Raw genomic sequence first — 72089 nt, forward strand, 5'->3', positions numbered from 1 at the left:
AAATGTGAATGGATGCATAAAGAAGATATTAGGGCTCCATTCTCTAACCCCACAACAATGTGTAAAGAAGTTCTTTATTCGTGTAATCAGTTTTTAAGATGACCTCATACAGGTAGGGAGAAGTTTTTCTGGAAGATGTTTTTCTGGTCGCACAGTGTTTTTCTTTGTGCGTTGGGAAGAACTGAGACTACCTCAGGCTCAGAGCTAAAAGAAGTTAGAGGAATAAAAGCTGTGGGGCAGGTTTTTATCTCATTGGCAGTTTTTTTTTTTTTTGGTTTTTTTTTTTTTTTGGTTTTTTTTTTTTATTAAACTTTTAATTTTGGGTTACAAATTTTCTCCCCTTTTTTCCCCCTCCCCCCCCCAGACCCAAGTTTTCTAATTGCCCCTGTGACCTATCTGCTCTCTCCTCTATCCTCCCTCCCTGCCCTTGTCTCCATCTTCTCTTTTGTCCTGTAGGGCCGGATAGCTTTCTTGACCCCTTAACCTGTGTTTCTTGTTACCCAGTGGTAAGAACATTACATTTGGTCCTAACACTTTGAGTTCCAACTTCTTTAGCTCCCTCCCTCTCTACCCCTTCCCCTTGGAAGACAGGCAGTTCAATATAGGCCATATCTGTTTAGTTTTGCAAATGATTTCCATACTAGTTGTGTTGTATAAGACTAACTATATTTCCCTCCATCCTGTCCTGTCCCCCATTACTTCTATTTTCTTATGGTCCTTTCCCTCCCCATGAGTGTCGACCTCGTATTGCATTCTCCTCCCCATGCCCTCCCCTCTATCCTCCCCCCCTTCCTGCTAGTGCCCCTGTCCCCCACTCTCCTGTATTATGAGATAGGTTTTCCTATCAGAATGAGTGTGCATTATATTCTTTCTTTTAGTGGAATGTGATGAGAGTAGATCTCATGTTTTTCTCTTGCCTCCCCTCTTTATCCCACCACTAATAAGTCATTTGCTTGCCTCTTTTATGAGAGATAATTTGCCCCATATAACTTCTCCCTTTCTCCTCCCAATATTTCTCTCTCACTGCTTGATTTCATTTTTTTTTTTTTAGTATATGATCCCATCCCCTTCAATTCACTCTGTGCACTCTGTCTCTATGTATGTGTGCGTGTGTGCATGTGTGTGTGTGTGTGTACTCCCACCCAGTGCTCAGATACTGAAATGTTTCAAGAGTTATAAATATTGTCTTTCCATGTAGGAATGTAAACAGTTCAACTTTAGTAAGTCCCTTATGATTTCTCTCCGCTGTTCGCCTTCCTATGGTTCTCTTCATTCTTGTGTTAGAAAGTCAAATTTTCTTTCCAGCTCTGATCTTTTCATCAGGAAAATTTGAAAGTCTTCTATTTCATTGAAAGACCATTTTTTCTCCTGAAGTATTATACTCAGTTTTGCTGGGTAGGTGAATCTTGGCTTCAGTCCTAGTTCCTTTGACCTCCGGAATATCCTATTCCATTCCCTTCTATCCCTCAATGTAGAAGGTGCCAGATCCTATACTATCCTGATTGTATTTCCACAATACTTGAATTGTTTCTTTCTAGCTGCTTGCAATATCTTCTCCTTCACCTGGGAACTCTGGAATTTGGCCACAATGCTCCTAGGAGTTTCTCTTTTTGGATCTCTTTCATGCGGTGTTCTGCGGATTCCTTGAATATTTATTTTGCCTTCTGGTTCTAGAATCTCAGGGCAGTTTTCCTTGATAATTTCATGGAGGATGATGTCTAGGCTCTTCTTTTGATCATGGTTTTCAGGTAGACCCAGAATTTTTACATTGTCTCTCCTGATTCTATTTTCCAGGTCAGTTGCTTTTCCAATAAGATATTTCACATTATCTTCCATTTTTCGAATCTGCGCGGTATGTTCTGAGATATCTGTCTTTCTCGAAAAGTCCAAAGCTTCCATCTGTACCATTCCAGATTTGAGAGATCTATTTTCTTCAGCAAGCTTTTGAATCTCCTTTTCCATTTGGTTAATTCTGCTTTTGAAAGAATTCTTCTCCTCATTGGCCCCTTGCACCTCCCTTGCCAGCTGAGTTAGGCTAGTTCTCAAGGTGCCAATTTCTTCAAGATTTTTTTGGTTCTCCTTTAGCAGGGAGCTGATCTGTTTTTCATGCTTCTCCCTTATCCCTCTCATTTCCCTTCCCAGTCTTTCCTCCACCTCTCTAACTTGATTTTCAAAATTCCTCTTGAGCTCTTCCATGGCCCGAGCCCATTGGGTGGGCTGGGGCACAGAGTCCTCGATTTCTGTGTCTTTGCCTGATAGCAAGCCTTGTTCCTCCCCATCAGAAAGGAAGGGAGGAAGTGATTTTTCTCCAATAAAGTACCCTTCAATAGTTTTATTTCTTTTCCCTTTTCTTGGCATTGTCTCCCCCTAGTGGCCTGACCTCTGAATGTTCTCCTCACATCCACCTCGCCTCCTGGTCCTCCCAGCCAGCGTTTGGGGACTGAGATTCAAATGCTGCTTCCCGCCTTAGGATTTTTGGCAGGGGCTGTTATTGAGTGTTAAATTAGGCTCAGGTGCTGAGGTCAGGGGCAGGGCCGCCTCTCTGGCTCAATTCCCTCAGGGGGTTTATACACAGACCTTCCACAATGGGTCCAGGCTCCTGCTCGTTTGGGGAGCCCCCGTCCACAGCCGCCTCTCAGCCCCCACCTCCCAGGGGGGCCCGAGCTATGGGGGCACCATGCTCCCCTCTCAACCCGCCAAAGAGATTCTCTCACCTACCCCCGTCAGTCACCTGTTGGTGGGGGGCCCGTGCAGCTGCTGAAGATCCCGCCACCGGATCCCTCTCAGAACTTTGTCTCTCGGAGCCGTGGCCGCCGTCGCCACTGCAGGTCCGGGCTGGGCATCGTGTCTGCAGTGCAACGGACCTTTTGCGAGAGGTTTGCAGGTCCCTCTGTGGGTGGGGGGACCCGCGTGGCCGCTGGATCTCTTTCCCACGGTGTCGCTGCCGCAGCAGGGCTGCTCTCCTCTTCCCGCCCCGGCGCCCAGTCCCCGGCGCGAAGGTCCCCCCGCGAGAGGTTTGCAGGTCTCTCCAGAACAGAAATCTCCCTCACTCCAATATTCCGTGGTCTCTGGGTGCAGAATTCGCCCTGGGTTAGTCCCCTCTGCCGTTCTGTTGTTTGTGGGTTCGGAGCTATGTGTATGTGCGTCTTTCTACTTCGCCATCTTGGCTCCGCCCCCCTCATTGGCAGTTTTAACACTGATCATATAATAGGTATGGAAAATTACAAATATTTTCGTATTTTTTTCAATTTTTTCTGTCATTTGGTTTTGAGGATTTTTTCTCTCTCATAATGTTTTCTTTTTAAAAAAAAATAGTATTTGCTACATGGGAGAATTCTCTGAGGAAGGGAAATGGAAGAATACTTGGAGAAATTTTGGTAAATAAAAAAGGCACCAGTATGCATTTATTTTAAAAAAAAATACATATGCCACATGATGTATGCAAGTTTGCAGATGAGAGTCATTGACTGGCAATAGCAAGGGTATGGGACATTTCTTGAGAAACTGAGATAGAACGGTAGTTGGAACAGGGAATGACATCCTGAGAAGAAAAGCACTGAGGCCCAGAAACCTTGAGACAAGCTGCTTGAGCCTTGGGTAGAGGGGACCATGGGCCTGCTGTTGCAGCCTCATACCTTAGAGTTTCCTTTCTTTTCGGCAGTCAGTATAAGAGTAGTGCTTATTAACTTTCCACTGAAGGCAACAGGTAATAAATTATGAAACACAGTCTCTCTCTATCTGTCCAAGTAGAGGAAAAGCTGATCTCAAAGCTTATTCTGTTTTGTACAGTAAATTCTCTAATTTCTGTTTAAAAGTCTGGCTTTCTTATGCTAGATGCATCTAATCGATCTAACTGCACTTAATCTATGCAGTATCACAATGATTCATTAGTGAGGAAGGATTCCCACCCCAGGGAACAAATCATTCGCAAGATGGTTAGAAAAGAATTTTTCTGTCCCACAATCTCCTAGTCACCTATGATATTTTGAAATGGATTTACTAGACCAATAGGAGACATACACATACCAGGGAGCTGAAATACACACACACACTGAACAGACACAGCTACGAAGAGGCAATCAAACAGAGGAAGAAGAGGCTTTGAGTAGCAAAAACTCTGGAAGGAAAGAAAGAAGCTGTCTATGGACTAAGAAAAAGCTAGCCTTGGTAACAGAGTTAGACCACAGAGAGGACTTCCAGGCCTTGAAGTTCAAAAGGTATAAATTGCCTTTCGTGAGTGTTTTCCTTACACTTGTCCTTCTTTGTCATTATCCTTTGGATCCTCTATTAATACAGGTGTTATGGGTATTTGAGTTGACAGTTCACCAAAGGTTTAACTGAGAAGACACCAACTCTTGCTATGACATCTCAAATAATAATAGTAAGTACTATCTCTGCAAGTTGAATTGTAATGGAAAGCACAGTAATTGGAAGCTTTTCCATAGTTAAACATAAAAACTCACAGGCTTACCAATAGAGGTCAATAGAGCAGCAGCTCTCTAAAAATCTAATCTATTTTGTGAATAAAAATTGAAGGAAAGTCAGCTATCAAAACATCTAAAAAACCACAAACATCCCTAAATAATTATTGTAAGAAAAATGGAATCGAACCATACGTGATAAAAACAAACAATTATGTGGATTCCCATAAATCATAGAACTAGATAGTCAAATATTCTGAACTAACTCATGAGAGAAATCACAAATTGCAAATGGAGTTAAAAGAGACTAGTTAGCAAAAATATACACCCTGCCTAAAAGATGATTTATGGTACAGAGAGACGTGAATCTGCAGTAGTGAGTCCTGCCAAAGACAAGATAGAATTAATTGGGATTAAAAATATAAGTGGAGGGCAATCTGGGGGATACAAATGTAATTAAGTAAAAACACTCGTGAAGATAAGAAGCTGTTAATTCATAAGGCTGTTCCCTTGTTAAACTTCTTGGTTAGGCTTGCTGAGACAGCTATAATTACTCTCCTTATGGCACATGATACTTTTCTTCTCCAGCTTTTGAGCGTGAGAATTGGAGAAAATGACTAGTCCTCCAGCCTGTGCAGCTAGTACCCTAATGCAACACATCAGATTTTAAACTTGAAAACAGCAGAACTTAAAAAAATTATTTGTTATAAAGTCTGGCTTTCTGGAAGGGAAAGAGTAGAATATGGGAAAATCTAGATGATGTAAAAAATATCAATTAAAAACTCCTTTGAAAAGAAATAATTTTTTCCAACATTTTTAAAAGAAGACAATAGAAAGTCAGACACAAGTTTGTATACAAATACCAGATAGCTTGTCAGCAACTTTAGGTAATGAAGATAAGCCTAACCTACAGCTGCTTTGGGGACAACTCCATCTAAAATTAAGGTTTACACAAGTTAGCCATAGCTTGACCTCCTGTTTCTGCTTGTACAAAAATCAACAAGGTAATGCAGTTTGCCTGGAAGCCCCATAGAAGTGAGGAGGCTGCTGAAACTAAGAGATTTTTCCTTAGAGGGGAGATGTTTTCTTCAGTTATCTAGTTTCACAAGGTAAATAATACAGAAGATATTAGGCATATCAAGAAAGCTAAAGATATTTAACCTGTTATGTTTTACAACTGAGGAAATTGTAGCCCAAAAAGGAGAAAGTACTTGCCCAAGGTCACATAGCTAGGCAATAGTAAAACCAGATCTTGTATCCAGCTCTCTTGACTCCCAATCAATTTTTTATCTGGTACCCTATAAAATAATCCACATAAAAACATTAATTAAGTATAGTGAAAGTCAAAGCTCACGATCATAACTATAAATATGAAGGAAAAGAACAAAAGAATTTTAAGGACTTGTCCTACAACTCTGCAACAGTATGTGACAAATTTATTCATTCTTTTCAGAGGAACCCTTACAGGAAGAGAGCAGTATGTGGAATTTGGCTGTGTAGGTTTTTAGTGTATGTAGGCAGTGTTTGTCTTCCCACCTTGGAAGGCACTGACATTATTAAGAGCTCTGAGCCAAGCATTGCCTAAAGATTGTGAGCATGTGGTAAATGCAGGATTGTTTGTAGCAGCATCAGAAGTGTTGAATATGGCAGTGCTGTGTGTTTTGTGCTTGGAGATGGATATTATAGCAGCTGGACCAGGAGATTCAATACTAGGGAGCTGAGAAAGGAGGTAGAAACCAAGTAGCTTCTAGGACTGCTACCTGAACACTTGGCTCTGACATTGTCTCTGCTTTCAAAAGCAAGATGGGAGAGTGGAGTCTGACTTTCCATTTGGGAGAATGTATGTCAAATTCTTAAGTATAGTCTTCCTTTATTTCCCCTGCTTCTCTGTCTGAGGAGGGCAGATGATGCCTCCAAATTTTGGAATTTTTTTTTTAATTTCTCTGTAAATAATTTGACATATTTTTATTGACCTGATAAATACAACTACTCCAACTGCTATTGAGTAATGTATTAACTAATTTACCATTGTGGAGAGTACTTGAATACATTATTATTTATGACCATGGGGGAATGTTATAATACTCTAAGAAGAGAGTGACAGAGTAAAATTAGGGAAACATGCCAAAGAAGAATAATATTAATATATCAAATTTATAGTTTCAGGAGAAATTGTATCATAAAATAAATTATATATATATATTGTAACATAAACATACTATAAAATATTATAGCTAAGAAACTAGATCACAAAATATAGATTAAACTACATTGCATATGTGCGTACAAAGGGGTTAGAGAAAGTAATACAGATATTTTAAAAGCTGTCGGTTCTGAGAATGTAGCAAGATACTCAATCTGTTTGTTCTACTGATTTGCAAATGTTTAATTTTTATTCTAAAGTCCTTGAAAATCTGTTCAAGCTTATTATGTGTTACACTACCAATGCATCTTTGAATTGCTACTACATTTCTTTAAGAAAAACATTTCATCTTGATTTGCATCTTTACATGTAAATATATTCTCAGAGATAGCTATTTAAATTGGTTTTGAAAATGTATAAAACTTTCAGATTATATCAGTTCTTCATTACTCTTACTGCACATGTAATTGCCAGAGAGAGAGAGAGAGAGAGAGAGAGAGAGAGAGAGAGAGAGAGAGAGAGAGAGACGGAGACAGAGACAGAGACAGAGACAGAGACAGAGAGATCAGGCAATTGCAAGTTAAAAGGTCCAGTAGGAATACATATACATAAATACGTGTGTGTATACACATGTGTTATGTATATGTAAGTTGTATTGAAGCTGCTAAATGAAAATTTATAACTCCACAGGATTTGCCAGCAGGATAGTTTTTCTCTCTCTAAGAGAGCAGCATTTTTAACACCATCAAAAGTAAATTGTAAATGAAGCTTAGAGAGATGCAGAATTATTGGCTCAATAAGAAGGCAGAAGAAATTCAGTTTTATACTGACAGTAACAACCTAAAGCATGTTTACGATGCCCTGAAGGCTATTTATGGACCAAAGACCTGTGGTACATCTCAACTACTCATTGATGGAGTCATACTGATTAGTGATAAGGACATGATCCTGGAGAGATGGGTTAAACAGTTCCACAGTGTTCTCAACAGACTATCATTAATCAGTGCTGCAGCCTCTGACTGTACACTCCATGTTGAAGTCAACTCCTTTCTAGACTAACTTCCAACTGAAGAAGAGGTTTTTGAATGCTATCAAACTCTTCACATATGGCAAAGTACATGTGCTGATTCTATTCCACCTGAGATTTGTAAGTCAGGAGGTCCACTGCTAATACAAAAGCTGATGAAAATTTTACAGGTTATATGGCAAGGGGAGGTTATCCTCCAGAAGTTCAAGAATGCCTCTCATTGTCCATGGAAAATAGATTATCCTGTGACAATCACAGAGTGATCTCTCTCTCCCTTAGTCATTGCCAGCAAGATTCTTGCCAAAGTCCTCTTTACAATGCTAGAAGATGGTCATCTACCTGAGAGATAGTGTGGCTTCAGAAAGGTTCAAGGAATGATCAATACTGTGTTCAGAGCCCAACAATTCCAGAAAAAAACAGCAGGAGTAGAATAGAAGTCTGTGCACAAAGTTTATTGATCTAACCAAGGGTCTTGACTATCAAGTCATGAGGGTTTGTGGGAAATTATGGCAAAATTTTGTTGCCCAGAGAAGTTCATCAATGTTGTATGTCAGTTTCTTTTTTAAATTTTATTTTAAACTTAAATAATAAAACATAAATACACAACAAGAAAAAAGAAACATATCATAAACTTAAATATTAAAAAATACAAACAAAAAAAATCATTGCTATGTGTACAACAGAATGTAAGATTCACAATATACAGCAATAAATTTCCATTTCAAAAAAGCTTATATAATAAATACTACACATTGTGTTTAGAGCTGTCTACCTTTGCTTTGCTTCCTTCTTAATTTTCTTTATTCTCTACTGTGTGCTTTGTTCTTTTTTCCTTGTCCTCCTACAAAAATACTATAAATGAGGATATATATATATATATATATAGACACATACATAGACATAGACATATACACACATATTTACATACATATACTCATATATACACAAACATATATACATACATATACACATACATACTGTAATGGTCATTTGAAATGGAAAATCTTTCCTATCCATTAAGTCACAAGGAGCCTGTGGTGGAAGGAATCTGCTGAATGGGTAGAGCAGGAAGAGCCTGACCTAGAGCAGAGCTGAGAGGAAGTGAATCATGAGGGCAGCCAGAACTGAAGGACGGAGGCTCCTGCGTAACATGAGTGATTTTGTGATTGGGATTTTGTTTACATTTATTTATCAATAATAAAACATAAATATACCATAAGAAAAGAAAAAGAAACATTAACTTAAATACTATTTATTTATATGGAAGACTTTCATGTCTTTCTAAATATATATGTATTGTTCCCCCTTTAACTCATTCCCAATGAGACTAGAGTTCCAGTACTACCAGACCTTCTCCCCCATCTAATTCCTCTGTGTCAGTTATTCCTCTCACACCTCATTTGTATAAGATAATTTGTATAAGATAATGATTCTTAGTATCACATCATACTCTACCCCAAGCTTTCTTTTGAACTACCCAATTACTAATCACCATCTTAGACATACAGTTTACATTTTCTCATATAAAGTGTAGTCTGTCCTTACTGAGTCTCTTATAATTAGTCTTTGATGTTTACTTATGTTTTTCTTGGCTCTTTCAGGCAACCTCTGAGGCTGAGACACAACAAGGTATGGATCAATTCTCTGTTTCTTGTGGTAATTTTGGTGCAACAATTAACAACAAGAAAACAGAGGTTCTCCAACAGCCAATATCACGCTATCCATCCATGAACCATAAATTAAAGCAAATGGAGAAATTCTGAATGCTGTGGATAAGTTCACTTACCTCCAGGGTTATACACAAAGATGATGAGGTTGATACACACATTACCAGAGGTAGCTCAGTTTTGGAGAGGCTCCAAAAATGTATGAGAGAGAAGTATTATATTGCCTACCAAACTGAAGGTCTACGTTGCCATTGTGTTGATCTCATGGTTGTATGCTTACAAAAACTGAACAGTATTCCAGCACCATGCCAAGAAACAGTATCACTTTCATTTAAATAGTCTTAGAAAAATTCTCAAGGTTACCTGGCAAAATAAGGTACAGCACACCAAGGTTCTTCTTGAACTGAATTGCCAAGTGTTCAAACTCTACTAGAGAGAGTGTAACTTTGATAGGCTGGTCACATTCTTCAAACCCCAAACATATATTTGCTTAAAAGATTATTCTATGGAGAACTCCCACAAGGCAAACACACACATGGAGATCAAAAGAAGCAATACAAGAAAAACTTTCAAGGTCTCTCTGAAGAATTCTAGAATTGATTTGAGACATGGGAGACACTGGCATAGGACTACCCAGTGTGGCATGCCTGCATCAAAAAAGAGCCTGTACTCTTTTGAGCAAAGTAGAATTGCAGTAGTTCAAAAAAAAAATGTGAGGTGTACAAATTTAAAGACATCTCCACTCCAAATGTTGATACAGACTATTTGTGCCTGACCTGTGGTAGAGCCTTCCAAGTTCATATTGGTCTGATCAGCCACAGCCAAACACACTGTACCTTGACCCAAGCACACTGATGTCATTTTTTTTTACTTCCAGAACAAAGACAACAACCAATTTTGTGCATTTATGGCCCTAGCTCACAGCACTGCATTGTACACATATTGTGCACTTTACAAGTGCTTTTTCACTCATTCAGTCATTCATTTTTGTCCTCAAACTTGCATAGGCACTTAAAGACTGGGGGAAAAAATAAGTTCAAGTGAGACTTTCTGAAAATGTAATGGTGGAATCTAGTTATCAGGGCTCAAAGGTCTTTAATGCAAGTGACTGACAATTCAAGGATTCATTTCTGGGTGCAGGAGAGCAAGGTTGCTAGAAAGTGTTGGCATGATAAAATTAACAAGAGCTTGGAGAAAAAATACAAGGTTCTTGATTCTTTTCAGTGATGATTCCTTGGAATTAGACAAACATTTTGGAAAGAAACTGATATGGCAAAGAACTGTCACCTCAATTCTGTTCCCATTCCCAAATTACCCCAACTAGAAATGTCAGGGAATTATTGCCCTCTGGGTGAGATCTGGGACTCTCTTTTGGTTGAGCTCAGATAGGTTCTGCCATTGGGAGGTCTCATTTATTTTCTCTGATGTATTCTGATCTGTATAATTTCTCTGATTTCTATTTTCTATCAGCTTGAATAAATGGGTCTATTTGCAATTTGCTATAAAAAAAGCAAGTCTTTGAGAAACTGGCATTTGGTGAAAAGGGAGCCAAACATTAAATTAAGTTTGGGTACTCTTTCACCATTAAGGGACAGCAAAGTATGTTGTTATTGTCTGATTTCCTTTCAGTCATGTCCAACCATTCATGACCATTTTAGGGAGTTTTCATAGCAAAGATACAGGAGTAGTTTGCCATTTCCTTCTCTAACTCATCTTCAGATGAGCCAAAGTAAACAAAGTAAAATGACTTGCCCTGGGTCACACAGTCAGTAAACATCTGAGATCATATTTAAACTCGGGTCCTCCTGATTCCAGACCTGGCACTCTGTCTACCATTCCACCTAGCCACCCAGTCAGAAGTTAAAGCAGGATTAGAACCTCTGAGCTCCTCATCTACCTGGCACTCAACAATCACCAGAGGTTCCAAAAATCTATTCCATGAGTAGCAGCCTCAAACCAGTAAACCATCTTGACAGGCAGGTTAAACTAGGTTAAAGATAACTGTCAGGCCACAAACCCATTGGTAAGTTAGAGAGTATATCAATCACAAGCATGTGAAGAAACCCTCCAGTGGAATGAACACATAATATAGGAACAACTTATTCCACAGGCCAAGAAGGCATCTGAAATAGGCACTGTGGAGTGCTTGGAGATTGGTCAGACATCAAAGAGGCCAAGGTCATCCACTGCACCCTGGGCCATCACCAGTTGTCCTGACTTTTGTCATACCTCTGAACTTCAAGGACTCTGGAAGGGAGAGTAAGGCTAATGACTTTGTGCAGCTCTGTCTCACTAAAATCCAACTCATGAAGGAGTGAAGACATTTGTGATGTCACTTTTGGAAAAGAAAGGAAAAACAGCAACAATGATGATAATGATGATGTTTAAAAAGGAAAGAAGGATGATGAGGAGAGAAAAAGGAAGAACAAGCAAAAGAAGAACAAGATGTCTAGAATGATAATGATGAATTTGACATGTAGAATATCAGGATGAGTGTAGCTCCTTCCTATTTTAGTACCAAAAAGGGAGAAAATAAATGTGAATGTCAGAATTATCACTACCCACCTTATGGAAAATATCTGGTTGTTTATGGTATTGACTATGAAAACAAGCAAAATATAACCAGGCGAAATCAGTTTCGACTCAATTTTACATTCATGAATTCTATACTACAAATATGTAAAATTAAATTTATACAGAAAATACGAGTATTTGATATCTTTATAGAACTTTTTCTCCATTTAAAACATGCCTCCAATACAGTAACATCAAAAGCAAGTAATTCTAAAATAACATTTGTTCAGGGAAATAATCATAAGATCATTATGGTTCTTCCTAACCTTAAACTCATTTTCATCTCTCATAAACTGAATTAAATATAGTTTCCAAGTTTAAAAAAAAAATCAAACTAAAATACCTTATTTCCTCAATGTACAATCTCAATGCATAATGTAAATCCATTCAATGTACATGGAAGACATCAAGTTACATTCCTCTCATGAAAACACATTAAACAACTCCTATACTTTATGGAATAATTTTTTGTGAGGTCTAAGAATGTAATTTCAACTCAAATAAATTTAGATTTATATGAAAGGGTTAAGTTTGAATCTAGAGGTCAGATAGGTCCAATCTATGAGGAAAATAGTTACATTATTCTCCAGTAAGACATACTGAGTACAAAGATTTCAAGGAGAAAGCTTTGACTCAGTACTTTAGAAGACTTACTGGCACTGTAAAATCAAAACTAAGTGAGAAGAATATGCTTAAATCAATTAATGTCTATGAAATGCCAAACTTAATATGTTCTCTAAATTTTAAAATAGATCACATTTTTCAAAATTGCGAAAATCCATAAAATTATAATGAAAAATAAGGATCATCTTTCTAAGGTAGTTATAGAAAGATGAAGATTTCCATGCCAAAAAGGAAGAAGATTGACAGACATTCATAGAGCACATGATAAATATGTCAAAAATCTATAGAAATAATCTTCAAAGTGGTAGATATCACTTCACCGGGTATTAGAAAAAAGTAGTCATCTCCAGATAGAACCTTTGAGAGATCTAATTCCAATAGTTCTCTGATGATGGAACCAAAAATTCTTCCATGTAAAATATACATATAAATTCATCCACTGATAGCCAATGATATACACAATGATGTGTAACAAATAGGCACTGAATAAATAGCTGTGTTATGTGTATTTGTCTGTGGAAAAAGAAGGAAATTCAGGGCCACATCATTGTTGTTAGAAATTACATAAGGGTTACCCCAAAGTAAAATGCTAATTACGAAAGGAAATAGTTGAGGATAGTGAAGCCAAGATGGGCACTGTGTGTAAGACTCTGTTGCATTACCCATATGCAGTTCTGAATCACAGACTCAGGGTGAGGAAGAGCACTAGCATTTGTGGCACAGTTGTGAGGATCAGTTCTAGGTATAGAAGAGTGCTGGTAGTCACTTACAGGGAAGCAGGAGCCATGGTCTTGGGTTCAAGGCAGTAAAAAGCAATAAATGATTGCAAACAGGACAGCAGGAGCTCAAGTCACAACTCCAGGGCTATAAGGGGAGAAAGCATTGAGGCCATATTGAACTAGGGGCCCTGGCCACAATTACAGTACAGAGAAGATTGCTTAAAATGGCTCATAGAGCATAGCTTAGGACAGGAGCACAGTGACCACATCTCTCCTTAGATCATACCACCTTGTAAGAACCAAAAACATTAAGATACTCAGAACTAGTTCTGAAAACAGTGGGATAAAAAAACTGAAATTTGGGATAGTGCCTCTTTCAACCTCATAGTAAAGTCCAACTTTTTTATCTGTTTAATCGTATCTAACACTTCAAGATCCTATTTGGGGTTAGCTTGGCAAAGATACTACAGTGGTTTGCCATTTCCTTTTCCAGTTCATTTTACAGATGAGGAGCAAAAAGTTTAAAAAAAAAAAAAAGGAGTAATAAGGCAAGCAGAATTGAGTAACTTCCTGTAAGGGCCAGCAAAGTTGGATCTTTGCTGCTGGTTTTGCTTTACTAAAAGTGCCTTTGATTGAATCTTGCCTTTATCAACCAAGATTCTTTACTAGGAGTAAAGTACAGAAACAAGAGTTTCTTTAACTAGAAACAGTGTATATATATTTGTATTGTTAATGTGATTAAAGATCTTCCCTACCTATTAATGGGTCTGCCTATTTAGGGGAGTTTGATTAGGGAGAATTTGTAGAAAGGCCCACACCTTTTGTTATTGAGTCACTGGTTCTCAAGGGTTGGGATGCCCTCTGGCTCTAAAAAAGGTATAAATACTCTGTGAGTGAGGTTCTACCTTGGGGCCTAGCTTTTGGAAGAAGCTTTGTATGCCAAATGAGAGTCTGGGAAGCCACTAGGGAGCCCCCTGGTTTTGAAAAACCCAGATGTTGGCACTTCCCTCTCTGGCAACTATGGCTAGACAGCTGGACTTGTCTGTTGATTTGTGGTGTATGTATTGCTTATGTCAGACAGTTTGGAAGCACTGTCTATTGATTTCCTGAACTAAGTGAATGATACATGTGTTTGATTACAGGAGATTATTAACCCCTCAAAAGTTGCCTTTCCTTTTAGAAAAGCAGATCAAAGAACCAGTCCCCCACGTGTATGTTGGGGTGCTTACGGATACACTTCCCCAGGGTCACACAGGTAGTGTCAAAGGTTGGATTGCAATTCAGGTCTTCCTAATTCTAGGCCTGGAGCTCTATCCACTGCACAACCTTGATACCCAGAGTCTAACTTCAACATAGAGTTAAAAATCAAGAAATGAGCTGGGGAAAGGAGCAACAGCAACAGCAACAAAAAGGACTTGACCATATAAAGTGACTATGGTAACAGGAAATATCAATTCACAAAACAAGAAAAAGACAAAAAAGTCAATGCAACTGCACTCAAAGAATCAAAGAAAATAAATTGGTCATGAACCCAAAAATAATTCTTGGAAGAGATCAAAAATAAATTTAAAAATAAAACAATATAAGTAGAAAAAATAAAGAAAAGGAATGAAAATGATGGAAGAGAGTTATGAAAAAAAAGAATCAACATCATGATAAAGGAGGCACAAAAAAATTAAAGAGAATAACAGCTTAAAAAACAAAATTAGCCAAATGGTAAAAGAAGCATAAATATCTACTGAAGGGAAAAATACCTTAAAAAGTGAAATTGGCCAAATAGAAAAGAGATATGCAAAAATTCACTTAAGAAAAAAATCCCTTCAGAATTACAATTGGACAAATGGACTCCAATGATTCCGTGAGACATCATGAAACAATAAATGTGAAATATCCCATTTGAAAAACTGTTTACCTAGAGAATTGGTCTAGGAGATATAATTTAAGAATTATTGGACCATCTGAAAGCCATGACCATAAAAAAATCCTAGAAATCATATTTTAAGGAAGACTGCCCTGATATCCTAGAAGCAGAGGATATAATTTTAAAAAAATCCACTGACCACCTCAAGAAAGAGATCCCAAAATGAAACTCCAGAAATGTTATAGCCAAATTCCAGAGGTCCCAGGTCAAGGGGAAAATATTGCAAGCAGCCATAAAGAAACAATTCAATACCATGGAGTTACAGCCAGGTTAATACAGGATTTAACAGCTGCTACAAAAAAAAGATTAGAGGGCTCAGGATATGATATTCTGGAGGGCGAAGGAGCTAGGATTGCAACCACGAATAAACTACCCAGGAAAACTTAATATGTTTCTTCAGGGTGGAAACTGATATTTGATGAAAGAGGAGACTTTCAAACACTCCTGAGAGAAAGAACAGAACTGAACAGAAAATTTGAATGTCAATTTGACAAGACTCAAGAGAAATATAAAAAGTAAACAGGAAAAAGTAATCAGATGGCATTCAATAAAAATAAAACTTTCCATGTAGGAAGATGATACTTGCAACTCCTAAGAAGTTTAACATTATTAGGACAGTTAGAAGGAGTATATATAGAAGAAGGGCACAGGTGTGTGAGCTAAGTATGATGGAATGATTTCAAAGTATAAAATTAAGGGGTGAGAAAGAGGGATGCATTGGGACAAGGGAGAAGAGAGAGGTAGAACAGGATAAATTAAGTGATGTTAAAGAGGTATAAAAGGAAAAGATTTTACAGTGGAGGGGAACATGGAGGGGAGGGAGGCAATGAAAACGACATTGAACTTTACTCTCATTGGAATTGGCTAAAAGAGGATTGGGCACAGAAACTTATCTTGCCTTACAAGCAAAGTGGAAGGGAAGGAAGATAAGAGATGGCAGGGTCTGATAGAAGAAAAGGCACATTGGAGGAGGTGATAGCAAGAAGCAAAATAGACTTTTGAGGAGGTACAGAGTGAAAGAAGAAAAAAAGAGAATTATAAATAGGAATGGAGTAGGAAATAAACAGTTTGTAATCAACTGTGAATATGATGAATTCACTCATAAAATGGAAGTGGATAGCAGAGTGGATTAAATACTAGAATCCAACAATATGTTGTTTACAAGAAGCACACAAAGCAGAGAAAAACACACACAGTAAAAATAAGGGGCTGGAGCAGAATCTATCATCCTGCAGCTGCAATTTAAAAAAAAAAATGTGGGTAGCAATCATGGTCTCAGACAAAACAAAAGCCAAAATAGATTTGATTAAGAAAAAGAAACAGGGAAACTACATTTTGATAAAAGTACCATATAAGCATATATGCACCAAATGTAGAGCATTCAAATTATTAAAGGAAAAGTTAAAGAAGTTATAGGAGGAAATGGGCAGAAAAACAATGCTAGTGGGAGACTTCAACTTTCCCCTCTGAGAACTTTATTAATCTAACCGAAAAAATGAACAGGAAAGAAGTTAAGGAAATGAACAGATTTAAAAAAAAAAATTAGAAATGACAGACCTCTGGAGAAAACTAAATGGGAGTAGAAAGGAACATACAGCTTCTCAGCTGTACATTGCAGCTATATAAATATTGATCCTTTATTAGGCATAAAATCTTCACAATCAAATGCAGAAATACAGAAATTTTAAATTCAATGAAGAGTGAAAAGATTAAATTGATTCTGTATCTTTTTATTGATCCTATTAATAATTAATCAATTTTGTCCTGTAAATGCCTAAGTCATAGTTCTTCCTCTTTTCATTTAGGGCAGAAATTTAGCTGACTTATGAGTTTACTTTAGAAATCTAGGTCTCTTTCTTATCACTGTAGTCTTCTTGTCTCTAGGAATTCTACTCTTATTAGAGTATGTTGGGGGAATACCAAAGAGTCTGATCTAGTATCTTTGCACCATTAAGCTATCTTTCAAGAATGCTTGGTTTGCTATCCAAAGATGTCTGCTCCACTATCTTTCAACCTTGCAGATAGACTCAAAAAATAAACTTTTTTTAGTCACAAAAGGGAAGAAGGGGTTGCTATTGCTAGCCACTCATTTCTAGCTTCCAATCAATCACATTCTTCCCCACATCTCATCTATGGACCCAATCATATTTTCCTTAACCCATCATGTCATGCTCTACCCTGCTCTCTTCTTTATTCTAAACTTTAAAAATAAGTTAAGCCCTCATCTTGGAAGCTTTGGCATAAATTCAGACAAACCATTGATCCCGTTATTAATAGGTTTGTGCTCTCTTAATAAACTATTATCTTGCTCTTATGTGCCTCAATCTACCTTTGCTGAATTTTGCTCCCAACAGCTTTTATGGCAGCACTAGGATCAAGAGAGATAGGCTGAGCCCTCTTAAACTCCTAGGTAACCCCTCCTTCTTCCTCAGTGTGATTTCTGGTGAGATTTTTCTCCTAGAAGGGGTAACTTCTCCTAGAGGACTGCAGGCAAAGGACTGAATCTTCCCTAGATCTCAAATTCCATAGTTCTAACTCTGTGCTTAAGATAAGCACTCTTTGTTCAGAAAAGTTACAGCTTTTTGTCTGTCTGTATCTGTTTGGAGTGTTATTTGTGTTCAGCAGGATTATTTGGGAACCATTTTGTCTTGTGTTTATTATTTGTACTAAAAGTTGTGATTGTGATGAGAGGCTGATGGGAGGGTAGATTTAGGGAGGCAGTCATCAGAAGCAAAAGAGACATATGAGGAGGTTCAGGGTAAAAGGAGAGAAAGACAGAAGGATAAACAATGGGAGAGGGGGAGACTGAGGGAATACACAGTGTAACTGTGAATGTGAATGGAATGAATTCATTCTTAAAGCAGAAGTAAATAGCAGAGAGGATTACATGATCTAGACATAACTATTGATACCATAAGTAATTTATGGGAGCATGGAATAGCTGACCTGTCAGATCTATGGATATGGAAAGAATTTATAGCCAAAAAAGAGATAGAGAACATTATGAAATATAAAATGGATAAACTAAAAGTTTTTATATTAAAAATATAACCCAATGCAGCCAAGATTAGAAGGAAAGGAGAAAATGGGTAAAATTTGTAGTAAGTTTATCTGATAAAGGCCTCTTTTCTCAAATATATAGAGAACTGAGTTGAGTTTATAATAGTTTAAGACATTCCCCAATTCATAAATGGTCAAAGGATGTAAACAAGAAGTTTTCAGATGAAAAAATTAAAGTTATCTATAGTCATATGAAAAACTGCTCTAAATTACTGTGGATTAGTGAAATGCAAATTAAAAAAACTCTGAGGTCAACCTCATACCTATCAGATTGATTTATATGGTAGAAAAAGAAAATGATGAATGTTGGGGGGAATATAGACAAATTGGATCACTAATGTACTATTTGAGGAGTTAATACTTTAACAAAAGACTGCCACTACTAATCCTGTATGCTAAAGAAATCAGAAAAAAAGGAAAGGACATATATGTCTTCAGTAGCCCTTTTTGTGGTGGCAAAGAATTAGAAATTGAGGGGATGTAATATTGTGTAATGATCAACTACAAATGACTTAGCTATTCTCATTAATACAATGATCCAAGACAATTCCTAAAGACTTATGATGAAAAATGCTCTCTAGCTGTAGAGAAAGAACTAGTGGAGTCTAATTGCATATTGGAGCATCCTTTTCTTTACTTTTTTTGTCTTGGGGTAGGGGGGGTGGGCAGGGATTGTCTGTGTTTTCTTTTACAACATTGCTGATATGTAAATATCTTTTGCATTACTGTACACGTATAGTCTCTATCAAACTGCTTGCCTTCTCAAGGAAGTAGGAGAGAACAGAGGAAGAAAGAGAATTAGGAACTACTTTTTTTAAATGAATGTAAAAAATGCCTTTGTAGATCATTGGAAAAAATAAAAACTTTTGAAAAAAAAAGGAAATGTGAAATCTGTGAAATGATTATTGAAAGAATTAAAAGTTTAGCACTCATAGAATACCTACCAAGACATGACCTGGTGGTTATAATTAGACATCAGAGATCCATTATATTTTATGGACTGAAAAATGACAAATGCCCATACTACAAATAAATTCGTCAAAATAACAAAGAGAATGTAACCAATAAATTGCAGCAGATCTGGACTATCACAGCCTCAACTGTTACAACTGTCCAGACATTGCTTTGAGTCATAACAAATTTAAGAAAAATATTTTTATAGATGTTGCTTTATCAAATCCATATAATCTCTAAACTACATTGAATGAAAATCTTAAAAATAGAGGTGCCTAACATAGGAAATTAAAAACATATGAGAACAGAAAGAGTGTCCCAGTTGTTCTGTCTGCTACTAGAGTTATACTAAGGACACTTTCAACAGTTCTGCAGAGTGAACTTACATCCTTTGACTTAACTCCAAAAATCAATCATTTTAGCTACCTGAACCTAAGTATGTAGACCATTAAATATAAAAATATAGTGGAGTGATGACTTGTCTCAATACTGTTTTTATTGGATCCTCATTGGGAAAGATGGGAAGAAAATACATACAAATAAATAAATAATAACTGACATTTAGAGACAATTGAAAGATTTGCCAAACATTTTCCCTATGTTTTATCTGTTGATTTTGGGGACAACTTTTTGAAAAGTAGTGTTGTTATTCCTGTTCTGTTGATATGGAAACTTAAGTTGTAAGAAATTAAATTGGTCAATGTCAATTTGTGACTAGATATCCAAAATAGCATTTGAGGTGAGATATCAGCACTCTCTCCATTATATCATGCTCTTTATCAACTACAAAACCTTGAACTCTAAACTGCTCCTCAAATAATGTTCATTTCTTCCTTATATAGACTCTTCTTCTTACTACCTATGTCATCCTGGGCAAGTATTTAACTCTCTGTAAAATTTGAATATTGACTAGATCACAAACATATTTTTGCAGCTTGGTTGGTCTCTTCCCACTTGTCCAATTAGTTTCTGATAATAAATGTTATAAAACAGAAAAAGAAAAATGCCTTGGGTTTCGGTCAATTTGACAAGGGAAAGGAAACTTACCTCACAAAAGATGTATAAGTGAAAAGAACTTGCTTCAATCTCTCACATGTTGTAACTGTTAAAAGAGTGTTTCCTACTAACATTTTTTTTTCCAGAAATTAAAAACATTCTCCTCAAAACTGGTATCATGTAGTTGTATATTTCTCATTGTTTTGTAGTTATAAATAGATTTCCATTACACTGCACCAGGATTGTTTAAATATTGTTCTGCATCAGACTAGCCCTATTGCATACCTATTGAGGGAGTCAGTCAACATCTGTATCAGCTTCCAATAGAGGCCCCTTTGCCTAGAAGCTTAAGGAATTGGATCTAGGAAGAAGTGAAAGGAAATTACTTTGTGTTTTGATGTTAAGGATAAATTATACTTTGTATCCCTATCTAATTTTTATAACAATTTTGAGAAAGAAAAATAACAAAAGTGTAATACCCAAAGGGGTTGTAAGGTCAATTATGCTTGATTTGCATGGAGAGTGAGGGGGTTGGTTTATGTGTACATAATTTAGATACATCATTAATATTTTCTCAGCAACTTGCCTTCATATATTGCTTTCCTGATTCATTGATCAGTAACAATGGGCTGAGAAAGAAAGGTCTACCACAATTAAGATATAATTTATTGAATGATTCAATGGGGTAGTTGTATTTTCACAAGGGGCATAGATCAAATATTTATAACTTTAAAGGATCTTAGGAGCCACATTGTCTAAATACCACCATGTTTACAAATGAAAAAAAATTGAAGCCCACAAAGATTAAGGGATTTTCCCAAGGTCCCAAAGAGCATCCAAGATTGAAACCCTGATTATTTTACTCTAAAGACAGCACACTTTCCACTGCATCTTTAAACCAAAGAAAGTAAGTTCTGTTGGTAGAAAGTTAGGCAACAGAGAACAGAAAGAAAAGAATTTGGGTAAATATGCTTTCCTGAAATAATTTTAATTAATCAAGGGAAAAAAAGGGACTTTTGGTCCTTGAATTCAAATCAAATTATGAAAATCTTATTCTTGTCATGGAAAATATTCTGCTCCTCAAAGTTTTCCTCCAAGCAGTCTGAACATCTTTATTCTTCAGACTATAAATGAGTGGATTTAACATGGGTCCCACATTTGTGTAAAAGACTGAAGCTACTTTGCCCTGGTCCATAGAACCTGGTGAAGAGGGCTGGAGATACATGAATGAAGATGACCCAAAGAAAAGAGCAACAACAACTATGTGGGAACTGCAGGTGCTGAAGGCTTTGGACCTGCCTTCAGTGGAGCTGATGTTCAGGATACTGGACAGGATGAGAGCATAAGAGGTGAAGATGGTGACACTAGGCACTATAATATTAGTGCCCACAACAATGAAAACCACCAGCTCATTCACATAGGTGCTGGTGCAAGAGAGCTGGAAAAGGGGAACTATGTCACACATATAATGATTTATGATGTTGGCATCACAGAAGGATAGTCTCAACATGCATCCAGTGTGGGCCATGGCACCAGCAAACCCCATCACATAAACCCCACCCAATAGCCAACAACAGACTTGATTGGACATAGTAACATTATACAGCAATGGATTACAGATGGCAACATAACGATCATAAGCCATTGTTGTCAATACATAACATTCAGAAATAACAAAAAAACAGAAGAAACAGAGTTGAGCCATACATCCTGAATAAGATATAGTGTTTTTCATTAGAACAAAATTCATCAACATTTTTGGAGTAGAGACAGAGGTATAGCAGAGATCTATGAAAGCTAAATTGAAAAGGAAACAATACATAGGAGTGTGAAGCTGAGAATTCAACCTGATTAAAATTATCAGTCCCAGGTTTCCCATTATAGTGATCACATAGGTCCCCATAAACAGGAGGAATAGGGGTAACTGGAGTTCTGGTTGATCTGTTAAGCCTGCAAGGATGAACTCAGTCACTGAAGAGGCATTTTCAAAAGACATTTTTCTCTTGAGAGATCTATGAGGAGAAGAAAAAAGTCATACTAGAAGCAAAATAAGCTCAATGAACCCTCTTCCCCAGTTATGAAAAAGGAGCAATTCTGAAAGTGTCTGGAAACCATCATCACCATGCCATGAAGATACTGTTCTTATCATCCCCAAGATATCCAGGGATTTTGATTGGGTTGATTAAAAATCTCCATGATCTTAATGGATGCAGAAACTTGTTCCTGAGTCCCCCTACAGAGTAACAGTTGACATTCCTCAGACTCCAAAGCAAAAAGAAATGAGGAAAATAGCAGTACTTTCCCCCATCCCCCACAACATACACTATGGTGGCCACTGCAGATAAATATTTTAACTACTGCCCTCATTTCAGAAATGATGAGGTAATACCTCAAAGAGTTTCTGCAAATGCCTATGGCCAAAACATTATTATTAACATTAGTCATATTTATTATTGACATTATTGCACATAATGTTATTTGTAATAAGAATAATTGGCAGGCATTTCCATGGCACCTATTATGTGTCACACACTGCCCTAAATCCTTTACAAATATAACATTTGAATCTCACAACAACACTGGAAAGTATTATTATCCCCAGTTTCTAAAAGAGGAAACTGATACAGAGATTAAGTGACATTGCCTAAGGTCACACCAATAGTAAGTAACTTAGACAGATTTTAACTCAGGTCTTTCTGACTCAAAGCCCAGTGTTCTGTCCATTGTACCACCTAACTTTCTGCAGACTAGTACTAGTTCTGAGTACAGAGTCCTAAGGAGGTGGGGGACTAAGGGTCAAAGGACCCCATTTTCCTTGCACATTCTCTTCTCCACTAGTCTAAACAAACCTAGTCTAAACAAACAAACAAAAAAAAACGATACATGAGTCAGTGACAAAGGTCAGGGATATGATTTGATGGAATCCTGATACCTCCTGGCTGGCAAGGCAGAGAAGGGAATATAATAGTAAAAATCAAAATGTGCTGCAAACTTACCCTTCTCCTGCCTAAACACTTTGCTATTGGTCCTTACTGGTTTTGAATCCGTGTCCTAGAGAAATTTTTCTGATAAAAGCAATCAGAAATTCATCCTCTGAGACACTGATATTCCCTTCTCTACTGAAGCAATCAGAGCACACACCTTAGGTTCCAAAACAACCTGGGAAATGTTTTGAGCTGTGAAGATCAAAAGTTCTTACTGTGACTTTGCCTTCAGAATCTGCTTCACCTACTACATTTGTCACCAGAGTCAATGGGTTATAGGAAACTGATGGTTTTATTTGGGGTATGAAAATCTCATAGATACAATTGAAAACAGAGGAGATCCACCAACTTCTCTCCCTGGGAACAGAATCTTTAGGGAGAAAAAATTACAACATCCATGTTTACATACTATACCACAGAACTGTTGTTTTTTATCTTAAGGGATTTAATCCTCTACTCAGACCTTAATTTCACACAAGGGATTGTTGATTCCCAGATCCTTTCACTTCCCCAATTTTTTTTCTATCCTTGGCTCTGAGAATTTCTTGAACAATGTCTTATGCAGACACTACCTCTAGGATTTTCCTATGTGATTCAGAGAATAGAGGAAAAGTATAAGATTAGAGTGTAAGGGATCCTAATTTCACTCTCAAGAGCAGTCTATATGCTTCTGTCAACATGAAATGAGGACAGTTAGAGAAGATTGGTCTACTTTTTTTTCAACATCATATCAGTGAAACTACCAAGGGTTATTTCAACAACAAAATTCATCTGTAGAGCAAAAGGTAAGTAATTTCAAAGGAAATAGCTAAACCAGGTATCAAAGCAGCAATTATCAATAAGGTTTTTGACTGCTTGATCAGTGGAGCAGATTAGTTATTCAGCAAACGGAAGTAAACAAATGCTGTAATAAAGAGCAGCATAGTTTTGATCAATCCAAAGACCCCAACTAAAGGGGTAAGGATTTACAACAAAACTTCTGGGAAAACCAAAGTAGTTTAATAGAATTAAGCTTAAAACCAAGCCCCAGAAGAATATAACTTAGACAGGAAAGGTAATATCACCTGCAAATTGCAAGAATAAAAAAGAAATTAATATTTTGGATCTATGAATAGAGGAAGAGTTGGAGAACAAGAAGGGATAGAGAGGATCAAAAAAGATAAAATAGTCATTTGATTTCATAAAATTGAAAAGATTTTGCACAAATAAAACCAATTCAACTAAGATAGAATGGAAATAGTTAACTAGAAAAAAATCTTTTCAGAAAATGGACTCTGATAAAGATCTAGAATCTCAAGATGTGTAAGAACTGGTTCAAATTTATAAGCATGAGAGACAGTTCACTAGATAGGAACATGATATTTTCAAAATTCATGCTGCAAGTAGCCATATGAGAAAAAAAAAGTTTCAAATCACTAAGAATTAAGGAAGTGCAAATTAAAGCAATACTAGTAGGACTTTCAGATTGGATAGGTTGACAAAAAGGGAAAATGACAAATGTAGGGACTGTGAAAGAACAGGCACACTTATGCACTAATGGTAGAGTTGTGAATTGGACTAACCATTCTGGAAAACAACTTGAAATAATTTCCAAATATTACTAAACTGTACATATGTTTTGACCCAGTAATACCTATACCAGGCATGTCCTGAAAAGAGATCAAAGAAAGATGATCCATAAGTATAAAAGTATTTAGAGTCACCCTTTTGTGAGAGCAAAATAAAGGAGATCTCCATCAGTTGGCTAATGATTGAACAAAACATAGTATTCAAATGCAATGGAACAATATAATGCTATAAGAAATTATGAAAGGGACAGTGACAAAGAAACTGGTAATGATTTATAGTAAGTGATAAAAGACTGGAGTGAACAGAATCTGGAAAACAATTTGTACAATAACAACAATGTTGTAAAAATAAACAACTTTCAAAGACTTAACTCTGATCTTTGCAATGATCAACCATAATTTCAGGGGACTGATAACTTTAAAAAATTCTAATCACTGCCTGAGAGGGAGATGACTAACTCATAATGAATAATTAGACATACATTTTTGAATATGGCCAATATGAAATTTGTTTTGCTTGACTGAATAACAATGTTTTGTTTTCTTTTTTCTTTCTGAATTGGAGGTGGAGAAATGTAAGAGGGAAAGAAAATTAATGCTTATTCATTTAAAAAAGTTTAAATGAAAGCTATACCTAAGTAATAAAAATAAAGTCCATTTAATAACTTTTTTTCTCATAGAGAATGGAAGTTTGAATGGGGTTGGAGGGATAAGGAGGTATAGAGGGCAAAACAGATGATGTAAAAGTAAAAAATATCAAAAATATCTATTTTCAAAAAGCCACTTAGGAATATGGATTTGTAAGTTGTTACAGAGTCTCTTCAAGTGTTCATTCACTTTGTTTACAGTGTAGACCATGTGAGTGGAGAGAGAAGTCCTTGCTTTATTCTTAGTTTGAAGGAATTATTATTCCCTGAAATGCAAACATAAAAAAACACAAGAATAATGGCTGCCACTAGTAATTATATGACTTTGTGTAAGACACTACCCCATCTTCCTCAGTTCCCTCAACTGTTAAATAATTGAGATAAATGTTCTTCAAAGCCTCTTCTAGGCCTAACATTCTATTATACTCCTTTCCTTTCTCATATTCTTTCACTCACAATTTCTTAACACCACTTTTTATTCTCCTACATTTCCTCAGAAATGCTTTTCATCTGAAGTTATTTTTTAGTTAATTTCTTTTAGCTTGTCTGAGAACCTCTCCTGAACATAAAAGGGTTTATTTGAAGTCTCTCATCATTTAAATTAATGCAACAGAAAATTATTCTATGGCTCTCTAATCTCATGATACTTCTATTTTTTTCTCAAAAGATTCATTTGGCTCACGCCTAGCTGCTAAGTGACTTCATCAAGAAGAGAAACATTGCAAAAAATTCTCTTGTAAGTGGAAGGACCCCCTTGTTTTCTGAATTTTCCAGATCACATGTGGGAGATGTTCTTTTTTTCATCTTCCCACATCGATTCACACTGCCCATTGGCATCATGAATAGACCATGCCTTTTTAGCTCACTGATTCTCAATTCCAAATCTCTGCCAGGCTCCTAGGGTATTTCTTTCAAATCCATCTCTCAATTTTCTTGTCAGCTATCTTTATTGTCAATTCAATTCAACAAGCATTTAATAATCTCCTCCTATGTGTCATACACTGTGCTAGATGTTAAGAATTAAAAAACAAAAATGAAACAGTCTCTACCTTTGAGGAGCTTACATTCTACTAGACAGAAAACAAAAGGTTCACATATAAATAGAAAGTAATTTGGGAGAAAATTAGAAAGATCAATAAAAGGACTCACATACGAGGCCTCTTTCAAGGCCCTCCTATCTCCTCTGAGGTCTTAGTCTGGATGAAGTTACGATGATGTGGAGATCCAAAACAAGGAAGTCCCTTGGGAGACATTTTACCTGTGTGCTCTAGGGTGTTTCTTCAGTGAAGGTCTGGTTGCCACATGAAAACTCTCAGTGTCCTCCTGGCTGACTCACCGAGACTGTGAAATGAAGACACTGAACTACACCCAGACAATGATTTATTCAGCAAGGCATGTGATTACAAAAAATAAATTTGTCCTTCTGAAATTATGATTTGAACCCAAATATAAATATGTACAAGTAGCATTAGAATGTGAGATCACTGAGATCAAGTATTCATTTTGTTTGTTTTTGATTTTATTATTAATATTTTGCCTCTTTGTATCCCTAACACTTAGCACAATGTCAAACAAAAAGGAGATACTTAATAATCGCTTATTTAATGAAATTGTCTTGAAGCAAAACCTCTCATTTCAATCTTTTCACTTTAACCTTTTAATGTATATTTTTATATCCTCACAGTGCCATCCAGTGTGCTAGTTATTCTGCCCAAGTTTGTGTCATCTGACAGTTTGATAAGCATGCCAATAACACCTTTGTCTAAAAAAAAAACATGGGGGGGTGGAGCCAAGATGGCAGAGTAGAAAGACACACGTATGCTAGCTCCGAACCCACAGCCCATAAAATACCTGTAAAAAAGAACTCCCAACAAATTCCAGAGCAGCAGAAGCCACAGAACAATGGAGCAGATGAGATTTCTGTTCCAGAGAGCTCTGAAAACAGACACCAAAGGTCCATCATGGTGCGGACCCGGAGCCCAGCCCAGCCCTGCCTTGGCCATGTGGCACCAAGAGGAGTAGATCTGAGCAGGCTTCAGGGATGGAATCTCCAGCGGCCACGCAGGTCCCTCCACACACAGGCCCCAAAGGTTGGTGAGAGGGTCTTCTTGGCTTGCCAAGAGGGGGGTATGGTGCCTCCATAACTCAGGCCCCCTTGGAAGGCAGCAGCAGAGGCAGCAGCAGACCGGGGGTCTCCCCAAGCAGGCAGGAGCCTGGATCCATTGTTGAAGGTCTCTGCATAAACCCCCTGAGGGAACTGAGCCCATGAGGTGGCACTGTCCCCACCTGAGCACCTGAACTTAATCTCACACTGAATAGCAGCCCTGCCCCCACCCAAAGCCCTGAGGCTGGGAAGCAGCATTTGAATCTCAGACCCCAAGCACTGGCTGGGCGGATCTAGAGGCATGGTGGGTGTAGAAAGAAAACTCAGAAGTCAAGTCACTGGCTGAGAAAATGCCCAGAAAAGGGAAAAAAAAAAGATTATAGACAGTTACTTTCTTGGTGAACAGGTATTTCCTCCCTTCCTTTCTGATGAGGAAGAACAATGCTCACCATCAGGGAAAGACACAGAAGTCAAGGCTTCTGTATCCCAGCCCACTCAATGGGCTTAGGCCATGGAAGAGCTCAAAAAGGATTTTGAAAATCAAGTTAGAGAGGTGGAGGAAAAGCTGGGAAGAGAAATGAGAGACATGCAAGTAAAGCATGAAAAACAAGTAAACACCCTGCTAAAGGAGACCCAAAAAAATGCTGAAGAAAATAACACCTTGAAAAATAGGCTAACTCAATTGGCAAAAGAGGTTCAAAAAGCCAATGAGGAGAAGAATGCTTTCAAAAGCAGAATTAGGCAAATGGAAAAGGAGGCTCACTGAAGAAAATAGTTCTTTCAAAATTAGAATGGAACAGATGGAGGCCAATGACTTTATGAGAAACCAAGAAATCACAAAACAAAACCAAAAGAATGAAAAAATGGAAGATAATGTGAAATATCTCATTGGAAAAACAACTGACCTGGAAAATAGATCCAGGAGAGACAATTTAAAAATTATGGGACTACCTGAAAGCCATGATCAAAAAAAGAGCCTAGACATCATCTTTCATGAAATTATCAAGGAAAACTGCCCTGAGATTCTAGAACCAGAGGGCAAAATAAATATTCAAGGAATCCACAGAACACCGCATGAAAGAGATCCAAAAAGAGAAACTCCTAGGAACATTGTGGCCAAATTCCAGAACTCCCAGGTGAAAGAGAAAATATTGCAAGCAGCTAGAAAGAAACAATTCAAGTATTGTGGAAATACAATCAGGATAACACAAGATCTAGCAGCTTCCACATTAAGGGATAGAAGGGCATGGAATAGGATATTCCAGAAGTCAAAGGAACTAGGACTAAAACCAAGAATCACCTACCCAGCAAAACTGAGTATAATACTTCAGGGGAAAAATTGGTCTTTCAATGAAATAGAGGATTTTCAAGCATTCTTGATGAAAAGACCAGAGCTGAAAAGAAAATTTGACTTTCAAACACAAGAATGAAGAGAACCATGAAAAGGTGAACAGCAAAGAGAAGTCATAAGGGACTTACTAAAGTTGAACTGTTTACATTCCTACATGGAAAGACAATATTTGTAACTCTTGAAACATTTCAGTATCTGGGCACTGGGTGGGATTACACACACACACATGCACACGCACACGCACACACACATAGAGACAGAGTGCACAGAGTGAATTGAAGAGGATGGGATCATATCTTAAAAAAATGAAATCAAGCAGTGAGAGAGAAATATATTGGGAGGAGAAAGGGAGAAATGGAATGGGGCAAATTATCTCTCATAAAAGAGGCAAGAAAAAGACTTATTAGTGGAGGGAAATAGAGAGAAGGTGAGAGAAAAACATGAAGATTACTCTCATTACATTCCACTAAAGGAAGAAATAAAATGCACACTCATTTTGGTATGAAAACCTATCTTACAATACAGGAAAGTAGAAAGCAGGGTGGGGGGAAGATGGAAGGGAGGGCTAGGGGAGGAGGGAGCAATTTGAGGCCGACACTCATGGGGAGGGACAGGATCAAAAGAGAGAATAGAAGTAATGGGGGACAGGATAGGATGGAGGGAAATATAGTTAGTCTTATACAACGTGACTATTATGGAAGTCATTTGCAAAACTACACAGACTTGGCCTATATTCAACTGCTTGCCTTTCAAAGGGAAGGGGTGGGGAGGGAGGGAGGAAAAGAAGTTGGAACTCAAAGTGTTAGGAACAACTTTCGAGTACTGTTCTTGCTACTAGGAAATAAGAAATATAGGTAAAGGAGTATAGAAAGTTATTTGGCCCTACAGGACAAAAGAGAAGATGGAGACAAGGGCAGAGAGGGATGATAGAAGAGAGAGCAAATTGGTGATAGGGGCAATTAGAATGCTTGGTGTTTTGGGGTGGGGAGAGGGGAGAAAAGGGGAGAAAATTTGGAGCCCAAAATTTTGTGAAAATGAATGTTAAAAGTTAAATAAAAATAAATAAATAAATGAATAAATAATTTTAAAAAATGTTTAATAGCATTGATCTCTGCCTATAGGTTATCCATTGGAGACTTCCTGTAAAATTGATATTGAAAAAATAGCAACTGCTCTTTTATTTGGCTATTAAATCAATTCAAAATGTAACTAATTGCAATTTGTTTATCTTATATATGCCTCCATCTTTTGTAGATACATGCTTTTATAAAAAATCTGACTAAATATTTAACCCACTGCTTGCCTAACAAATTTATTGCATTGATAAAAAGAATGAATTTCATCTCATCTCTTTCTTTCTTTCTCTTCCTTTTGCTTCATTCTCCCTTACCTTTTTTCCCTCTCTCCTTTTTCTCTTAATTTCTTCCTTCCATTCTCTTCTTCCTTTCCCCTTGTCTTCTTCCACACCTTGCTTTCCCTTCCCCTTTCCCTCTATTCTTCCTCCCTTTTTTCTTCTTTTTTTACATCTTACTCTTCTCCTCACCTCCTTTTTTTATTCCCTTTCTTCTTTCTGTTCCTCTTTCAGGAAAGGAAATAAAATTTGCTGGCTTGAATACTATATCTATCATACATTTATAATTGTATTGTTGTGTAGTATTAATTAACAAAGCTAACCTCCCTGATTTCTCATTTTAGGTGTGTAATTGATACATGCTTATTTGCATGTCCAAGTATATTTTCTACCTAACAGTTATGCAAGCCTAAAATGTAAAGTAAGATATAATACTGAGTGGAATATATGTGGATACATGCATAATGATAAGAGAATTTCTGAAGACTCTCTTCCATTATTTATTTAAGATATGCATGTCATATGGTTGTCTACATTCTGCAAATTCAAACATGAGATAGCAACTCCATATCTGAGTTAACCAGCTAGTTGCTTGTTTTACCTAAAAAAAGATCTTCTTCACTTTGCCATCTGTTCTTTGATCTATAAATCATTATCTTCTTCTATCTACTTTTTGAGTTGAATCTCATAAAGAGCTAGACTCCATAAGGTAGAGGGTAGAAGGGAAAGTGCTACAGGCATGGTGTACAGTGTGTGCAAGGTGCTCAGAGATGGCAGAAAGGACATCACCTATAGAGAAACAAATAAATCAATTAAGTTATAATCCTGAGTGATTGAATGGGAGTTATAGAAATTAGTCTGAACAGGATTTCTTTTTTTTGATCAAAGATCCCTTTGGCAGCGTTATGTTGCTATGGACTCCATCTCAAAATAATATGTTTAAAATGCACAAAAAAATACACAGAAATACAAAAGATACCAATTATTTTGGAATAAAGTTATGCAAAAGGAAAAAAAAACCTCACAGACTCTACTTTAAGAACTATTCATATGGGGCAAAGCCAAGATGGCAGAGTAAAAGCAGGGACTTACTTCCCCCAAACCCCTCCAAATACCTATAAAAAAATGAAACTAAACAGACATTAGAGAAACAGAACCCACAAAAAGACAGAGTGAAACAAATTTCCTGCCCAAGGCAACCTGGAAGGTGAACAGGAAAGGTATATTGCACCAGGCTGAGAGAAACACTGGACAAGTACAAAACAAGCCCCAACAAACCTGGAGCAGAATTAAGGGGACTGAATCACTGGCAGTTATGGCAGTTTTCAGACTTCTCAACCCACAAATGCCAATGATAACTTAGAAGGTCAGTAGAAAATGTCTGTTGTACAAGTGTGAGAGGAGTGAAGTCTAGCCCCAAGGAGGGGGGACACATCAGCTATTTCTGGAGCTCTGAGTCCACAGATGGTGGGGGAATCAAACAACTAATCAGAAGAAGATTACAGGGGTTTCTTTGCTGGCACTGAGGCAGGATTCTCTAGCTTGATGCTTTGCCTACGTTTGGATCTAGGTCACAGTCCTTGATGGCAGTCCTAGGGTAAGGAAGAGAGTTGGTGTGGCAGAGTTTATGGCAGCAATGGAGGGGATACCTTTCTCACAGTTCCAAGGCAAAATAGAGTACTTGTGGTCACTCACAGACCAGAGCACAGGTCCAGAGAAGAGCAAACACTTTTCCTTTGTTCATACAACCCTGGAAGAATTGAAAATTTACAGGTCCCTAGAAGTGGCTCTGAAAATAGCTTCATAAAACTCCTGAAGCTTGGGACAGTATACTCGCCACACTAGAAGCAGAGCCCTACCTTGACAAAGAGTTAAAAAATCAAGTAATTGGTTATGGAAATGAGCAAACAGAGGAAAATCTCAGACTATAGAATCTTAGTTTGATGACAAAGAAGATCAAAATATAGAACCAGAAGATAACAAAGTCAAAGTTCCTACATCCAAAGCCTCCAAGAAAAATATGATTTGGTCTCAGGGCATGGAAGAACTCAAAAAAGGAATTTGAAAATCAATTAAGAGAAATAACGGAAAAATTTGGAAGAGAATTGAGAGATGCAAAAAAAATCATGAAAAATGAATCAAAAGCTTGCTAAAGAAAACCCCCCAAAATAGTGAAGAAAATAACACCTTAAAAAATAGACTAACCCAAATGCAAAAGAAGTCCAAAAAGCCAATGAAGAAAAGAATGCCTTAAAAAGCAGAGTTGGCAAAATGGAAAAGGAGGTGAAAAAGCTCATTGAAGAAAATAATTCCTTAAAAATTAGAATGGAACATATGCAAGCTAATGGCTATATGAGAAATTAAGAAAATTCAAACAAAACCATAACTATGAAAAAGCAGAAGACAGTGTGAAATATCTCAATGGAAAAGCAACTGATCTGGAAAAATAGATCCAGGAGAGATAATTTAAAAATTTTTGGACTACCTGAAAGTGATGATCAAAAAGAGAGCCTATATAACATCTTTCAAGAAATTAACAAGGAAAACTGCTCTGATATTCTAGAACCAGAGAGTAAAATAGAAATTGAAAGAATCTACCAATCACCTCATGAAAGAGATCTCAAAAAGAAAAATCCTAGGAATATTATATCCAAATTCCTAAGTTCCCAGGTATATCACCAAGGCAATATTCATAGCAGTAGTGACTATGAATATGCCAATGCAGTTCTCAGTCACAAAGTACAGCAGACTCTCCACACAGAAGGTAGAAGAAATAGATTTATTCTGACATCAGAAAGCCAAATCCCACAAAAGTCAAGTCTCTCTTCCCCACCCTCCTACTTGGGCCCTCCCACAAATAAATACTCATGAGCCTAGCTGTTTTCTTGTCTATGTCCCTCCCAGCTCTGACTAGCCTGATCAACTTCCTACCAGCTCTACTCCATGCTTCCTGTTCCACCATTTCAGCAAGCTCCTTCCACCACATGTGACTTAGGCTTTAAGCCTGTGATATAAGCAGGTCACATGGGCCTATTAATGAATGGGAAAGATTTCCCATTTAAATTAGACCAAGTAAAGGAGAAAATATTACAAGCAGACAGAAGGGATTAATTCAAGTACTGTGGAAACACAATCAGGATAACACAAGATTTAGGAGCTAGTACATAAAGAGTTTGTAGGGCCTGGAATATGATATTCTGGAGGTCAAAGGAGCTAGGATTAAAACCAAGGATCACCTACCAGTGAAATTGAGTATAATCTTTCAGGGCAAAAATAGACACTCAGTGAAGTAGAGGACTTTCAAACATTCTTGATGAAAAGAGTAAAGATGAATAGAAAATTTGACTTTCAAATGTCAGAAGAAGAGAAGCTTGATAAAGTAAACAGGAAAGAAAAATCATAAGGGACCTATGAAAATCGAACTCTTTAAATTCCTACATGGAAAGATGATATTTGTAACTCATGAGACCTTTCTCAGTATTAAGGCAGTTAGAGGGAACATATATACATACATATAAATTATATTATATATATGTATACATATACATGTATATATTTACTGTATGTGTGTATGTATGTGTATATATGTATATGTGTGTATATGTATATGTACATATATATATATATATATATATATATATATATATATATACATGGAGGACACAGGGTGAGGTGAATATGATGGGATGATATCTAAAAATAAAGGGATGAAAGAGGAATATGGTGGGAGGAGAAAGGGAGAAGTAGAATGTGGTAAACTATCTCAAATAAAAGAGGCAAGAAAAGCCTTTACAGTGGAGGGGAAGAGGGCCATGGTGAGAAGAAATGAATGAATCTTACTCTTGTTGATTTGGCTTAAGGAGGGAATGACATACACACTCAAGTGGGTATGGAAATCTATCTTGCACTACAGGTAAGTAGGGCAAGTGGACAATAGGAGGATGATAGAAGGAACAGCAGATTGGGGAATGGGGTAATCAGAAGCAAACATTTTTGAGGATGGACAGGTTCAAAGGAGAGAATAGAATAAATGGGAGGATGGGGTAGGATGGTGGGAAACATAGTCTTTCACAACATGACTATTATGGAAGTGTTTGACATAACTACACCTGGATAATCTATATCAAATTTCTTGCCTTCTCAAGGAGGGTGAGTGGGAAGGTGGGGAGAGAATTCAGAACTCAAAGTTTTAGAAACAAATGTAAAAAAATTGTTTTTACATGCAACTGGGAAACAAGACACACAGGCAGCCAAGTATATAGAAATCTATCTTGCCTTACAGTAAAATAGAAGGGAAAGAGGATCAGAGACAGAGGGGATGATAGAGGGGAGGGCAGATTGGGGGAAGGGGTAATCAGAATACATACCATCTTGGAATGGGGGAGGGGAGAAATGGGGAGAAAATTTGGAACTCAAAATCTTGAAGAAGCGAATGTTGAAAACTAAAAATTAGTTACTTTTGAAAAAGGATTGTTCATATAAAGACAGGCTGATACTATATTATAAAGCATTTTCAACATTAAACTGTGTGGCAAACAGCCTGCCTCCCCACACGGCTTGGTGATATGGTAAAGAAGAAAGACACTGGAGGCAAGAAGAGATAGACCAACTCTGTTTATTGATCTGAGGGTCAGGGTATTCATAGACAGAAACTGCAGGCCTAGGTGACATTCTACTTGTCTCCTGCCCTAGTGATTTAATCAGACTTATCTTAAAGACTGTGAGCCTAGAGGGCATCTATTTTACATATCCCTTGTTTTCTGTAATTCTCTTGTTTGTCTCACAGAGACAGCAACATCCAGGGGGCATGGAGAGCCATTCCAGAAGATAATGAGGACAGTCTCAAAGAACGGTTTCCCCAAAGGTCTATCCTGATCTTGTCAACCACACTCTACCCTGGCCCTCAACAAAACTGAGCTTCGATTTTAACCTAGGAACAAGAAGGAGCTACTGATACTTCCCAAGCTGCAGAATGGCATTGTTATGCCTATGCTTTAGAAATATCCATTTCAAAACTGAGTGAGGAATGGTCTGAGAAGAGACTGAAGCCAGGGACATGAATTACTCTAATGAACGCTGTTTAGAAAGAGGTGCTGAAATTCTGAATGAATCATGACTGACTATGTGGATAGAGAGAAGAGGTTGAATTTGAGAAGTACTACAAATATAAAATTGTTAGGACTGATTATATTTGGAGGAGGAAGTAAGGGAGAATGAAGAGTTGATTAAGGCTAAGGGTTCAAATATAAATTATAAAAATTAATATTTGGGGCTTTATTGGTGATTTTATTACATAATCTATTCCATGGTTTAGAGTTTTTTTCATTGTATTTATAATTTAAATAGAAATAAAAATCAAATCAAAAAAATAAGGAAGACATTAAATCATTGCTTTTGTAGTTATGGTTTCCTTGCAGAACCAAAGACAGTCAACTAAAAGACTAGTCTAAACAATGAACAGCTTTAGCAAAGTTGTCAGATATGAAATAAACTTATAAAAATCATCAACATTTTTACATATTACCAAAAAAGTAGGAGATATAAAAAGAAAAACTCTAGTTAAGATAACAACAAACACTACAAAATATTTGGGAGTTCATCTACCAAGACACACATCGAAACCATGTGAACATAATTACAAAATAATTACAATAATTTACAAATAAAACAGATCTAAACACCTACAGGAATATTAATTGCTCATGGGTAGACCAAATAAATTAATTCTTCTCTTCAGTGGCATATCAGTAAAATTACCAAAGTATTGTATTATAGAATAAGAAAAATAACAAAATTCATCTGGAGAGACAAAAGGTGAAGAATATTTAGGGAATTCATGAAAAAAACTAAGAAAGAAAAGGGCCTTCCAGTACCACATATCAAAGTACACTGCAAAGTTATGATTATCAGAACAAATGATATTGAGTTAGAAATAGAGAGGTTGATTAGTAAAACAGATAGATAGTGGAAGACAATAAACAAGTAGTCCAGAGTTTGATAAACCCAGAATATCCAGTGATAGGGGCAAGAACTCACTATTCAACAAAAATTATTGGGAAAACTAGGCAGCATTCTAACAGGAACTAGGTATAGATCAACATCTCACATAGTTCACAATGTAAAGCTCCAAAAAGTGCAAGATGTAGACATAAATTCAAAGCAAACTATGTGGAACATGGAAGAAACTTTACCAATTATTTCCAATTTATGAAACAAATAAGATAGCAAGGTTAACAGGAGGAAAACTGGACAATTTTGATTAGATAAAAGTAAAATGTTTGTGCACAAGCAAAACCAATTCAACAAAAATTAGAAGACAAACAAGAATGGGGAGATTAATCTTTGCAGTAGATTTCTCTAATAAAAGTCTCATTTTAAAGATACATAGGGAACTACTTCAAATTTATAAGAAAAAGAAAAGACCATCTCCAGTCATCCTGATCTATATCTTGCCACTGGACCCACCCAGATGGTTCCAGAAGAGAACGTGAGGATGGTAACTTTGCACAGCCCTCCCTCACTTAAATCTAATTCACTTCCAAGTCATGGCATTACCTTCCTGATGCTATGATCCTCTTCTAGAAATGAAGTGCAAACAATTACAACAATAAGAACTATTCCTTAATTGATAAATGATTGGAAAACATGAAAAGAAATTCTTCAGAGGAAAATATTCAAACTCAATAACTATATGGAAAAAAACCTCTAGATCACTAACAATTAGAGACAGATTAAAATAACTCTGAAGAACAAACTCATACACTTCAGTGTGGCAACACCAACAAAAAAAGGAAAATGACAAATGCTAGAAAACTTTGTGAATGCAGTTGCATTAATGCATTGTCAGGGAAATAATTCTCTATGATCACAAAAACATTTTTGTACATATGAGTTCATTTCCCTTTTCTTTGATCTCTTTGGGATACAGATTTAGTAATGCTATTGCTAAGTCAAAGGATATATACACAGTTTTATAGCCTTTTTTGCATAGTTTTAAATTGTTCCCCAACATTGTTGAACCAGTTCACAACTCTAACAACAGTACATTAGTGTCCTATTTTTTTCCATACTCCCACCAGCATTTTGTATTTTTCCTGTTCTGTCATGTTATTGTTGTTGCATTCATGCTTCATCGCCAAAGAAGACCATACCATTAGAGAAATGATGAAAAGACTTGCGTTTTACTTTGTTTTGAGTGAGGGAGGGCTGTACAAGGTCACCAGGTTCACTTTTCCTGAGGAGACATCTGAATTCAGTGACCTGATATTCATCAGGATGACTGAAGATGGCCAAGGATGCAATGGGAGACCTTGGCCCCTTTAGGCCAAGGCCTATTAAGTACTCACTTAGGGTGAGGTAACACACATCAGTGAATAGACCTGTTTAAGAAGTAGTCTGGGGATGGCCCCATTAATGAGACAAAGAAAAATAACTACATCAGATTGGGAGGGAAATAGCAACAGTTAGCACTGATAATCACTCTTAAACCAGGAGGGTCCAGAAAACACCCCTTAAATTGAGCTAGGCAGCGGCCTATTGTTGTCCAATCTATGGGATTCAGAGTGCATTAGCTGAAGATCTGGGGAAGTGAAGGGGAGGGAAGGTGAAAGGAGTGGAGGGGAAGGGAGGAGAGGGGAGGAGAGGGGAAGAGAGGGGAGGGGAGGGGAGGAAAGGAACTAAAATGAGAAGTGTGAAGTGAACCTCAAAGATCTTTAATTTGATTTCTCTAATCAATCCTGATTTACAGTATATTTCATTTGGCTACTGATAGCTTTAATTTATTCTTCTGAAAACTTCCTGTTTATGTTATTTGACCAATTATCAACTGGAGTATAACTCTTATTTTTATATATTTGGCTCAGTTCCCTATGTACTTGAAAAATGAAGCCTTTATCAGAGAAACATACTGTAAATTTTTTCTTCTGTTTTGCTTTCCTTCTAATTTTGGCTACATTGGTTTTGTTTATGTTAAACTTTTCAATTTCATGTAACAAAATTATGCATTTTATCTCCCATGAGCCTCTCTGTCTCTTGTTTGGTCATAAACTCTTCTCTTGTCTATAAATCTGACAGGTAAAATTTTCAGATCATTCAATATTTACACTAATATACAAGAACTAAATTGTTATTTACTATTTAAAACATGGACTAAAATGAAAGGTTGCCTGAGAGTCCCCAAAATGTGATGAAAAATCGTAATCAGTTTGGGGTGGTGTGCCCCACCTTGTACTAAGGCACATACAAACAGAAGAACCCTCTGTCACTCTCTCTTCCCTGAAGAGTGACAAATTTATTGTTTTAATGGAAGGGAAGAAGGTGATTTCACCAAACAGAGAATATAAGAACTGAAACCAGTTTGAAAGCTTTATCAGTGAATTCCAAAAGTGAATTAAGGGGGAGAATAGAATTTTAATTCTTACCTGGTGTTTAAAAAACACTTATGAATTCAGTGAACTCAGCTCTCCATCTTGGAAAGAAAGAAGCTTGCTTAAATCAGGAAGCATATAATTTGAAAATAACTAAAATTTAATTTTAAGGGAATGTTTATTTTACCACTGAACATTTTCTGTGAATGATTTCACAAAACTTAACTGTTTAGGGAAATTAGAAACAAAATCTAAAAGGAATTGGAAGAGACTACACAATTGGAATAGGCTAAGCTAAAATTCCCAAAGTAAAAGTTTTGCAATTAATTGGTATTTTGTAAGAAAACTTGTGCCAACTGGCAAATGGGAGATTCAATAGAGGGAAGATAACTAGTACTATAGACCAAACAGGACAGAATTGGGAAATAAAGACATGAGAGATGGAAAGTAATGAAGATAAGTGAAGTGTTAAATTAGAGTATGGAAAGAGATACAGTTTTGAAGTTCTTGGGATTTTAACAAGGCTGGGGAAAGAAAGTCTGAAGAAACTGAGATAAGAGGAAAATGGCAAAAGAAAAAGAAAATTAAAGAGTTGCAGACCATTTGCATTGACACAGAGTGAGCATGAAGCTCCATTAGTGAGTGATCTGAAGTAACGATCTTTATTTCCTAAAGAGTGAGAATATAGAACTAGTGGGGGGGTTTTGATTACCGAAATTGATAGGTAGTGGAATTATTTTTCTGTTTAAAATAAGTTAGAAGTACTTTCAGCTAGATTATTATTCTTTGACTGCAACAACAGTTGTGTCTGTTTAAAATCTATGACATTAGATTATTAAACTATCTTATTTTCCCCCAATTACATGTAAAAATAATTTTTAACATTTGAGATGTTTTTTATTTTAAATTACCCTACCCTCTCATTGAGAAAGCAAGAATTTGATATAGGTTATGCATATATAGTCATACAAAACATATTTCTGGATTAGTCATATTGTAAAATAAAGCACAGACAAAAAGAAAAATAAAGAAAGTTTTAAAAGGCATGCTTCTATCTGTATTCAAATTTCTTAAGTTATTTCTCTGGAAATGGATAGCATGTGTCATCCTAAGTCCTTCAGAACTGTCTTAGATCATTGTATTGGTGAAAAGAGCAGTCTTTCAGAGTTTATCATCATACAATACTTCTGTTACTGTATACATTGTTCTCCTGGCTTTCTTCATTTCGCTTTATATCAGTTCATATAAGTCTTTCCATGTTTTTCTGAGAACCTCCTAGTACAATAGAATTACATCACAAATCATATGCCACAACTTCCTCAGTCATTCATCAGTTGATGGGCATTAACCTCAATTTCCGACTCTTTGCCACCACTAAAAAAGCTGTTAAATATTTGTGTACATACAAGTCCTTTACCTTTTTGTTTCTTATCCCTTTAGGATATAGATATAGGAGTGGTATTTCTGAGTCAAATAGTATGCAGTTTTATAGCCTTTTGAATATAGTTTGACATATGCAACTTAGGGATAAAAGTCTTTGCTAAGTCATCTGTTTTGTTTAACAACTATGTATGCTTAAATATAAAAGGAGGAATTCAGTGAAGTAAATATTAGTGCTACAGTGTGAAATACAATTGGAATATAGATCCTTTCAAAACTGAGCCAGCAAAAGAAAGCTTAGGAGAAGAATATTAAAGAAACAAAGAAAATGTGATTTTCAAAACTACTGGAAGGAAGGAAGGGAGGAAGGAAGGAAGGAAGGAAGGAAGGAAGGAAGGAAGGAAGGAAGGAAGGAAGGAAGGAAGGAAGGAAGGAAGGAAGGAAGGAAGGGAGGGAGGGAGGGAAGGAGGGAGGGAGGGAGGGAGGGAGGAAGGAAGGAAGGAAGGGAGGAAGAGAGAGGGGAAGGGAAAGGGGAAGGAAGGAAGGAAGGAAGGAAGGAAGGAAGGAAGGAAGGAAGGAAGGAAGGAAGGAAGGAAGGAAGGAAGGAAGGAAGGAAGGAAGGGAGGGAGGGAGGGAGGGAGGAAGGAAGGAAGGAAAAGAAAGATATAAAGATAGAGAGACGTGTGTATGTATGTATGGAGAATTGTTAGGAAGAAGTTTAAGTATATTGGAAATAGAGGTTTGTGAGTCACTCATTGAAATAAGAAAAATATGAGAAACTTTACTTTACGTGGTTACTCTTTATGCTGTACGAGTTATAGTATTTTATTTGCAACATGAAGCTTTATGGAGATTTTATGGAGAAGTATACTAAACTTCTGCTCTTGAAGGAACATTACTAGCTGCTATGTAAGGAAGGTCCTCTTGGACCCTACAGAGGTGGCTGAAATTACAAGACTGTCACTTTAAATATTTGGCAGTAGACTTTTCTGAGAGTAGTTGACCCTATAATGTGAAGTACCCAGAGTATGTGGCCCTTGGGGAAATTAGGATTTTGATTTTGTAATTTTTAATTCCAGATTTGCTGTGGTAAAGATTTGTCCCAGACCCAAAATTATAATGCAGTTTGGCATTAAGGTAAAATGCTGAAAGATCATGGATCTGAAATATATGACTTTCAATTTTGATCCTTATAAATATGTTATCTGTGTGCTTTTTAAGGAAGTAACCTCATATCTGTTTACGTTTCCTGATATGTAAGGAGAAAAATAATACCATCTAACTCCCATGAAGGTTGCAAGAATCTAAAATGGTATAATGGTTGTGAAGTGCTTAGTACAAAAGTTGTCATATAGAAAGCCCTGCATACTTGTTAATAACTGTTATTTCTTTAAACATACTTATTCCATACTAGACAATTTAAGTTCAGTTTTAAATGTGATTGATATAAAATGCTATACGTGATAAATTGTTTTCTATATCACTTGACTAGTTATAATTTTGTTTCATGTTTCAAATGCATGGTATTGTGAATGTTATTATTGGGTTTCTAAATTCTTTTGTATTGTAAATTCTGAGAAACCACTATATGAAAAATGCTGTTTAAGAAATGGTAAAAAAAAAAAAAAAAAAAAAAAGATTATGTCATTGGAAAATTGTAACTCCTGATTCATTCATGTGAAATTATAAATCGAGTTTTTAGAGGCTGTGGTCATGATGTTAAAACCTATTAAGCATTTAATCAGATATATTTTGAAAGGAAAGAATAATAGTTACTTACTTTATTTTTTTAAAAAAGAAAGAAAACAGTGGAGAGAGAAAGACCTTGTAAAAATCTCCATATTTGTATGCAGGTGACCATCAGTACACACATGATTTTACTCCAAAGTTGCAAACTTCACTTCAATTGTAACAAAGCCTGGAGATAGAATATGCAAAATGCCAAATAATTAATTTCAAATTGTATAAAAGAACAATGTATGTCAAATAACTTGTCTATTGTAAAACATGTTTGTACTTTAGAACAGGCTCTACACACGTGTGTTAATCCCACATTAAATAATAAACCTAAGTAAAACTGGATTTTCCAATGAGATAATACAAGATAGCCCATAAGTTACTTTTCTTGGAGATAACTGCTTACACTGAAATCTTTTCCCTTGAAACAAAACAAAAGACGCCTTTGACTTTAAACTTATCAATTAACATATATTATATATGCTATACATATATATGTACCACAAACTTGTCTAATCATTGTTGAATTATTATCATAACATTTTTGAGATATTTCAAGAACCCTACTTTTTACGTGAATATATGATTATTAACAGGCAGATGAAAAGCCCAAGCTCTCACCTACTTACTCGTGTACGATATGAGAATGATTGCAATTTCAGATTGAAAATAGTAAGATCTTATATACTTATCCTATTGGCAGCGCAGAGATGCTAATAACAAGATTCATTATAATAAAAACAAAATTACAGCTAAAACTTGCCCTGATCAGAGAGATTTGCTACAAAAGAAAGAAGCTACCTATGTTTTCATGTAAAGATTAGATCTTTCTCAGTCTTTACTCCTCTAAGAGGAGAATTGAAATTAATTGGAATTCTAAACAAATTCAAGTGGAAAATTAATCAGAATGAAAAAATGTAGAAAGCAATCAAATTAGCTGATTATATATGTGACTTTTTAAAGTTTTCATAGTTCTACCTTCTATAGTATTTTAAAATATTTAGGGCTTTTTAATTTTTGCTTGGTATATGAACTTGTTCAATATATAAATATAACTATTTGCTAATTTATATCACAGGAAGTTAAATCATAATGGAGTCAATGCCAATTGAGAAAAACACTCTTAGCCCTAGCTTATCTGTCTACCTTAGTAAATATTAAATCCTTAACTAGAAGGGTTCATTTTACAAGTAAGATCCTGACAGATTCTTTTTAAGATTCTTCCTTCATCCTTTTTGGCCGTGCTTGTATAAACACAGCATCAGATTATGATAGAAACAGCAAAGAGTATGTAAAACCCTAAATTCTCTGAAGTTTAAAAGAAACTATATGTTCTTAATTTGATATTCTTCTTACAGCTCTATTGGTAATAGTATCAGAAACATAAGGTTTGAGCTGATTTTTAATGTATGAGCTAATTATGTTGAAGAAGTAAATTTTAAGAGTATACAACATTGAATTCAGATCTGTTTTGTAAAGAATTTTAGCAGAATTTAAGATTCCATAGGTAACATGGAACCAGAAGGAAAACTGTACTAGAAAGGAGCCTTCTTTAGAACTACCTTGAAAATGAGATCTATTTCAGAATGTCCAAGAGAAGGTAAAACCAGAGACTCAATGATTAGATACCAGATGACAACATGGGAAATCTAAGATTCAAGATGAAATGTGCTGATTCAAAGGACATTGGGATCAGGTTATTGACATATAAAAAGATTTGATGTTAATATTGATGATCATTATTGTGCTACTTTGGTTTTTGCGACATCGTATGAATGCTTGGTGAGTTTTCTTAGTCACTTTGAGACATGTATGTCTCTGCTCTAAATTTAGTTCATGACATCAGATATTCTTATTATGGTTTGTGCTATGTTGACCTGTCGTATTTTTCCTACATTACTATCTTGTTCTTACATTAACTAATCAGGAAAATTGTAGACAACTACCTCACTCAGGTGACCTCTGATGGTATCCCATTTCCTGGTTCACTTGGCTACAAGGAAACAGCATGTTAACCTACACTTGTTGAATGGGCCCTTCTTGCCTTCTATCTTATTATTTTTTGTACTTTGCATTAGTTACTGCATTAAAGTCTGTTCTGAATTCATATTAGAAAAGCTTTTGTTAGTGTACCCTATGGGTAATGACTATATTGAAGATTTTATAGGATTGACTTATAGATAAGTGATCTATGAGAGATATATGTATTTCTCATTGATCAAATGAGGGATTAAGAAGATTAAAATGATTTGGTATCATTTTTATTGATCCTATTTACAATTAAATTATTTTTGTCCTGTAAGTACCCATGTCATGGTTCTTTGTCTTTGAATTTAGTGCAGAAATTCAACTGGCCTGTAATGAGTTAAGTTTAGAAATCCAGTTCTCTTGCTTATCACTATTCTCTTCTTGTCTCAAGGAATTTTATTATCCTTGAGGGATGTAGGGAGGGACACCAAAGAACCTGATCTAATGTCTTTACATTATAAAGCAATCCTTCAGAGACATCTGGTTTGCTATGGAAAGAAGTCTGGTTCATTTTCTTATAATGTTGCAAGTGAATTCAAACAACAAATTTTTCTTGGTCACAGCAGGGAAGGAGGGAGGTCATTGCTTCCTCCCCCATTTCCAACTTCCAACCAACTGTATTATTCAGTTGTTTTATCTTTAACCACATTATGTTACCTGACCTACTCTGTTCTTTTTTCTAACCTTGTAAAAATGAGTTTTGCCTTCAATTCAGCAGTTTTGTCATAAATTGAGTCAAGCCACTGACCTACTTATTAATAGGTTTGCTCTCTGTTAATAAATTGTTATATTGCTAGGAGAGAATTTTACTCAAACAATGTCCTTAGTAACATAGATTAAAAATTAATTTGAAATGAAATAATCTAATTCCAAAGAATAAGTGGGTCAAAAAACAAATCATAGAAACAAACAATAAATTCATTAAAGACAATGATGACAATGAAACAACATACCAAAATTCATGTGATTCAGCCAAAGTAATACCTAAGGGAAATTTTGTATTTCTAAATACTTACATTAGTAAAAATAGTGAAAGAGTAGATCAAAGAATTAGGTATGGAAGAAAGAAAAGCTAGAAAAAGAACAAAATTTAAATCTCCAATTAAGCACCAAATTAAAAATCCTAAAAATCAAAAGAGAGATAAATAAAACTTAAAGTAAGGAAATCATTGAAATAACAAATAAAACTAAGAGCTGATTTTATGACAAAAATGACAAAATAGATAAACTACTATTTAATTTTATTTTAAAAAAGAAAGAAGGGGGAGGAGCCAAGATGGTGGAGTAGAAAGACACACATATGCTAGCTCCTAACCCACAGCCCATAAAATACCTGTAAAGAAGAACTCCCAACAAATTCTGGAGCAGCAGAAGCCACAGAACAACAGAGTGGAGGAGATTTCTGTTCCAGAGAGACCTGAAAAACTGACACGAAAGGTCCATCACACACCAGACCAGAGCAGAGCCCAGCCCTGCCTTGGCCACGAAGCATGGAGGGGAGCAGATCCGAGGCTTCAGGGACAGAATCTCCAGTGGCAGCAGCGCAGATCCCTCCATCCACAGGTGCCAAAGGTCAGTGAGAGGATCTTTTTGGCCAGCCGAGAAGGGAGCAGGGTGTCCCCATAACTCAGGCCCCCTCAGGAGGCAGCAGTGGAGACAGCAGCAGACAAGGGCTCCCAAAGCAGGCAGGAGCCCAGATCCATCTCCTGGTAAACCTCCTGAGGGAACTGAGCCCTGTGTGGTGGCCCTGCCCCAACCTCAGCACCTGAACTTAATCTCACACTGAATAGCAGCCCCGCCCCTGCTGAAAGCCCTGAGGCTGAGAAGCAACATTTGAATCACAGCCCCCAAGCACTAGCTGGGTGGAACTGGAGGCCAGGTGGGTGTGGAGAGGAAACTCAGAAGTCAAGTAAGTGGCTGGGAATATTCCCAGAAAAGGGGGGAAAAAAATAAAACCACAGAAGGTTACTTTCTTGGGGAACAGGTGTCTCCCCTCATCCCTTCAGATGAGGAAGAACAAGGCATACTGTCAGAGGAAGTCAAAGGTCCTCCCTCCAAAGGGGACTTAAACTTGGCTCAGGAAGTTAGCAGCTTACTAAAGGAGAACCAAAATAACGCTGAGGAAAACAGCAGCTTTAAAAAGAGGCTAACTCAATTGGGAAAAGAGGTCCAAAAAGCCAATGAGAAGGAGGGTTTAAAAAGCAGAATTAGCCAAATGGAGGAGAAGGTTCAAAAGCTCACTGAACAAAATAATTCATTGAAAGAGAGAATTGAGTCCAGGGAAAAGAATGACTGAGTTAAACCAAGAATTTAGTAAACAAAACCAAAAATTTAAAAAAATAAAAGATGAGGTGAAAGAACTCATTGGAAAAACAACTGACCTGGAAAACAGATTCAGGAGAAATAATTTAAAAATTATTGGACTATCTGAAAGCCATGATCAAAAAAAGAGCCTAGATACTATCTTTCATGAAATTATCAAGGAAAACTTCCCTGATATAATAGAATCAGACAGCAAAATGGATATTGAAAAACTTCATCGATCACCCCTTGAAAGAAACCAGAACAGAGAAACTCCTAGGAATATTGTGGCCAAATTTCAGAGTTCCCAGATCAAAGAGAAAATACTGCAAGTAGCTAGAAAGAAACAATTTGAGTACTGTGGAAATACAATCAGGATAACACAAGACTGGGCAGCTTCAACATTAAATGAACGAAAGGCTTGGGGTAAGATATTTCAGAAGTCAAAGGATCTGGGATTAAAGCCATGAATCACCTACCCAGCATATCTGAATATAATACTTCAAGGGAAAAAATGGACATTCAGTGATAGAGACAAATTTGAAGATTTCATGTTGAGTAAATGACCAGATCTGTATTTAAAAATGTGACTTCCCAAGACAAGAATCAGGAGAAGTATGAAAAGGTAAACAAGGGGAAAAAAAGAAAAGAAAAAAAAGAAAAATCATAAAAGACTCTCTAAAGCTGAACTGTTTACATTACTACATGGAAAGAAAATATTTTTAACTCTTGAATCTTTTCTCAGTATTTGGGTAGTTGGAGAGATTGTACCCACACACTCACACACATAAACATAGGTAGAGAGTACAGGGTGTGTTATATCAGAAGAGATGATATCCACATACACACACACACAAAAAAAAATAAAATAAAATAAAAATTAAGGGGTGAAGGAGGAAAATACCAGGAAGAAAAAGGGAGCAATGAAATGGGGCAGGCTATAACTCATAAAAGAGATAAGAAAATCTTATCTAATAGAGGAGATAGGGGAGAAGAGGGGTGGGAAATAAAGCAACTCTCCCCACATGTGGCTGAAGGAAGGAATAATATGCTCACTAAATTGATATGAAAATTTATATCACACCACAGGAAAGTAGGAGAGGAGGCAACAAGTGAGCGAAGGGAATGTTAGAAGGGAGGGCAAATGGGAGAAGGGAGTCACTAGAAATAAACACTTTCAAGAACAGACAAGGTCAATTGTAGGGGGGAAAAATAAGGGGGATAGGGTAGGTCAGAGGGCAATATAATTAGTATTACACAACATGATTACTATGGAAGTCTTTTGCAAAACAACATGTTTAGTCTGTATTGAATTGCTTCCCTTCTTAGTGGGGCTGGGGAGGGAGGCAGGGAGGGAGAGAAGTTGGAATTCAAAGTAGTAGAAACGAATGTTGAGAATTTTTACTGCATATAATCTGGAAATAAGAATTACAGGGATAAGAGTGTGGAAATTTATCTTGCCCTGAAAGAAAAGAGAGAAGATGGGGATAGGACAAGGGTGGGGTGTGATGGAGGGGAGGGTACATTGAGGGAAGGAGCAACCAGAATGCAAGGTATTAGGAAGTGGGGAGAGGAGGGTGATGGGGAGAAAAATTGGTCATGTTACAAAGTGAGGTAAAAGCAATTAGTATTAAAACAATAGACTGAATTAATTACTGAGAATAAATCAACGACATCTTTAGTTTGGAGAAAAAAATTTCAGTCTAACTTTCCAAGAGGAAGGTAACCTCTGATAAAATTTGGCATTGATGGAAAAGTCAAGGTTTTAATGGTAAATTTGATTTTATGATTGCCATTTAATCAGGAACTAGAACATGTATAGAAAAACATGTAAGCCACTTAAGACTTGCCTAAAAGATGTTCCTTAGCCAAAGTGAAACTATAATCATATTTGAAACCTGGTTATTGGAACTTGCCATTTTTAGATGATGTGGAACTACTAAGTGACTGTTCTTCTGAGTCCAACTGCAGGTATGGGAAGCAAGAAAGGTGATCTGAGCCTCCATTACATGATGCCAGTATGCTCATGAGATGCTAGTATGAACTGCATAGGTGATCTCAAGGGAAGAGTGGGAGAGCAGCTGTTCAGCATGGGCTAAGGTGGGATTCTCCAGACTCAGTTTCCCCAATGACACCTGGCAGACTTTAAGCCTGACTGAATGCAAGTGGACAATCTACTCCTGCCTGGAATAGACATGAAGTAGTGGAGATATTGTTTCCCTGCAACATCCCTACTCTTGGTGGCAATTTCCTAGAGTCAAAGGTTTTGTAAGCTTAATACCAGATCTATCCAATTATAGATTATGGGTAGAGGAACATCTGAGACTATCTAAAATTAAGCTATTAGGCATAGGACTTTAGACCAACAACATTAAGTTGGGTCCTTTTATTCTTAGTACTGCTGTGGAGACAATTAGATCAAGAGATTGTGAAGTTAGCAACATAAATATTATCTGTGTCTCAGTTGGCTTATATTTAAAAAAAAAAAATTCTTTTGTGGTCCATATTGTAAAATGCTTTAAAAAGATGTATCACCTGACCAAAAGTTTGAATTGCTTTATCTGTTATAAATTGTGTTAAAAATTTAAAAAAAAAAGAAAGAAAAAGAAAGAAAAAACCAAAGTAGCAGTAACTAAAATGAAAAGGGTGAATTCACAACCAATTAAAAGATAACCAAAACAATTACTAGGAGCTATTGTGTCCAATTGTACACCAATAAATCTAACAATCTAAGTGAAGTGGATGAATATGTACACAAATATAAATGACCCAGATTAACAGAAGAGGAAATAGAATTCCTAAATAATGCTCTCTCAGAAAAAAGAAGTTAAAAGAGCCACAAATGAGCTCTCTAAGGAAATACCCCCAGAACAGAAGAATTCTCAAGGCAATTCTGCCAAACATTTAAAGAACAATTAATTACAATATTACAGTATATTCACTATTTGGAAAAATAGGCAAAGGAGTCCTACCAAATCCTTTTATGACATAAGTATAGTGCTGACACCAAAAAAGAAAGAGCAAAAATAAAAAAGAAAACTATAGATCAATCTCTGTACTGAATACAAATGCAAAAATTTTAAATTTTAAAAACTGCTGACAAGGAGATTACAGTAACATATCACAAATATCATATACTATGAGCAGGTGGAATTCACACCAAGAATGCAGAGATGGTTCAGTATTAGGAAAATAGCATAATTTGGACATATCAGTAAAAAGAAAATCACATAATTATCTCAATAAATGCAGAAAAGCTTTTGACAAAATACAACATTCAATTCTATTTAAAAACAGAGCAAAACATAAGAATAAATGGAGTTTTGCTTAAAATGATAAGTAGAATCTGTCTAAAATCATCAGCAAGTATTATCTGTAATATGGATAAACTAGCAGTCTTTTAGAAATGCCAGCTATAGCAATAAAAGAAGAAAAATAAATTGAAGGAATTAGACTAGGCAATGAGGAAACAAAACTGTCACTCTTTGCAGATGATATGATCATATACTTAGAGAACCTTACAGAATCAACTAAAAAATTAGATGAAATAATTACCAACTTCAGCAAAGTTTCAGGGTATAAAATAAACCCATGCAAATCATCAGCATTTTTCTATTTTACCAACAAAGTTCATCAGGAAGAGAGAGAAAGAGAAATTCCATTTAAAAAGCTGTTGACAATATAAAATACCTGAGAGTCTATCTACCAAGAAAACTTTAGGAACTATATGAACATAATTATAAAACACTTCTCACATAAATAGAGTCAGATCTAAACATTCTAATCTAAATATTAATTCTTCATGAGTAGGCCAAGCCAGCATAATAAAAATAATAATTCTACTGAAATTAATTTATTAAGTTCTAGAGCAATCAAATAATCAAAAATTATTTTCTATAACTAGAAAAAAATAACAAAATTCATCTGGAAAAACAAAAGATCAAGAATATCAAGGGAATCAGTTTTCTTTTAAAAAGGTGAAAGAAGGTGGCCTAATAGTACTAGATCAAAAATTATATTACAAAATGATAATCATCAAAACAACCTGGTATTAACTATGAAATAGCGTAGTGGATCAGTGAACAGATTATGTACACGTTGCATAGTAGTAGTAATGAACATAGTAATATAGTATGTGATAAATACAAGATTCAAGCTTTCAGGACAAAAACTCGTTAGTTGACAAAAATTGCTGGAAAAACTGCAAAGGAAGTTGGCAGAAGTGAGGTATAGAAAAAAATAATTAGATATATGGAAAAGGAGGTTCAAAAGCTCACTGAAGAAAATAGTTCTTTAAAAATTACAATGTAGCAGATGGAAGCTAATGATTTTATGAGAAACCAAGAAATTATAAAACAAAACCAAAAGAATGAAAAAATAGAAGACAATGTGAAATATCTCATTGGAAAAACCACTGACCTGGAAAACAGATCCAGGAGAGATAATTTAAAAATTACTGGTCTACCTGAAAACCATGATCAAAAAAGAGCCTAGACATCTTCCAAGAAATTATCAAGGAAAATTGCCCTGATATTCTGGAACCAGAGGGTAAAATAGAATTGAAAAGAATTTACAAATCACCTCCTAAAAGAGATCCCCAAAGGTAAAGTCCTAGGAATATTGTAGCCAAATTCCAGAGTTCCCAGATCAAGGAGAAAATATTACAAGCTGCCAGAAAGAAATAATTCAAGTATTGTGGAAATACAATCAGGTTAATACAGGATTTAGCAGCTTCTACACTAAGGGATAGAAGGGCTTGAAATATGATATTCCAGAGGTCAAAGGAGATAGCATTAAAACCAAGAATCACCTACCCAGCAAAACTGAGTATAATACTTCAGGGGAAAAAATGGAATTCCAGTGAAATAGAAGACTTCCAAGCATTCTTATTGAAAAGACCAGAGCTGAATAAAAAAATTGACTTTCAAATACAAGAATAAAGAGAAACATGAAAAGGTAAATAGGAAAGAGAAATCTTTAAGACACTTATTAACTGTTAATTGTTTACATTCCTACATGGAAAGATGATGTTTGTAACTCATGAAACCTTTGTCAATATTAGGGCAGTTGGACGAAATAGAGTGATAGATAGATGGCTCAGGGTGAGTTGAATGTGAAGGGATGATATCTAAAAAATAAAATTAAGGACTGAGAAAGGAATGTATAGGGAGAAGGAGAAAGGGAGAGATATAATGAGGTAAATTATATCATATAAAAGAGGCAAGAAAAAGGTTTCACAATGGAGGGAAGGGTGGTGAGAAAGAATTGAAATTTGCTTTCATCAGATATGGCTTAAGAATGGAATAACATACAAGCTCAATTGGGTATTTTACCTTGCAAGAAAAAATTTTACCCTACAAGAAAGTAGTGAGGAAGGGGAAGGGGGATGATAGAAGGGAAGGCAGCTTAGGGGAATGGATAGTCAGAAACAAACACTTTAGAAAAGGAACAGGGTCAAAGGAGAAAATAGAATAATTGGGCAGGATAGGATGGAGGGAAATATAGTTAGTCTTTCACAATATGATTAATATGGAGGTGTTTTGCATAACTATACATGCCTATATTGAATTGCTTGCCTTCTCAATGGGGGTGAGTGGGGAGGGAAGAAGGGATATAATTTAGAAATCAAAGTTTTGAAAACAAATAGTAAAAAACTGTTTTTACCTGGAACTGGGAAATAAGATAGAGAGTCAATGGGGTAGAGAAATCTATCTTGTCCTTCAAAAAAGTAAAGGGGAAGGGGAGAAGAGGGGGAATGATAAAAAGGCAGGGCACACTTGGGGAAGGAATAATCAGAATGCATGCCATCTTTGGATGAGGGAGTGGAAAGATGGGGAGAAAATTTCTAACTCAATATCTTGTAGAAATAAATGTGGAAAACTAAAAATTAATAAATATTTTTAAAAAATGAATAATAATGACAATTACCTGGTATTTTTGAAAAGTACAAAAGAGCTTGTAAAATCTTATTATCCATAAAGTTCTTTGGAAATTTGTCAATTCTTTAATCCTCTGTGTCTTTAGCCTTTACAACATCATTAAATTTTATCAGTTCTGTAAAAGAAGAAGCTGCAAGAATGTATAACTGAGAATAAACTTATAAATTCTAAAATAGTGTTTATGAAGAAACTAAGGTCCTTTCTCTATCACAAATATTCCCAGTCACAGCACCAGATGGAGAGAAGGGGAAGGACTTATAAGTTTATTTATAGTATAGAGGTGATGTCTATGATGATTTATCTGACAATTCACTATGAAAATTATAAAATTTTGCCTGGAACAGTATGTGCTAAAGTTATATATTTACATCAACAGTCACCTGAGTTTTAAGTTTTCTTTTTAGCTTAGACATTATTGTGCAATAATTTAAGATATCAAAGTTCATATAACGCCCTTATTTTCCTGAGTTCCTAGTAAATTGCCATGTATTCACACTATGTGTGAAATTAATGTGATTATGTTCTTCATTTTAAATGATTCAATTTTACATCAAGATATGTCTAAACTAGAAAGGAAAAGAAGAAAAAATGCTGAATGAATACTTTTGAAAAAACTATGTACCTAACAGATAGTTTATTGTTATTAAGTTAACTATTATTACATGGAAAAAATAATTGTTTTAGGGGGAATTTGTTATATGAGGTAGAACTGTAACTTGATTTACTATGAATTTTCAATTCAGGTATAAGTGACTGTTTAAAAACAGTACTCTACCATTCAAGGGGAAATGTCAAGAGTTGTTAAAAGGGATTGCCAATGGAAATGCTAAAAGTAGATATAGATGATTGGGAGAATTTGAGGAGGTTGCCTTATGAAAATAATGACAGGATCATCTTGACTCAATTTCCCCACTGGAAATTTTCTTTTCTCAAGTTCCTTTCACAATAAGATTAAGAATAATCTCCCCTTGCTTAATTCTGAGCCTGGCTGTGATACTCTGTGAATAACGTGGCATTCTGTTGCATGATTGGCTATTCCAAAAGCTATGTATGACTTACACCTAAAATCAGAGTCAAGGGAATTTTATCCTGGTAAAATTATGGTAGGTTAGTCTATGACTTTGGGTTTAGGCTTTATGTTAGTCCCCTGATCTGTTACAACCATGTCTTTCCTCCATCCATAGCAAGTTTCTCTGACCATGGCAGAACTGCAAAGTTTTATACTAGATCATATTGTTATAATCGTCAAGCATCTCTGAACTACTATAATAGGATGCAAGTATAAAGAACCATATTGTTTTGACTTTACTATATTGAATTTATGACCAAGAATTATCAACTTCTTAGTGTAGGCAATTAAGACAAATCAGTTCTTTGACTTGCCATCTCCTTGCTCATTGGTTTAATTGTTACATATTCATGAATAATATTAGGTCTCTGCAGTATCACATATTTCCTGAATTATATGAGGATGATGTATATCCTCAGAAGGAAGGTATGACAAAGAAAATGATGTGATAAAAATGCAAAAGCTCTAATTTTTAATGTGGTAGTAAATTTAACTTAGGGAAAAGCAATGGCTAGACTTCTCACTTGAGATCTAAGATATATGAGACTGCCTTTCAAATGTTTTCCATTGGGTAAGGAATATACTCAAAGGACTTTGATAACTATAACATGATATTACAATCCTTGGAACTTCAACTTTTGGGCCAGAGAAAAACAATGGAAAAGAACAAGTAAAGATGGTGGTCCTGAATTATATATTTTCAATTTTATCCTAAAGATAATAGGAGACTACTGAATTTTTCAGGTTCATTTTTAATATTCACAGATTCCTACCCATAAAAATGCACATATACATAGACTTTGAATGTTTTTTAATTGTCTTTAATATCTTTAAGGTTTCAATTTGGATTGAAGTTTTTACATATGGAATTGTTACAATTTGTTGTCAAGAAACTTTTATATCTTGGTGGCTTTTCTGTTCAGATGTCGCTGACAATATCAAGAGATACTATGACTTATATCACAAAGTCAAATCCTCAGGGATTCTTGTTTTAAGATTCTTCGTCCAGCCTATCAGCAGCATTATCCACACCTTGTACAAGATCCAAATAAAAATAAAAAGCAGAAGTCATATATGGAGACTGAAACTTCTAAATTTTTTAGCAGAGTTTCAGGTAGCTGAATTTTTTCTTCCGACAGATCTAATCTTTATAAGATTATCACCATAAAAACTGAACTGACTCTCACCACATCAACTAATTATGGAAAGGCTCTTATGAGTAAGTTTTGTAAGACCCTACTAAAGCATATTATGTCATATCACTAGCAGATTTAACCGTTATAAAAGTGGCTTAGAACATGAAAAAACCAATTGGAAGAAACACTTTTTGAATATCTTCCTTAGGAAAAAAAGGTCCATTCCAGGTACTGTTAGCAACTGACACCCCAATTAAATACACCAACATGCTGATATAGGGATAGGGGTGTCAGAGTTCAAGTCAAACAAACTAGATAATTTGTGGACAGTGGTCAAGGAAATCTTGATAAAGAATTCCCAAGGGAAAATATTTTCTAGAAGCAGAAGACTTCATGAAGCAGATGGTTAAACCCAAGACTACAGATAAGAAACTCATTGTTTAAATGGATATTATGAATGCTGCACACATGTGTTTGCCTGAACTCTTAATATTATCCAACACCTGAATTGCATTGTGACCTAGGGAAATGTATATTTTTAAGAGATATTCCCTGGGAGCAAATATTGTTCTAAAATTTTCTGATTCATCTTATTGTAATATTATCAGTTCTGTTAGTTATAATACCACTCTGGACATGTTGGTTATACAAATGCCTAAGAACTGTATGGTTGCAAATCAATGTAGCTCAAGAAGATTTGAATTCTCTAAGTATGTAGTGCATTAAATTAATATCAAAAAGAGGTGTTTGAAGTAGTTAAATGTAATACATGGAACCCCAGCATGTAGTTGTTAAACATTCCACAAGGACTGAAATATATAATTCAATTCAGAAGAGAACAAAATGAATTTTTCTTTCCAATCTCAGATTGTCCTATCAGAACTAAAGACGAACTAATAACATGCATCATTCACTACTCTCAAAGTGTTTACTAATTAAGACAACTTTAGGGCAATTTGTTCTGGGGATTATGTGATGCTACTCTGGTGGCTAGATAGGGAAAATACTATCACTAGCACTCTCTTGTTTTTTGTAGGCTACCTATATGCATATATTCTGGAAATATGTCTCTTCTTGCAAAACAGTAAGGCTTATTAAATTATTTCAGGTCCAATGGATTCAAGTGCTTCTCTGTTGATTTTTGAATTTGTTTTCCTCTAACAAGAGTTACCTCTCCAGGTGATAAAAGAGAAAGGGAGATAATAGGAGCCTAAGCTACCTTAAAGATATGAGACAAAGATGAGGGAAGAAAAGTGAGTTCTCAGAGAAGGGCTTCAATTTTTCTCAGTAAAATATGAGTCAAAGTTCTCATCTGAGAAGGCAGTGAGAGGGGATTTGAGAAATGATGAAAATGTTTAAAAGAACTACTGTGGTAAGTGGGATAGTAACTTAATTAAGGATTTTTAAAATGATTACCTTGAAGTAGTGACAGCCCAATTGAGCCCAAATGTAACATAAATTATAGGGTAAATAGTCTGAACATTTTTGTGATTTTCTCTCCCTGTGTTCAGTAGTACATGCATAGCAGTGAAGACAGTAGAAGGTTGAAACAATCTAAGACTGAGATTTGGTAGGGTACAATCAGCTATATGATAAAGCGAAAGGGGTCTCAAGAGTTGAAATAGCTAACCAAGGGGTGAAAATGGGGAAAGAAGGAGATTACAGATAGTGCAGGGCTGTCTGAGCAGGGCTCCCTGAGGGGAGGAGAGATTGGAGGTAATGGAATGTACAAAGAATAGTGTTTTGGAAGGCAGAGAGAGAAGCAGAATAGATTATGATCATATAAGGGATTTTCAGAGTTGAGGAAGATGGAAGAGGCATTTGTGAGTGATAGCAAGACCAAAGATATGACCATCTTTGTGGATGAGGTGGGGTACAAAGGAAAAAATGATGGAAATGAGTAGGTACTATTATACTAAGAGAGACAGACTGATAGCTTTATATTATAGTACACTAACATATTATTATGACAATTTTTAACAGCCAAACAGAATGTTAAGAAAATGTTTGGCTGGCAATTTAATTTTCAGTACACCAGCATATACTAGGTTCTTAATAAATGTTGATGGATTGACACATAAACAAGTGTAATTTCAGCAGGTTAGATCTCTTTGAAGAGGAAGGGAAAGTATGTATGGGTTTACCTTTGATCTATGGGGATCCCTAAGAAATCTGTAGAGAACAGAGATAGAGAAAAAAGTATTAGAGTTGTATCTTAACCATTATTTTAAAAGGAAGCATTATTTTAATGAGAGTTCCATGAAGAAATTTTGCATAACTCTAGGTTTATAGCACATTCTGAAGAATTTATTCCCTAGGATGTATGAAGAGAATACTGAGCTAAAGAAGTAAAGTAACATTTCCCAAGATACTGAATTTCACTCTTATCTTGAGAAAAATGAAGACACCTGAAAGATTTGAATCACTTTTTTTCAATTAACTAAATGATGAAATCAAATTTGTAGAAATGAAATCATCTGTCATAGTGAGAGTTTGAGGTGACACAGACTATAATCTTTCACACAGTTAAAATATCATAAGTAATTATCTGTCTTTATTTTGTTACTGATTTCATTGTTAATAAGTTACATATTCAGTAATGAATATTTATTTAAATCTAGGAAGTAGTGGTTCAAAATAGAGAAAAATATGAGAAATTTATTAGAAAAGATTTCTTCAGCTTATTAAAAACTATTAATGAACTAGAGTAGGAGGTAAATTAGCTGATTGAAGAAGTTGAAAGTAATTAAAAATTTAATACCCAAGCATGTTCCCAACTAAATGATAAGATTAAATTTTAGAAATAGTCAAGTGACAAACTGGGGTATGGGCAACAATATTTTCAAATAATTTATCAATGATATAAAAAAGTATTTTCTCTCAAAACTTACCAAATCATAGTATTCATTTTTTATGACATATTAACTATGCAAAGATTTCTCTGAAACTAATATGGTAAATTTTCATCTGCTCTGACATCAATTATTTGGCTTCATAAAATCATTAGCTACATCTCAATGCAAAATACACACTTAGGAGAAAGTTCAGCATTAAAATTTGTAGGTGTAAAAGTATACTTCAAATAATCTTTTGATAATTTTAATATTGTTTGGGTGACTCATGATCAGACCTAATTAGATTGTAACTCTCTTCATAAAATTCCACATTGCTTTTCATAATACTTGGACCAATTTATAGTTCTACCAACAATGTATTAGCATGCCTGTCATTTCATAATTACTCTAACTTTCCATCTTTTGTCATTTTTGCCAATTTCTCAAGCATGAGGCAAAGATCTCACAATTGTTCTTATCTTCATTTTTATTATTACTGGTAAGGTTTCTCTTTGAATTGTTAATAATTCACAAATCTTTCTTCTTTAAAAAGCTGTTTATATCCTCTGACTATATATCTACTGAGAAAGGAAGAGATAGAGGTATATATGTGAGTACTAAAACTCTTCCTTTTCCAACAATCATCTATATAAACATATATGTATAACAATCATATAAGTTATCTATATATTTTGGATACCAGAGTCTTATCAAACACATCTGAGACAAAGATTTTTTTCTCAGCTGGCCACTTTCCTTTTTAACCTGGATGCATTACTTTTTATTCTGGATACATCATTTATATGAAAAAGCTTTTTAATTTCATGGAATTAAAATTATATATTTTATCTCTTGTAATTGTGTTTATTCCATGTTTAGTAAACAATTTGCCCCTATGCCTTCTGTTTTCTTTTTTCCAAAGGGTATGACCTTTAACATTCAGGTCATATATCCAACTTGAACTTATTATGGCATGGCGTAAGAACTTAAGAACATAATATAATGTGAACTTATATTGTGAACTTATGTGGTATGGTATAAGATGTTGGTTTAAACCCAATTTCTATTGGACAGATTTCCAGTTTTCCCAGGAATACTTGTCAAATACAGCTCTTTCAGAGACAATTTATACTCTAAAGTTTGTCTAACACTGAGTAACTGAATTCAAATATTTATAATTCTCACCAATCCTTTTCTGTTGCAGAGGAGTATTATTTTCACACATGTCCTCTAACAAGATTTAAAAGGAGCATAAAACCAAACAATGATTGAAAATTTCAGATATAATCAGTTTATATAAGCATGACATGGACTACAGTTATCACTAGAAAAGCACATAGACACATGTCCATTTTACATATATTCCTAAAGTCTCATCAATTCAAGCTCATTTAACTTAGGTGATGTAGCAGGTCTTCACAGACTGCACTCAAAAATCAACATTTTCATAAGTCAATCTTTTTTTTAAGTATAAATGTATACAATTAAAACAAGACATGCTTTGATTACATTGAGGGTATTTAGGATTGAAGATCATTGCTCAGCAAAATAAGAATTAGTTCAGTCAAAAGATATTCACATGAAGGGATTAATTATCAATCAATGATTGTTTATTAAGGGCCTATTATACGCTAGGAAATATGCTTAGTAACAGGGATATAAAGACAAAAGAAAAACAGCCCTTATGCTCTAGAAATTTGTTCTAATCTGAGAAACAAAATGTGTATCTACATTGATATGTGGGTGACAACATGCTTATATACAGAATAAACACAAGGAATTTGGGGAGGGAAAGCTCCAACAGCAAGGGAAATCAGGAAAGGATTCCAAGAGTCTTGAGTAAGAAGAAAGTCTATTCCAGGCATCAAAGGCAGTAAGGACAAAGGCATCAAAATTGGAGATAGAGTGCCATGCTTGAAGAGCAAGTAACCCATTATGATTAAGTGCAGAGTGAGTGGAAGAGAGTAATGTGTAGGTTAGAAGAGTAAAAAGGGATTAAGTTGTGAAAAGCTTTAAATGACAAGCAAACACCTCTTCATCACTCAATCTCTTCCTTCCCTTCCAATTAACTTCTGATAATAAATCACATGGTGCTACAGTTCTGCTATGAGATAAGACATCACAATGAAAAGGTTTCCTCCATTCTGGGTATTCATTTGACAGTGAAATGGAAATTACTCTCAGCAAAGGTTTAAAAGGAAAATCAATCTGCCTCAATCTCTCAAATATTGTAACTACTACAGGAAGAAAACCTGTCCCTGCTAAATTTTCTTTTTAGAAAATGAAAATGTTTCTTCAAAATTGAAGTCTCTTAGTTGTCCATTTCTCATTCCTTTTCAGTTATAAATGACTTACCTTTATACTGCATTTGGAAATGGTTAATTATTGTTCTGAACCAAACCAGCCTTGGAATATCTATTTTGGGAGCCAGCAAGCATCTATTTTACTTTCCAACAGAGGCAGCTATACCCAGAAGTGAGGTGGTTTTGAAAGGGATAGAAGCAAAAGGAAATTTCTTTGGATTTCCATGTTAGGGATAGACTGTACTTTGTGACCCTACCTCATTTTTATCCAGGCACAATAGCTATATGAAAAAAAAATCCCAAAGGCAGAGTCTCAAAGGCCAGTTATACATGTTTAGTTTAGAAGGAAGGGAGATTACACTATTTTTGTATCATTTAGCTATGTTATTACCATTTTTCAGACAACCTCCTCTATGGGCATTATCTTCCTAAATTACCAATCAGTGACTATGGGCAGAGGATGAGTGAGCAACCACACTTAACTGTTTATATGACTTTTCATATGATTCCATGGGATATTTACATTTTTACAGAGTGCCAAAGATCATAGATTTATAGCTACAAGGGATCTTAGAAGCCCCCAAGTCCAAACATGTCATGTTTATAAATGAGAAAACTGAGGGCCAGAGAAATTGAATGACTTGTCCTGGTGACATAAATACAAGATTCATCACTGATCCTCTGACTCTAAATTCAGCACACTTTCTTTTGTACCACTGATCTGTGAGTAGCTGAGAAAACTAAAGCAGCTGTATTTTGTCTGCAGCTCCTCTCCCTTGCCCCTCACCCTTTTGGTATTACAGCCTCTGCCCTGTTTTCAGCCTTCCTTTCTGCTAAAAGAGCAAGTATCCAAACTAGCTCTATTTATTAGGGTGGGGTTACAAGATGACCTAAAGAAAGGACTTTCCTGGTCATAGCCACAGCAACAAGCTCCATCAATCCAGAGGTGGTTATTGTGGTTCAGTCATTTTCAGTCTTGACCAACTCTTTTCAACCCCCTATGGAGATTTCTTGGCAAAGATACTTAAGTGATTAGGCATTTTCTCCTCCAAATTCAGGGGTACCCTATGTCCAATTCACCACTTGCCTAACTTAAACCTATAAAATATGTATCCTTTTATTCCTTCAGGGAGTCTCTCCCTATGTGGGTGGAATTTCCTTGTTGGTAAACTCAATAAACCCTAATTGAATCCTAAATTTTGGGTTTTGGTTTTGAAGAGGGAGAAAAGAATTTGGGTAAAGATCACTTCCTGAGAAAACTTCAATTAATGACAATTAAAGGAAGGAAGGAAGGAAGGAAGGAAGGAAGGAAGGAAGGAAGGAAGGAAGGAAGGAAGGAAGGAAGGAAGGAAGGAAGGAAAGAAGGAAGGAAGGAAAGAAGGAAGGAAGGAAGGAAGGAAGGAAGGAAGGAAGGAAGGAAGGAAGGAAGGAAGGAAGGAAAGAAGGAAGGAAGGAAAGAAGGAAGGAAGGAAGGAAGGAAGGAAGGAAGGAAGGAAGGAAGGAAGGAAGGAAGGAAGGAAGGAAGGAAGGAAAGTAACAAAGAAGACTTTGGGCCCTTGAATTCAAAATTCATCATGAAAACCCTGCTCCTATTCTAGAAAACATTCTTCTTAAGGTTTTCCTCAAGGTAGCTTGAACATCTTTATTCCTCAAACTATAAATGATGGGGTTTAGCATAGGTCCCACATTTGTGTAAAACACTGAAGATACTTTGCCCTGGTCCATAGACCCTGATGAAGATGGCTTGAGATACATGAATGAACCTGACCCAAAGAAAAGAGCAACAACAATTATATGGGAACTGCAGGTGCTGAAGGCTTTGGACCTGCTTTCACTGGACCTGATGCTGAGGATACTGGACAGGATGAGAGCATAAGAGGTGAAGATGGTGACACTAGGCACTATGATGTTAATGCCCCCAACAATGAAAACCACCAACTCATTGACATGGGTGCTGGTGCAGGAGAGCTGGAGGAGGGGGAATATGTCACACATGTAATGGTTTATGATGTTGGCATCGCAGAAGGACAGTCTCAACATGCATCCAGTGTGGGCCATGGTACCAGCAAACCCCATTACATATGCCCCACCCAATAGCCATGAACAGACCTTATTGGACATAATGATATTATACAGCAATGGATTACAGATGGCAACATAACGATCATAAGCCATTATTGTCAACACAAAACATTCAGAAATAATAAAAAAACAGAAGAAATAGAGCTGAACCATACATCCTGAATAAGAGATGATGTTTGTCTTTGAGATAAAATTCATCAACATTTTTGGGGTAAAGACAGAAGAGTAGCAGAGATCAATTGAAGACAAGTTAAAAAGGAAATAGTACATAGGAGTGTGAAGCTGAGAATTAATGGCAATTAAAATGATCAGTCCCAGGTTCCCCACTATAGTAACCACATAGATCCCTAGAAACAGAAAGAATAGGGGCAATTGAAGCTCTGGTTGATCTGTTAAGCCTGCAAGGATGAACTCAGTCACTGAAGAGTCATTTTCCAAATCCATTCCCTTGAGGGATCTATGAGGAAAGGAGAGATGTCATATTGGAAGCAAACCAGCCTCAACACACCCTCTTCCTCAATTATGAAAAAGAAACTGTGGATGACATGGATCAATCTACATACTATAAGTTTTGGGAAAACATCTGCTCCTCAAATAAAGTAACTTCTGAGACCAAGAAAGCAGAACTGTGTGGTGTTTGTACTTTACTTCCTTTCCTACTGACAACAAGTGGATGAACAAGAATAATTCTATTTTAAAAGGGGCTTCCACCTCTTAGAGATTTACTGCCAATGTAGGGAATTCTGATAAGTCTAACCATAAAGAAAAACAAACTGAAACCAAGGTTGACTCTTGTTGGTAAATGACTCAATCTCCTTCTATCTCTTTTGAAAAGACATCAGGAAACTCTTCATCTTATAAATCATTACCTAAGGCTAAGTCTAGCTACCTGGCAATTGTACCTGCTTCCTGAATCGTTACTCAGGGATAGTAGAAAACAAGGCTTATGTGAGTAAACTTCAGGTGTCAAAGGTAAAGATGTCTTTGTCTCCTCTGACTGCTGTCCAGATTGTAACTAAGTAAGGCTTTCCCTCATGTTCTATAACATTTCTTTTTCCCTCCAAAGAACAAAAGCAGTATCTAACCCTTCATAACTTAATTGTCTGAATGTATTGATGTGAATGCATGTTCCATAAGTGATGATTAAAAAGTTGCAAGATTAGACCAGAAGACTACTTCACCTTTTGTTTCTTTTCTCAGTCTTAAAGGAAACTTTGTGGAAAGACATTCCTGTGGTTGAAATTTGTCCTTAAGACTGTAGTGTGATCACTGGAGATACAGATTTCAATTCACCCTGGGGATAGACTGAATCATTAGAATAAGTAAATTTCCCAAGACTTCATTGGAAGCTTTTTAAATTATAATAATTTTAAGCTGACCACAAACATCCCCTGAAAGATTTTCCTTTAAAGCACTTAATTTTTTTATTTGAAAATCTGTAAGTTGAAGCAATTTTATTTTTTCCTTGCTGTCTAAATATTTGCAGTGCTCCATGAAAAGAGAATATAGAACTTTAGTAAAATATTTTCTCCTCAAGTCTATAGGGAAACAGAGAGAGAGCTGTTTTTGTTTGTTTTATGTAAAATATATGCTGTCAGCATTGCCCATTGTATAGTATGTCCCGGTAAATACAGCTGATCTTTTCCCTGTAGTCTGATAAGCCAAAGAAAAAAAAAGTGAAAAGAATGAGAACTGTCTGCTGAAAGGTTGAAATATTTCAAAAGTTTATCATCTTCTCTCTGTGTTGCTAATTTTGTCATTTTAGAAACATAGGAGAGTCAAATAGGAGGAAAGGACATCCTTTTCCCATTTATGGAGAAATTTATAGTATTGGAAACTAAAAAAGAGACTAACTTTGAGAGTAAAATATAATCTATTTAAAGTGGATTTCCAAATTATGATAGGAGTGTGGTTTCAACATTTTATATTCTGAAATATACTAGTGTGTATTTGGGGTGCAGCTTCTTCAAAGTTTTGAAACAATTCAAAAAAAAACCCTATAACTCTCCCTTTTCCCTGGAGAGTGAAAGATTTATTGTTTAATGTAATTTCATTCTAATTTAATGATGATTTCACTGACAAGAATTTGCTAAGTCCTAAACAGAACTGTAGTCAACTTTAAAGTTTTGTGTCTAGGGAATCCAAATTCAAAGGGGAAAAAGGAAATGTATTTGCATTTTAAAGTTTCAGATTTTCCTCTGGTGCTTGAGAATAGCATGACATAAGTTTTACTTTTTCTCCCTCTTGGAAAAGAAGAGGCTGTTCTAAGCTTGATTTCACAAATTCCAGTATTCTTGTGCATGTGGAAAAGTAGCTGGAATACCTAGCAACTTTTAAAACTGAACAAAATGAAATTTGAATTTATAGTGGGTTAGATACATTAATTAAGAAAATTATTATTCACAAAATAATTGATCTGCACTCTGAATAGTGTTAGTGCCAAAACTTTGTAGTTGTAAGAGCTAAAATGGTGACTTCTCTATACTGATCTCTGAATGCAGCTAGTATAGACTGTTACAATTGGTAGATGACTAATTCAAGTTGATTAACGTCATTTGACAAGTGATACATTTAATTTCATATTTCATGTTTTTAATCCATGATAATTGTTTTACAAAAGTCTTGTGTGTATAGTTTCTTGCACTCTGATTTTGGGAAATAACTGCATATATATATATATATGCTCTTGATCTGTGGGATGATACATAGAGTGGGATGCACTTATATCATTAGAGTAGCTCCTCTTGATGTGAATGCTATGGAATTATGGCTTTGAATGATTGTTAATTAAAGACTTTTGTCTGAAAAACAGAGTGCCATTCTGGTTAAAGATTATCTCAAGAATTCAAATGGGTTTAATCTTGTTTGTCAAAAGTAACTCAGTATTTTCAGAAGACTCACTATTTGTGAGAAGTTCTCTAAGAACTTGCCAACTGCTCTGAATTTTCATCCATGAAAAGATTCAAATTTTTGTCATCTCTGTAAGGAAAAAAAAAAAGAAGAAGCTACAGGAAGGAGTACGTAAATGAGCATCTTAAAAATTCCACCCCAAGACAGAGTAATTAGGACATTGGCTTACAGAGGAACTAAGCCCCTTCCCAAACAAAATGCACACTCACAAATGTGAAAATGGCTTAAAAATTTGCTTATATGGTTAGAAATTATTTAAATACTGAACTGTCTGAGTATTCTTGTGAAATCTATGGAAAGTCACCAGATAAATTGAAATAAAATCATATCAGCTTTACATCAATGAGTCAGCTTTGGATCAACAGATCTCAGTTTACATTTCCCTTTTGCCCTGGGAATTGATAACTGGTGCACTAAGGTATTCGTGGGAATTGTAACCATCACCTTTCTGGGTTTGAGTGCATTGATTTTATGCATAAAATCTCAGAATATGACTATTCTAAACTAGAAAGAGAAAAAGAAACTAATGAAACTTTTCTTAGAGATCTCATATACTCTTGATAAGTACTTAGGATAAATGATTTTTATTATGAGCTTACTGCTATTACAATTCACAGGAAATAATAGTACCTTGCACCCAAGCTGGAAGCAATGAAACTTGCTATGTGAAGTAGAACAACTTAAGACTGTAATTTGATTTATTCTCAGTTTTGAATCTAGGTACAACAGCTTGAATTATTGTTAATCCAGTAAATACTCCACCTTTTAAGAAAAACATATGAAAAGCTGTTCAGGGAGGGTGCCATCTCAAAATGCTATAGATAAACATATATGGTAAAGTTTAGTGGACAACATTATGAAAGTAATGTCAGGATCCGGTTGTCTCAGTTTCCCCAGTATGTTATTTCCTTTCTGAACATGAAAGTTTCCCACCTATTAGGTCATGAGCTTGGCTATGAAACCATTCGAATAATGTGGACCTCTGTTGCAGAACAGGCTTTCCAAAAGGCATTTGTGACTTTTACATGAAACCAACATAACTGAAGGATTTTTGTCCTGTTATACCTATCAGATGTCAGTTTATTCCTTTAGATCTAGGCCTAATGAAACCATCTTTGCATTATAATAACTATATCCCTCTTCCTCCTTTTGCAGCAAATTTCTCTAATATGTCTATTACTTAACTATTATTCCTAACCTGTGTCATTCGGAAAGGCTTGTCACATCCTTGATCACTAACTTAATAGTTATGTATTTATGCATAATAAGGTTTTTAATAGTTTTATGTTCTTTTTTGTCCAAGTGATGTTTTCCCCCTCCCATAATCTGAAGTTAGAATATCAGATTACAACATATCTTCAAAAAGAGAGGAGAGGAGAATAATAAGAAATATAAAAGCTCAAATATTTTAAAAAGTTGTAAACCTTAGCTTGAGAAAAACATGGTTGGACTATTTCCCTTGGGAACTGGGATACATGTAGTTGGCTTCCAAATATTTCCTGATGAGTAAAGAATATAATTAACAGGCTCCATGACAGCTGCAGCCATGTTAGAAACCTTAGAACTTCTGCTTTATTGTCCCAGTGAAAACAATGACAAAAAGATAAGGAAAAGTAGTGGTCATAAAATTATACTACATCTAGTTCTACAGATGACAAGGAATAAAATCAAAAAGGTGGAGAAGGGTCCTGAATCTTCTCCAGAAGAATTATTTGAATATCCTCAGATAAATTTAACATATATGTATGCATGTACATATATATGCACATATGTACCTAAAAACATGGGCTTTGGTTCCGTTTTGAGTAACTGTGTATAAATTCTCAAGTTGCAATAAGACTCTTACATTAAAAGTTGATCTAGTAGCTGAAAAGAAACTTTTAAATTATGCGTTTTTCCTGCTTGAGAGACTCCCAGACAACATTAAATTATTGATTCATTTCATGGGTCTGGTCCTCAAGAACCCTTCTAAAGATTCTTCCTTTTACCTATAGATAGCATTGTCCATATCATTTATGAGGCTTGTATAAGGTAGAAATGGTGTGTAAAAGATGAAACTCTTAAAAATTTTCATATGATTTCATGTTTCATGTTTTAAATCCATGATTATTGTTTTAATGTTCTTCCAAAATTCTTGACTTTCACCTGATGAATTAATTACCTGAAGGCTAATGTAATTAGGTTTTATCAGATACTACTAAATTATACTGACTTATCACTGAGAGTTTTGAGTAGTATTTGCTAAAGAAAAATCCAAAGATCATTCCATGACTTTAGAACCTGACAGATGGAACTACTGGAAGAAATATATCTTCGAATCTGCCCTAGAAACTAGGTGCAAATGTCCATCCCAGGTACTGTTAACAACTGACATTGAAATGAAAAACACAAAAGCATTGATTCATAGATAAAAGTCTCTCATTTTAAGTCGGCTAGGCTGAAAAATTTGAGAACTCTGATTTAGGACAGACCTCTTTGAGTCAGAATTTCCAAGGGAAAAAATGTCATCCAGAAGCAGGTGATTTTATGAAAGAAATAGCTAAACCCAAGACAACAGAATAGGAAACCTGTGGCCTAAATACACATTAAGATGTATTCCCTGTTTCTTTTTTTCTTCCTGATTATAAAATTATGTTTAATGTCAACTTTCTTAAAGTGTTCAAACCCTTTCAAAGGATTAAGACTTGGGTGTCAAGTTTAATATAAAATGTACAAGTTTAGATCCAGGTCCTCCATGTTCTAATTTCTTATAAAATTACAATAATAATGTCTCAGTGTGTGGCTGGAAGCACATTGCTACTACAAAGACATTGATCTTAAAATTCGGACTCCTGCTTCTAAGTGTGGGTATTTTTGCCCACCAGTTGCTACTGTTCAAAACAATAGCTCCAGAAGATGTGGGGGGGGAAATAACAAGTTTTGCAAACTATTAAAACTTTCCAGTCTTACTCAGATTTTTGTTCAAGCTTCTTTCCCTATGACTTCACAGATTTCTTATGGTAAAATATATTGATGGATCGATTCTTGCTATTTGAAGCAATGCTTTATTTTTTGTAGTATTTGTCACCCACATATTTTTGCTTCATAGCTGCCATAATCGTTTTTGGAATAACACTACTATTTTGCTGCACAAACTGCTTTGCTGCGTTGTGAACATGTATATTGAATAGTCTAAATGTCATGATGCTTCTGAGCAAATATCAAAAGGAGAAATTGTGAAGGAGGTGAATGGACCTGTGTTCCGTGAATTTTGGGAAAATATCTGCTGCCTAGGTAAGGAAATTTCTGAGATCAAGGAAACAGAACTGTGGATTTTGTACTTTGTTTCCCATTAGCAGAAACTGAATGAACAAAAATGTTTTGTTAAAATAGTCTCCATCACCTTGGAGATTTCCTGCTAATACTGGGAATTCTGATGAAGTAAACACAGAGAAATGCATTTCCTACCAGTACAAACCTGACCTTTAGCAACTCCTGTGACCCTAGGGTCTGTGCATTTCTCCTATTTCCATTCTGCCACAGAATGCTACTGATTGGCTATGTAATCTAAGTGGATCTAAAAGGTTATAAAAGACAAATATGTACCCTAAAAGGCTAAATTCACTCCTAATCCAAGTAATCTTCCTTAATGCAATAATAAATTTATTTTCCTTTCAGTCTACCTGACTTACCCCAAAGTTTTAGTGACTTCATGTTGGGTAAGATACTTCCTGGGGTCTCATGGAATCCAGACTGACAAATTCCCACAATAGAGATATACTATAAGCCTCTAAAAATGATCACCACCATGCCATGCAGGAATTGTTTTTATCATCCAAAAAGTATTTAGGGATGTGCTGTTATGTCTCCATGAGCAGAACAATTGCAGAAAACTCTTCCTAAGTTTCCCTGCAAAGTAACTGCTAAAGCTGCTCAGACTCCACAGCAAAAAGATGTCAGGAAAATGAAAGTAGTTACCCCACCCTCCACCCCACTCCCTGTGCAGAGCCCTCAGGTGAGGATTATATTTCACATTTTAGAAATTAAGAAGCAGTATCTTAGAGAAGCTCTTCACATGCCTATGGTTAAATGGTAAAGAAACTGAAGCATGAGGGACTAAAGTCCTATAACATCCTGAGGGGGTAGGGGATTAATGGTACTGGGAGTGGCACTGTCTCTGCAGTATTCATCCCTTCTTATCTAGGCTGTAACAAGAGTCAATCGACAGAGATCAGGAATGTGATATTTATGGAATCCTACCTAGTTTTTCAGTTGGCAAAGCAGGAAAGAGAAGATGAAAGTAAAAATCAACACAAATGAGTTATACTCACCCTTTCTTCCTGGTCAATTTAGTGGTCGTCCTTGTTGGTTTTAATTCCCTGAGTCCTGCAGGGAAAGTATTTCTGATAAGGCTGATCAGAAATTCTCCTACTGAGACACTGCTACTCTCTTGTACTAAGGCAATCAGAGCACACACTCCAGACTTAACTATTCTGGGAATTGTTCTGAGTTATACAGATCACAAGATCAAACTGTGGCTTTGTCTGGAGAGTCTACTCCAGTTGCAAGAGAGGAACTAGTGCCTAGAGGTGTCACCAGAATCAACAGATGATAGGGAATGAGAGGTTTTATTTTGAATATGGAAATCTCATGGACCCAACTGAAAACATAGAGAGGATCTTGCAGGTCCTCTCCCTGGTCTCAGATTCTTCAGGGAGAAGGAATTACAAAGCTTGTATTTACACATTGTACCGCAGAGCTTATATTCTCACCTTGGGGATTTAATCTTCTACTCATACTTTAACTTCACATAGGGAATTGTTGACTCCCATGTGTCTCCATCACTTTCCACCATTTTCTGTGACCTTGGTTCTAACTGAGAATTTCTGTCTTTTGATCAAGATCTTATGCACCCATTATTTACAGGACTTTACTACATAATTCAGAGAGTAGAGAGAAAGTATAAGATCAGAAGGCTGTGGTATCTGAGTTCCCAGGCAGATGAGCAATCTATATGCACCTGTAGACATGGCAAGCAAAGCTGTTCTTCTCCATTTCAGAGGAAAGTATTGTCCTCATCATGTGTAATCCTAAAGCCAGCTTCATTGAGACTTTCAAAAAGTTAGATTCTCCTATCATACACCCTTCACACTCATGGGATTTTATGACATATGTATATATACATATATAATATATGATATATATATGGCATAGATGTGTGACATTTGTGTATGTTTATACATATATCATGTTTATGTGTGTGTTTGTGCATATACATATATGTGTGCATGCGTATTCTCCACATATCCCCATTTTCAAGAACAATGTAAGTTCCTTGAGGATAGAGATTCTTGTTTTGACTTTCAGGAATCAGTATTTCAGTTAGTGAGGCATAATATGAAAAGGTGACTAGAGGCAAGATCTACAACACAATAACATAAAACTGTGTAGAAGAAGGAACCCAAAATAGGTTTTGGGCCTAGAGTCAGAAAGACCTCAATTAAAATCTCGCCTCAGTCACTCACTAATCATGTGATCCTAGGAAAGTCACTTCACCCTGTTTGGCTCACAGTTTCTTCAACTGTAAAATGATCTGAAGAAGAAAATGGCAAACCACTCCTGTATCTTTGCCAAGAAAACCTTAGATGGGGTCACAAAGAGCTGGATATGACTGAAATAATTGAACAACAAAATATGTACCTCAGAATCTTTAATTCCACAAGGATTAGAGAGAGAAAAAGATTAAATAAATGTGAAGGATAGAATCAAAGAGGAAAAATCTTAAAAAGTTAGGAAAGGAAGAAAACAAAGAGGACAATAACTGAGAATTAATTATTCAAAGCACAAAACGCCTCATACATATATATATATATATATACATATACATATATATAGAAAAAGAAAGAGAGAAATATATCTAGATATATAGATATAGATATAATATATGTATGTATCAATTATAAAGTCCTCCTCAAACAAACAAAAGAAAACTTGAATGACTGGAAGAATATTTTGGTGGTGACAGAGGGACTTGTGCAAATAAAATAGAAATGAGAATACTGCCAAATTTAATTAATACTTCAAATGTTATGCCAATCAAATTATGAAAGGGATGGAACTTGATGAAAAATAACAAAATTCACTTGGAAAAATAAAATACTAGAATGCCAAGCAAAATGACGAAAAGAGGTAGGGACGCAAGTGACCCAAGGTCACATAGCTAATAAATGTCTGAGATTAGATTTGAACCCTGGTCTTCCTCACTCCAGGCCCAGCATTCCATCCACTTATCCATCTAGTAGAATCAATAACCAAGTGTTTCATAAAGCTGGAAACATAAATTACTTAGCAAATAAATCTTGATGTGATCAAAATTTCAGGGAAAACTAGTAAGTAGCTTGGCAGAAACTAATCTTAGAACAGTATCTTAAATCATATTCTATAATACATTCTAAATGAATATATGACATTAACATAGTATAAAATAAAACATATTATAAAGACTAGAAAAAGAGCAGATCATATATGTCTCAGAGGTATGGGTAGGAGATACATTCTTAACCACACAAGGGAGAGAGGCCATTACAGAAATAAAATAGATCATTTTAATTACCAAAAGCAGAAAAGTTTCTGCACAAACAAAATTAATGTGCCTAGGCTAATAAGGGAAATAGTTAAATAGGATAAAATCTTAGTATCATATGTATAAACAAATAATGGATAGGTATGTATTATTGTATATACATACATGCATAATTATATACAAGTATATATATACATATATATAATATACATCTACATTGTAAAGCAAAACTCTATTCTCCATAGATAAGTCATCTAAGGATGTGGAAAAATGCTTCTCATAAGAAAAATGATAACATATCAATAGCAATATAAAAAGAATGCTTGAAATTACTAACAGAGAAATGCAAATAATCAAATGTGAGGTTTTACCTTAAAATTTGAAAACTGCAAAAGATGAGAAAAAATAATATAAGTCAATGTAGTAGGTGCTGTAGCAAGATAGGCAGACTGACACGTTGTTGGTAGAATTGTTTTGCACAACTGGAATCATGCAAAGAAAGAGACTAAAATATCCATGATTTTGACCAAGACCTCATTACTAGGCTTATAATCCCAAGGAGGTAATTGACAAGAAGAAAGTCCCCATATTCACCAAAATATTTATAACAGCACTTTTTGTGATTACAAAGACTTAGAAACACAATAGAAGCCCATCCATTTGAGAATGAGTAAACAAATAATGGCATGCAAATGAAATAGAATATTAATATGCTGTAACAAATAGTGAATGGAAAGAGTACAGATGAAATGATGCAGAGAGAAGTAACCAGAGCCAAGAAAACAATTTTCATAATGCTCACAAAAACACAAGTGGAAATAACAGTCTTTAAAACAAGCCAAAAATGAATGTTTGGGAGCAGCTATATGGCACAACTGGATTCAGGAAGATCTGAGTTCAAATCCAGTCTCAGACATTTGCTAGCTGTGTAAGCCTGGACAAGTCACTGAATCTCTTTGCCTCATTTTCCTCATCTGTAAAACGGGCATAACAGCACCTTCCTCCCAGGATTATTGTGAGAATAGATGAGGTAAAATTACAAGGCTCTTAGGATAGTGCCCAATACATAATAAATGCCATATAAAAGGTAACTATAATTATTGTTATTATTGTGATGTTAAAAAATTATAAAAACAAGCATGGCTTAAGAAAAGTGATGAGAAGATACAGTTATGCCATCTCTTTGCAGAGGTGAGAGGTCCACAAAGGCCATACCTCGTACATATTTTCAGACTTTCTTAATGTATTAAACACTTGTGTTGATCTTATTCCTCTTCGTTTTTTAATCTTCATAATATACTATTTTAATGAAGTCTCTTAAAAAGGGAATT

General features: G+C 35.7%; 2 protein-coding genes across 2 annotated transcripts; both read right to left on the reverse strand.

The window, feature by feature from the left end:
* Nucleotides 1-21145: 21145 nt before the first annotated feature.
* Nucleotides 21146-22102, reverse strand: LOC140507751 (olfactory receptor 8B8-like). Its single transcript, XM_072615691.1, has one exon. The coding sequence runs from the start codon at nucleotides 22100-22102 to the stop codon at nucleotides 21146-21148; it is 957 nt and encodes a 318-aa protein (XP_072471792.1).
* A 38674-nt stretch (nucleotides 22103-60776) lies between these two features.
* Nucleotides 60777-61733, reverse strand: LOC140509034 (olfactory receptor 8B3-like). Its single transcript, XM_072616944.1, has one exon. It carries the CDS (start codon nucleotides 61728-61730, stop codon nucleotides 60777-60779), a length of 954 nt encoding a protein of 317 aa, XP_072473045.1. The 5' UTR covers nucleotides 61731-61733.
* Between the last annotated feature and the right edge of the window lie 10356 nt (nucleotides 61734-72089).

This window comes from Notamacropus eugenii, chromosome 5 (assembly GCF_028372415.1).
Source record: "Notamacropus eugenii isolate mMacEug1 chromosome 5, mMacEug1.pri_v2, whole genome shotgun sequence".
Taxonomy (NCBI): Eukaryota; Metazoa; Chordata; class Mammalia; order Diprotodontia; family Macropodidae; genus Notamacropus; species Notamacropus eugenii.

Bases quoted from the DNA above. Each gene is read 5' to 3' on its own strand.
- LOC140507751 (XM_072615691.1), bottom strand. From the start codon at position 22,102: ATGTCTTTTGAAAATGCCTCTTCAGTGACTGAGTTCATCCTTGCAGGC.
- LOC140509034 (XM_072616944.1), bottom strand. From the start codon at position 61,730: ATGGATTTGGAAAATGACTCTTCAGTGACTGAGTTCATCCTTGCAGGC.